Genomic DNA, 60106 nt, shown 5'->3' with positions numbered 1-60106 from the left:
ACCATCTGGTGCTGAAATCTACCGACTGCCTCTGTAGGCCCCTCTCAAGCAAGCAGGAGCAGAAGAAAATGTAGTTTGGGTACGAACCCAATTACTGAGTCACTTGCAGAAAAAAAATCAATGGAAACCAAAGTTAATGATGTCTGCTGAGGTGAAGGGGATTTAATATTGCACAGATGCTGTACATCTCAACATGCAGATAACTACCAGTAGATATGCTCATGACCTGCATCCTCGTCCAGATGAAAAACACACACACACACACGCACACACACACTACTTTTCCCTTGATGTTGATAGGATGCCTTGATCTGTCTGTAGAGTATAGTATATTTTATGGGGGGGGGGGGGGGGGGGGGGAACACTGTCTTCCTAGATACATATAAACTCAACATTTAAAGAAAAGTCTAACAGCAACTGCAGTTATTATAAGACAGTCAACCTTTTCAGCTTGACTGTCATTAATGACCCTTTTAAAAACGTCGCTAACAAGGCCACAGCATTTTTTTCAATTTTTCCTTCAGTTTGCATTGCCAGTCTGTCGGTAAATCTGTAGATTTCCACACAGCACAATGACATTTCAACTGTGCAAACTAAGCACATTTTAAAAATACCTACTGTAGCTGTCAGTGAAAATGCTCACATCGCTGCTTTGAGTAATATATAGGTAAAAAGTTCCATAATCAAGTCTTTGCTTTGCTCACAGTGATGTGGACTATGAAAAAAAAAGTCTCAGGAGAGAACTGGGGAGTATATATACCTGATTTTCAACCATATCATACATGTTAATGTTTGAAATATCACCAATATTATACAATTAAATGTGGAAGAAATATCTATTTCTCCCAGTCATACACAATTTAGAGTCACCAGTTTGCTTAAAGCACATCTTTGAGGTAAAGAAAACTTGACAAAAGACCAAGATAGACTGGATGCTCTGTATGAACCCACAGGGATTAGGACACCAGTACTTTCTGCTGTGCCACCATGGTGCCCTAATCCAGACATTGCGCATTACAGTTGCTGAGGGCATAAGCAGAGGGCCCGCGAAAACAAACGTGTGGCACTCTTAAAATTATTCTTCAAGATTTCAAAAGCCCCCATTGACTGCCAGCCATGCTAAATCAAGTTTGTGAATTACACACACACTGACTGAAACCGCTTGTCCTGAGTGAGACTGTGGCGAGCTAGAGCCTAACCCAGCAACACAGGGTGCAAGACCGGAGGGGGGGACACACCCAGGACGGGACGCCAGTCCATTGCAAGGCACCCCAAGCAAGACTCAAAGCCCAGACCCACCAGAGAGCAGAGGCAAAACCTGCTGCACCACCGCACCCCTCATGTCAAAATATAATAATAATAATAATAATAATAATAATAAGAAGAAGAAGAAGAAGAAGAAGAAGAAGAAAATTTTGAGACTCCGAACGGAATATTCCGCACTTAGTTATTCATTGAGTGGCGTAAAGGTACATTTTGTTTCTTTAAATTAATGTACTTGAGTAAAAGTGTCAATGTCATAAGTTACTCTGAAACGTAGTTTTCCGAAAATTTAGCAAAGTAAATTTAACTCATTAATGCTCTTTGTAGCATGATTTATTGATTATGTCGCGGTTCGATAGTCACAGCCGAGCGCAGCGCCGTGAACTCCGAGCGCGCGCCGCGTGTTTCTCCACCACCTGTACGTGTCCTAGAGGTTCTGCAGCAACGCATGTGTATCTTATCCGCTCCCTACACGAAATATAGGGCAAAATAACTGGTGAACACTGGAGTCAGACAATATCTCCCCCTTAGCTTAGTTCAGAAGTTTGTGGACACAAGATCGAGGCGCGCGCTCGGAACCTCAAGTGAAACCGGTTGTTAGTCAAGTATTGCAGCTGAAGTGGTCTGCGCTTCTCCGCAGCCTTTTAGGCTATTTGCTGCACGTTTGTGGAGATGATTTTCCGAACCACCGCATATTTAGGTACATAATTTTCCTAAAAAGTCCACGTTCGCAGCTTGAACCGCGACCCACACCGCACTCTCCTCGGATACGCCGGCTTTAAAGAGCGAGCGCGCCGCTGTAGCGTTTATATAGCCGTCTAAAAATAGCTTGCCTTCCCCAACGCTTGCGGTTTGACTGACAGGCAACGCCGGCCAATCGCGTCTCAGCTTTACCTCGGACTCCTCCCACGCAATAGCCCCGCCCTAATTTGTCGCAAGCGGGCTCGTCAACCCTATTTACCTTATATGGCCACGCACGGATTTGACTGACAACAAACGTGCCTGTCCGGCATCCCCGGGGCCTCGGCGCGCTCCGCTCAGTGGACGTCCAGACACCGATTCCGTGCGCGTGCCTACCGGAGAGGAGCCTCAGCAGACCTGCGCTTTTAACACGACAACACGGCCTGGCGCTGCGGACTGTTAACGGGCACTTTTTGCACCTCATCCCCGGACCGGGGACTCAGTTGAGCGTTCGGATCGGCGGACCGGACTGAATAATTCCCAGGGCTCAAAGTGAAAATATACTACTACTAGTGCTTTCTTTTTTTCCCGAATTTGTCCATGCAGGTTTACACTACTTGCAGCACCTGCACACGTCGTCTTTCTGTCCTGGAGCGCGGTGGACAAGAAGAAGAAGGATCCGAAGGAGGCATCTCTGTTCCTCGCAATTAAAAAAAAAAAAAGTGTTTTTGTTGGACCGTCCAAAGTCCATTTTGTGTCGAGCGCCGTCGGTCATGGACGTGCTGGCGAGTTACAGTATTTTCCAGGAGCTGCAGCTCGTGCACGACACGGGCTACTTCTCCGCACTGCCTTCCCTGGAAGACAACTGGCAGCAGGTGACCGCCGCGTCCCCCCCCCCCCCCCCTCACCCCCCCAGCCTGCGAGAAAAGAGCGCACGTTTTTCAACTTTCACATAAGTGTCACTTGACTTGTTCTGCTTCCGTAGCGGTTTTGTGCGTGCGGCGCCGCATCCTCCCGTTTAAACCTCTCGCTAGTTGTCCCGACTGCTGCGAAACACAAAAGTTCGTACGAATATTTTCCATGATGTTTTGTGCACTACTAAATGGTGGGAAAGAGTGTTTGAAGAGCGAACGTTCCGTCAACGGGCATGTTTTGATGCTTAAAAATTGTCCTGGTCCTGCGTGGGTTCCCTGTCGCGTGCGCACATCACATGTATGTGTGCCTGTCAGCGGTGTTGCGTGTGTTTTTTTTTTTTTTTTCTTCTTTCTGAAATCTGTTACACTGACAGTCTGGAAATGGGCGCGTAATTTAGGCAGAAAGAGCTCAGCGGTTGGCATATAACAACAGACTTGTTTTTAAATAATGCATTCGCATATGTCAGATTGCTTAGTTTTCAGGCTCTCGGAACAAGGAAGCGCTCCCCACGATAATAAATACCAGATGAGCCCCCTGCGAGGATGCGCTCGCGGCTCGTTTGCATTTACGCCGGTTATTCATTTAGCGGCCGTTTTTTCTCCAAAGCGACGTACATCTCGGAGAAAAAAAATCAAAAAGTGAATCACATTAACAGAAGGAGAGATTTTGGATGCAGATACATGATTGTCGAATACAGTATTTGTCACTTTCTTTCCGTCATGAACCAGTTTGCATTTTACGCGAGTGAAGTCCCATCCAAGGAAGTCTTAGGGGCATTTTGTGAAATGAAGGCGCGCGGTCCTCACAATGAATGAATCACATCGCGTTACTGTACCGTTAGGGAAACTTATGAATGTCGCCTTGCTTCTTCCCACACGAAGCTCACCTGTCCGTCGTACCGAGCGCATCGGGCGGACTGGGCATTTGATTTTCTGCCATCATGTCGATTCCGTGCTCAGTCTTAATGAAGTGTACCGCTAGCGGCACGGGCGCGAGCGCGCGCCGAGCCTCGCGGAGCGACTCTGCGCTTCCCGGCCTGTGCGGCGCGAGGAGGGCCGCCCGGCGCGCGCTCACAGCAGGGCTCTTCTCCATACACTCCTTCGCCGCAGGACAGAGGGCGGGAAGCCTCGTCAGCAGTTTACACATCTACAGTGTATCCCAGTCAGTTTTTTTTACAGTTTTTGGCCTCTTGCTGTCACATCTCCAGCTGGCCCCTCTCTATATGCCTTTGTATTTTATATGTAACTTCCTGTAAATTTCCATATGTGTCTCCCAGACCCTATTGCATCTGTGTTTCTCAAACTGGTCTTTTTCTTTCCCCCACCGACAAAAACTTGCACAAGCTAGTAAAAATGGGGATGTAGCTAGTGCTGTTGCGTTGGGAGATGTAGATTGTAGCATCTTCTGCTTGTTTAGATTGCCTCATCCCTGACGGCTGCTGTCCTCAAGTCGAGCTCGTGGCCTTCGGGTGAAGCTTCCGGAATGCTCGTGTAGACCAGGCTCACGAAAGCTCGAGTTAAGAGGCACGGGTTTCGCTGTGTTTCATCCTCTCTCGTTCCACGTTACGAAACTGTATCAAAATGCACGAATGCTAAAATGGCCGGCGTTGGCCCACTCTTGAGCACCCGTGTTTATTTATCGTGGGCTAGTAATTCCAAGAAGGCCGTGGAGCTCACCGAAGAAATGCGCAGTATACATCGAAAACCTGTCGTAATTCCTTTTGATGAGCTGCGAGAGATAGGTTACAGTTCGGATGAAACGGTAGCTTCTTCTTCAGGCCTGCATTATTAAAGTTGAATGCTTATACTGTGCATTATGATTTCATAGCAGCATGCAATATTAAAGAGACAATTGACATACTCCTCTTGTTTTCAAAAAGATGAGCTGTCATAATTTGTCCACAGCCTGTGAGCGATTGATTCAGTTTTGATGGGTTCTCACGGCACGACAATGAAAGAGTAGTGCCCTCCGTGATAAAGTCACTAGCCCAATTTTTCAGAGGCCAGTTCCAGTCAGGGATGTATTCAATGGTAAGAAAATGGCTCTTTGATGGAGTTTGCTCAACGGGATGTCCAGATGAAGAAGTGTGAGCAGTTTTAATCGATGTACAAAAGATGATAACTAAAGCATGGGCAGCCAAAGTGGCCCAGATAGAAAGCAGCATCATCTCAGGAGCAGAATGCGATGTGAGCATCCCCCAGTGAGAGGGTGCGGCATTCCAGGCTCTCAGTGTGCTCTTATAGGCCTTCAGCCTTGACTGTTCTGGGTAAATGGGCCAAAGTGAAAATGGGTCATTCTGTGCGTGCCTTTCTCTCACAGGCCTACAGGATGTGTGTTCAAGTGTTATGTGCAGCCAGTCTTGATCGACCCTTATTTTTTTGTTCTGTTTTGCAAACAGCCTTTCAGAGGTTGGATCATCCTCTCGATTGATTTATTTGCAGTGGCACCTGTTACTAAGTCCCGGGCTGCAATGGGCTTGAAGTCTCTGAGTGCAGTGGCAAACGACAGGGACCAGGCATAATGCAAACAGATCCCATGGGAGAGACAAAAACCGTTTGGCCAAGAAGTCTTCATAGAGGCCACTGGCATCACCCGGATATCTTAAAAATGAAGTCATAAATAAGGAAATAGCACCCGAAATAATACTGGTACTCTGTACTTGTGTATTTGTACAGCCAGGCCCTGTCCCCAGTTTACAGAATGTAGCAGTGTTCCTCTATGTGAGCATCATTCTAGATATGTTTCTCCCAGGACACATAGTATGTTAGCAGCAGCTCCTCATAACTCCATGCTTGGCAATTACTCTGCAAGGCTTCCTCCACAAAAGCCTGCAGATGCTCACGGCTCACTCAGCCCTCTGGCACCCTGGACAAGTGAAGCCTGAGAAAGATGATGAATTTGCTTACAAGCACATCCTACGCTGCAGCATTTCAGGTTCCATAGTATAGTGATTTCCGATAGTGCTGAGGGCACTTTGCTCAGGAGCTGTGCTCGTGAGCTGTGTGCATTTTTGTATCTCTAGTACCTGGTGAGATGCATGTCCCTCAGCACCCCCTGGTCCACCTCCTGCTATGGAGATGCAGCGACCTGTTCCCTCTCTGTGTTCCAAGTAAGCTCCTGATCATAGAAGTACAGATTACTTCATTCTCAAAGGAGCGAAGCTGGGGTTTTGCAGAGCAAGAAGATACTGGGGATTATGAGCAGGCTGCATCACATACTAGAGGGGTGCATTTTCTTGAGCAACATGGTGGCACAACATGAAAACATGGTGTCTCGGAGCACCTGGTCTATGTAATTGGATTTAGGTTTGATCTTTACTCTGTTCGTGTGGGTTTCTTCCGGGTGCTCAGGTTTCCTCCCACAGTCCAAAGGCATGCATTGCAGATTGATTAGTTGATATATATATCAATATTGTGTATGTGTGATATCTTGCTGTATAAATTTTTCAATGATTGCAGGGTCTTTAGTAGTGTGTATACTGTATATATATATATATATTTACTCTCAATATATAAATGTATACATGTATAAAGAGAAAATGTGTATATATGTATCTATATATACATACAGTATATATAACACTGTAAATAACCTAGGATAAAGGTATTAAATACAAAAAATGCAAACATCCCAGCTCCGGTTTTGATACGCAATTTTCGTTTTCCAGAACAAAAAAATCACGATAATGACATTTATCTGAAGTGTGTCAAAATAATTTATGAAAGTTATGTATTGCATGAGTGAAGCCAAAGTGCAGTAATGTAGAGTAGCTGGCGCTAGTGTACCATCAGTTGTTTCCGGTTTGTTTCCTGTCTCGTCTTTGCTTTGATGCGTTTGTGCAGTGGCAGTGCAAGAATGACTGCCAAGCCTCCTTTCTTCTCCTTCCACCACAACTCACAGTCAACTGTTCTTCTCTTCATTTGGTGAGTACAGTAACAGCTCACTGCAGCAAGTTGCATTGTTTGTTCATTTTAAATTGTTGTCTGCAGTTGTTTTTAACATAAATTTTATTACTGAATGATCATTGCTGCGTACTGAATATAAGGAAAGCACAGTTTCCAAAACATACCTATTAATGATCTCATGAAGTGTTTGATAATCATGAATCATCATATGTTTACATCTAGATTGCTCTGTTGGTGTGATGCACTTTTGTATTGTTGTCTGAGATGTGTGCCTCTTTGGGGAAAAGCGTCCTCTAAATGAATAAATGCAGGATTGTTTTATGTCAGGCTTAAATTATGGGTTGATAGTTGTATGTGTTTTAGTGATATTTGGGAAATTTTTCTTCAGGTTCTCTGATGGGCTGGGAATGTATTATTATTATTAATAGGCTTTTGGTATTCAAAATTTCTGGTACCCCGTTCAGGGTTTACGCCTCCGCCCCTTCAGCCTTGCGCCCAATGTTTCGGGGATAGGTTCCGGCTCGCCGCGACCCTGCTCGGGACCAGTGGTTATTGAAATTGGATTGGATGGATATTCAAAATTTTTTCAGGAACAGAGTCATTTCATAAATCGAGAGATTGCTATACTTTATAGTTTTAATTTTAAATTGCTTCGGACGGGGGGGCACGGTGACGCAGCGGGTTTGGCTGGGTCCTGCTCTCTGTTGGGTCTGAGGTTTGAGTCCTGCTTGGGGTGCCCTGTGACGGACTGGCGTCCCATCCTGGGTGTGTCCCCTCCCCCCCTCCAGCCTTATGCCATGTGTTGCCAGGTTAGGCTCTGGCTCACCGCGACCCTGCTTGGGACGAGTGGCTTCAGCCTGTGTGTGATTGCTTCGGACAAAGTGTCTGCTGAATGAAGACATGTAAATGTAGTGGAGGAAGGATGAGGGCTAACAGCTCAGTGAACGGCTACTTAATCCCCACTGCGTTAGAAGAAAGGTGAGAGGAGAATGGCCCAAAGACCTGGACACTTCAGTTTGAGAGCCTCCTTCTCAGCCCTGGACTTTCATGTTCTAATGGGCTTCACTTTGCTCTGGAACTTGTCATCCATCACAGCTGTCTCCAGTGTATGTTATAGCACTCTTCAGTCCCTCAGTGAAGTTTACAGGAGATTACCGTACAAAGACAAGTAGTTAACTCTTTGAAACTATGGTTTAGGTTTGTCAAAAGGTCTCTGAAGCACAGACCATAAAGCAGGAGTGTGATGGCACATTCCCCATGGAAACTTTCATAAATGTGCCATCGCAGGCATAACATGCTGCAGCTAAGCACATCTGTAACACCAGGGAGCTAGAGACTGGGGAGCCTGCTGAGTCTCAGCCCTCTCAGCACAGTGCCAGTCCTCCTCTAGAAGTCTGGGCCGAGACTGCAGACGGGACAAAACGTATTCACCCACCCAGCAGAAAAACTCGGCTCCAATCTCTGATTTTTACAGTATGATTTGTTTGTCACCAGTCTTCGTTATGATTGATCCATTACCAGTCTTTCTCCGCGTTCTGCTGTTATGTGTAAAAAAATGAGCTGAGCGATGAGGCACCAAAACAATGAGATGTTGCTGAGGTCACAAGTGAGGCCATGTTTGATGCCTTTGATTCCTCTGCGTGGTCCAACGGTCACATGATGCCCATTGCGCCATGTTGCATGAATGGTCAGCAATCAGACACCCATCCACAAGGATCTCCGCTTCCCATGGAGGTCCCCAGGTTCTAACTTTTGCGTTTTATACTCATGGGGTGCATCCTCCGTTGAATTTTCTTGCTTTTTGTTGCAATTAATGCCCTTTGTGTTGAGGATAGGCTCTGGATGACTGTGACCCTGAGTGAAAAAAAGTTGATATTGATTCTGAATGAATGATTTTTCCTTGTTTTTTTTTTTTTTTTTTTTTTTGCCTCAGAGTCTGACATGAATCAGTTGTTATAATGAGAGTAGATATGGTACTCGCCATCCCTTCGGTTCTCGCTGTAGTGGCTACATCTGTCACCCTGCAATCAAAGGACCCAGGTTTGAATTCTACCCTTGCTGCCCTCTCCTTGATCAAGGATTACTGAATTAATACAGTAAAACTAACCAAGCTGTGTATATAGGTAATTTGTATAAAAACGGGTCATTCCATGTAGCTTAGTATAAAAACTAAACATTGTAATTCACTTTGTAAAAAAAACACTGAGTAAATGAAAAATGTAACTGTAGGCAGACAGACCCAGGATACTGAGATTATAGCATCTTGGGAGTTAATGTCATACCTGTGGTTGCTTTGGAAGATCTTAAATATACATTTAGATGATGCTGTTCTTCAAAGCAATTTACAATGTTAAGATACCTACAATTATTTACCCATTTATACAGCTTTTATCATTTATAATGATAAGTGTTTTGCTCAAGGGTACTGCAGCTGGGATTTAAACCTGTAACTGTTGGGCCAAAAGGCAGCACCTCTAACCACTGCACTACCAGCTGTCGCAAAAATTCGCTGTCAGAAGCGGGATTTGAACCCAAGCCTCCCTTAGGAAACCATCTTCAGTCTGTGATGTTTTGACATTATTCAGGGTCAGCCCGATTAGCATCCTGTCCTGTGCTTTGGAGACAGGCTTTGGGCCACTGCAGTCCTGACTTGGACAAGCAGTCCCTGATAGTGATTGTGAATTCCTAATATTTTGGAGGCTGATAGACTGAGATCCAGATGAGAACATTCCAGTAAGAAGATGAGACTATGAACTATGCGTCCTTATCATAGAGGAAACAGCCTAATGATCTCTAACCTGGAACACAACCAGAACATGCTTCGATTCCAACTTCATTCGAATGGCCCTGTTTTCAGAAGGCAGTATCTACATGGAGGGATCCTGAATCTCAGAGAATGGAGGCTTGGTACAATTGGCCCTCTTCCATGCTTCTTTAGTGGCCAATGGCATCAGCTCAGCTCAGCTCAGCTCTTCCTGCAAAGACCTACCAGAGCTGACTGCCTGTCTTCTGAAGGTGTGTATGCAAAACACCGTATCTATGTGTTCACTTATGAACATATATTGAGAGAGGCCACTACCCTCCTGGATGTGTTCGGTCCCTTAGGCTCTTTCTAAGGTGTGTTGCATCTTGTCCCGAGTGCTGAATCAGTGTTTGCCATTTCTTCCCAGTAGTATCTCTAATGGAGTTAAGTTTTTGCTGGGGAAGATAAAAGGTCATGTTTCGTGGAGTAAAGGGTTTAAGATGTTTATCATTTCATTCATCATTTGGACCCTTCCTGCGTTGCTGTGGCTACAGCCGAGGCTTGGGCCGCAAACCTTGCTGAGCAATGAGCCTGTTTCATTCTTTCAGGCCCTTTTCACTTACTTCAAGACTTTTCACTTCCACCATCTGTTTTGAATTGCACCAGATGGCATTCTCTATGTCCAGTGTTGATCTGGCGACTGATCTGTTACCTCTCCTCACTGTTCAGTTTGACCTCACAGAGTAAACCAAGTATTACCTATTGCCAGAAACAGAGTCTGGGATGATGCCCTGTACCGCATGTAGACCACTTTAAGTGCTGCTCAGAAATAGGGAACTGCTACTACCCTTCTGCCAGGCACATAGAGAAAACAGTAGCCCTGATGAAGTGCAAACTGGTGTTTAGAGTTTTTGCCAGCGCTGGACTTTGAGAATCGTTTTATGTTGGACTGTGTTTATTTATGAAATTTATTGTAAGAGTCTGGATTGCGTGGATGCTGGTTTTGCTCTCGTGTTTGTCGGCACTGGCAAAATGTTGACTTTGGGCACCAGTTATACCATCTGGCACCTCTTTCTGTAGCAATTCTGGTTTTGGCTTGATGCAAAACGGGAGCCTGAGCTGGGCTGGAGCTATCTGGGTCGGGAGCTATTTTAGTTTGGGATGTAGCTGGAAATGCCCCTGGGAGCGGGACAGCCATGTTGACCGAGTGGGGGGGTCTGCTTCTTTGGATATGTGAGTAATGTACTGTTTGCAGAACTTTCTTGCTTCTTCCCTTCCCTTTGATTGCCTTTGTCCCGTGTTCTTCAGAGGATTAGTAACTTTCATACGTGCTGCTTCACGTTCTGGTTTTAGCCTTGATTTGGACTACGTGGTAAGGATCCAGGGACCCAGGCAGGTTCTTGTGTCTTCCCCATGTGCACCTGGGAAGTGGCAGGCGTTATACCAGATCCTTACCTATCATTAGGCGTCCCTGATTTCTTACGTGTTCTTCCTGCAGTTTTCAGTACTAATAGACAAGCAAGCCCCTCGCCAAGGTCTTCTTTGAGTCCTCTGTCCTTACAGGGAATCACTCAGTTGACATAGGAGGATTGGCAGTCGTTACAGGAAATGTGTGAGTAAGTGTGAGTGTCAGCCTGAGCACGAAGTCTGATGGAGTTTTACACTGTTCATTCCTGCTGTTGCAAGTGGCATCACTGCCAGAGCGAGCTGTTTCGTGCTAGGAGGATGACATCATTGTTTGTTCATTTTATGTGTGTGGGTGTAAAAGCTGAGGTGAAGGGCAGCCCTGTGGTGGTGATTCACGGCCAAAGGCCCCTGTCCTTATTTGCGGTTAGGAAATGGAGCTTGGTGTCTCACACTGCAGCTTTCGTGTTTCACGTGCTTTTCAGGCCACCTTTTTGTAAACTGCTGCTTTTTTTTTTTTTTTTTTTTTTTTAAACTTACTGTCCTCGATGAGCACAGCGTCAGTGCAACTTTTAACTAGACGTACATTCTTGACTGCTTTTGTTCATTTTCGTATGTCGGAGCAGGAGATGTAGAGCTGTCCATATGAAATGGAGTTATTTATACATTTTTACATAAATTCCAAGTTATGTCTCCTTGGCATTTCCTTCTAATCCCCACAATCAAAAATCTGTTTTGTTTTTGGAAAAACCCTTGGTTTCTCGTTTTTAGTAACGCAGCTAAATCAACCACCGTAAATGCAAAGGGGTATTTCTGCTTTGAATGGAATAAACCAAGAAGTGGCTTGGAAAACAGAAGTTGGATGGTTTTTCATTGCTTTCGGCCCAGATGTCCTTTCTTTCTGATTCCCTGTGGACCCTCTTGAGTGTAGAAATGAGAAGCATTTCACCCCCTTGCTTAGAGAGACACCACTGGAGGGAATTGCAAAACCAGGCAGAGTCTACTGTATTTACTTCAATACTACCAAGTTCACTCAGCACTCTACATGTACTGTATTTATAATAATTAGAATTATAATAATATATATAGTTGTCAGGGAACTCAGACCAGAGACTGAGAATGAGGTTGTGGACCCAATCGCGGGGACGTTTACTTTCTAGAATGGACGAGGGGACAAGCCAAAATCGAGGTCAGGAACAGGTGGGGGGTCTTCCAAGGAACAGACGTCGTTCAGGGGCCGAGACAAGAATCAAAATCCGTTGAGTGAGGCAGGAGGTCGGGAACCGGGAATCTCAAGAACAAGATAAAACAAGGGCAAAGGGACAATGAAGGACCGGAAGAAGGAGGTAAGAGACTAGCGTGCAGGATCACGGGCAAGAGCGGCGAGAATCTACAAGGTTCCGCAGTCCGGCGAGTCGGCGTGTCTCGTTTTGCGTCCCGCTGCTCCGATGAGGTGCAGATGCGGTCGATTGATCTGATGGCGTGGGTGTGACAATAGTAAGTGCAATGTAATTTCTTACTGTCACTTTCAATGATTGCCTTTGACATAAAAAAGCAGAGGAAGAACTGAACCCATATACAGTTCTCCTGTCAAGATTGATCTCACTTAAGTCTTATAGCTCCGAATTCAGGAATTTTAGCAGCCTTTCGTGCCACGCCCCCTTGTAATGAGTGGGTCAAGAGTGCAGGGGTGTTGTTGGGTCTGGAACCCAGACATGGGGACCAAAGAACACCCGGCAACACAGATACATACCAACGTCTGCTCTGGCCTCCATGGATCCAGCCGTAGAAGAGGAAGGAAAGAGAGCAGCCTAAGCTGGTAGACTATTGCTGGTGTTTCACCATTTTAGTTCCGGATGGCACAATGCCTAAATAGAGGGGGGTGCAGTGGCGCAGCTGATTAGATTTCTTCCTGCTTTCTGGTGGTTCTGGGGTTCAAGTCCTGCTTGGGGTGCCTTGTGACAGACTGGTGTCCCATCCTGGGTGTGTCCCCTCCCCCTCTAGCCTTGCCCCCTGTGTTGCCCGGTTGGGCTCCCGCAACCCCATATGGGACAAGTGGGTTCATACAATGTCCAAATATGCACAAGGAAGCAAATAATTCTTCCATCTAAATAATATATGACATATTACTCTTAAACAGACTGTACTCCAGTTATGTTTTGCTTCCCATTCAATACAGTTCAGTTCATTTTTGCATAGACCCCAGGATGGCTTACTTCTCCTTTCTTATTCCTGTTTTGTTTGATAGGGGGGCGTGGTGGCGCGGTGGCGCAGTGGCGCAGTGGGTTGGACCACAGTCCTGCTCTCCGGTGGGTCTGGGGTTCAAGTCCTGCTTGGGGTGCCTTGTGATGGACTGGCGTCCCGTCCTGGGTGTGTCCTCTCCCTCTCCGGCCTTATGCCCTGTGTTGCCGGGTAGGCTCTGGTTCCCCTGTGACCCTGTATGGGATAAGTGGTTCTGAAGATGTGTGTGTGTTTCACAGCATTACTTTTAAGATGTGACCATAACTGTAGCCAGCATTGTGAAACAAGAAGGTTTTTAAATTCTGGGGAGACTCTGTCTTCTGAGACAAAAGTGTTTTACCTTCGCTCTACTATCCTCTTCCCTGCTGTCAATGTGTGTGTTTCAACCCCCCCTCTGATTTGTCTTTGTCTCTTCACATTGCTCCTGTCTCTCATTATTCTGCCTGACTATTGTGCTCAGTAATTAAGAATGGCCAAAAATGTGTTGTAGCACTCATATCTACACCGCCTCCCACGGCCCTCTCATCACCTCCCATGGATTCGAATACCACTGCTACACTGATGATACCCAGCTCTTCCTCTCCTTTCCACCTGGAGCATCAGGCATTTTTGTGTGCATTGCTGCCTGCCTGTCAGACATCTCTGCATGGATGTCTGATCACCACCTACAGCTCAACCTCTCCAAAACAGAGGTTCTTTACCTCCCAGCTGGCCTGTCTTCCTGTCATGATCTCTCAATCAAACTGGACAACTGAGTCATTTTGCCTACCTCCTTAGCTAAGAGTCTGGGAGTGATGATTGACTCAAGTCTGTCCTTCTCTCAGCATATCAAAGTCACAGCCTGGACTTACATTTATTTATTTAGCAGATGTTTTTCTCCAAAGCAACAAATGTAGTGTTATGAGCCCACACACCTTATTCACCAAGGTGACTTATACTGCTAGATACACTACTTACAGTGGGTCACTTATCCATGGAACACACACACTCTCTGTCACTCACACACTATGGGGGAGCCAGAACAGCATGTCCTTGGACTGTGGGGTCAAACCCACACAGACACAGGGAGAACATGCAAACTCCACCCAGACTGAGCAGGGATCAAACCCACATCCTCTTACACTACCAAGGTACTGTGAGACAGCAGTGCTATTCAGTGTGCCACCATGCCAACCTGCTAATACAGCTGCATAACATCCACAGCATAGATCCTTACCTCACAACTGACTCTGCCCAACTACTTGTCCAGGCCATGGTGACATCCCGTCTGGACTACTGCAACTCTCTCTTGTGTGGGCTTCCTGCTACTGCCATCAAACCTCTGCAGCTTCTACAAAATGCTGCTGCACGAGTTGTGTTTGACTTGCCAAAGTGTTCCCATCTACCTCCTCTACTCGTTTCTCTGCACTGGCTTCCTATAGCTGCCCGAATCAAACTTAGGGCCCTGGTTATTGCCTACGAATGCATCAATAGAACTGCTCCCAGCTTTTACAGGATCAACCGCTACACCCCAGCCAGACCGCTTCGCTCGTCTACTTCTGCCCGCTTGGTGGTCCCGCGCACGAAAGGCTAAGCACGGAGGTTCTCGGCTCTGGCTCCGTTGCGGTGGAACGATCTCCCCCTCTCACTCAGAACTGCTGAAACTCTGTCCACATTTTAAAAGGCTCTGAAGACTCACTTCACCCATGGTCTCTTAAGCTCATGTGAGGTGTATATTTTCATCCACCGTAACTTTACGATCATGCCCGGACAAACCTTTTACGCAGCTACTCCTGTAATGTACGTAAATGTTTGTGTATCTCAAAAAAAACAGGAAGGTAATCAGGAATCATCGATACTCTGAGTTTTATGCAGCTACTCGTGTGATGAACATTGGTGCATATAGTGGAATGAAACAAACTAACTGTACTGAAGGATCACACGTCTGCAACTATGTCTCTCTTTCTCCTAATGTAATGCAAACATTGTATTTTCTATGAGATGTACGTCGCCTTGGAGAAAAGTGTCTGCTAAATGAATAAATGTAAATGCAGATGTAAATATCCGGAGGTGGGTAGTAATGAGTTACATTTACTCCATTATTTGTTCTTAAGAAAATTTTTGGATGAGTAGCTGTGCCCGAGTAATTATTTTTTTGAAAGCTACTATACCTTTACTTGAGCACTCTGTTTGGCTCGTCCATCCACTTCTGCTGATACTCAAAATGCAATGTCCCCAGTCCCATTACAAGCTGTTTACTCAGTCTAAATGGCGCCTCTTTCGCTGGGTATGGGCATGGGGGTAATCCCACCCGAGAGCCTGAACGGAAACCGCAGTACCCTGACTGGATTACTGCAGTAGGCCACAGCCATTAGCCAGCTTGCACACGAGTGAACAGCAGCTCTCCCCAATCCTGTTAAAGGAAGGCACAGCATCTGGTCCCTCTCCTGCATGAAGCTGGCTGCTGTCCCTCTTTTTGTTGCGTGTGGTACAGTGGTTTAAGGGCATGGACACAGCCGTTTTTTTTTTTTTTTTTACCCTTGCAAAAGTACTTCTACAAAAATTGCTTCAGTAAGTAACTGTGTGGGTGAGTAAAGTGGAGCATTTTAAAAGTAATTTAGGTGCTTTGGAATTATATATAGAATTAATTAGTCCTGTCAAAATATCTTTGCTTAGTTACCAACTCATGGCTCAAGAAATTATGTTGAAGGCATTTGAGAAACTGTTGAGTCTCAGCTGCAAATTGTTCTCTATCGCGTGCGAAAGGCATACATGATGTTGTGTGTCACGGGGTGCCGGTGGAGATACTGTGGAGAACGAAGGGTCCATTGTGTGCTCAACGTACACTTAGTCATACAGATTGAGTGGGGATGCTGTCTGGCCTCCCTCCAGCTATTTGTGCCTAAGGTGACCTACGACCCTTGTGGAAGGGGTCCCTGCAAGCTATAAAGAGACCAGATTCCCACCAAGGCTCCACCAGGGTCTGCTGTCCTCACTGTCAGGCCAGGTTTCCTGCGAGTTAGTGGAGGTTTCACCATTTCCAATGCCTTTGCCTTTGTGCTTCTTTTACATGCATCATGATGATGCTTTCATTTTAAGGCCATTTTGTTTTTTGTTATATGTTTGTCTCGGGTCAAGCGGTTTCAGACTGCGTGTGTTTGTCTCGACATTGGATTTATAACCAGTTTTCAAGTGTTTGGAGGTGCTCTTTTGGCGGAATATTTGACTTTGTTTGCTGCAGTAAAATCCAGCTGTGTAAAGGTTTAAGGGACATCTGGTAGTGTAGTGGTTAGCGCTACTGCCTTTAGACACAAAAGTTGTAGGTTTGATCCTCACCTCTGGCTGTAGTACCCTGGAGCATGGTACTTACCCTAAATTCCTCCAGTAAAAAAAAAAAAAATACCCAGCTGCGTAAATGTTTGTACGCGTGTAATAATTTTGTCATTGTAAGTTGCTTCGGAAAAAAGCATCAGCTAAATGAATGAATTTAAAGGGGTAAAACTATAAGATGTATGTTGCGTTGCGTGAAAATTACCCTCCTATTTTTTTTTTTTTTTTTTTTTTTAGTTTGGAAAAGAAACAGGAAGTGTCTTTTGCTCTCATGCCAGATTGTATAGCTTCCAACACAATGGTCAGGATGAAGCTGTGTTTGAAGATGGCCACCCCCCACCCCTGACCCCGCTAGGCTTTACCAAGCCACCTGTTCAGAAATCGGAACAAAGGGGGTGGTAGCGATCAAAGGACAAACCAGGGCATGACCCCATAGCCTGTCTGGAATATCCGGCGGAACCCTCCGGAGAGGAGCCCGCTGCTGGATAATCCTGTACAAGCCTCTAGTGAGGAAAATCTGCAAAGAAAGAAAGAAAGCTGCATAGCGCCTCTCGTCCAGCACCTCAGGGGGAAGCCGTGTGGGTCATGTGAGCATTTGGCGGCGACGCGGAGAATCCGTTGGTGTGAATTCGTATTCCCCCGCGCGCTGAGAAACGTAACGTTGAGGATGAAACCGTCTATTAGCCGACACGCCGGCGTGACGATCTGCGTTGTGCAAACAATGTTCACCTGTCCAGTCATCACGTTCCAGCCGGCTTCCGTTCACAGAACACATTTAACGGCGGAGATTGCCACGACCGCGCGGGCCTGTGCTGTTCCAGCATTCGTCTTTTGCGGAAAAGTGGCCTGTTGTGAAGGGAAGGAAACGAGGGGTGCGAGGACCGTGAGCCCCGGCACGGGTGCGCAGTTGGGTCGGACTTGTAGAATTACAGAATTGGATGCCCTGCGGGTCCTACCAGCTGTACTGTACTAAGGAGCCTCGGCTCCTGTAATGAAACCAAATGAGAGGGACGTGGCGTGCGTTTCCATGTGAGCCAGTGTGTGCGTTCGCTTGTGCGTCAGTGACCAGTCTTGTTAGGTGTGTGAAGAAGAACAGAGGACGGGCGTGTGAGGAGAGCCCCTCAAGGGATGTGTCGCACCGACGACGGCGTGCCGCCGTGCTGCGGTCGGCCCAGTGGCCGGGTTACGATAGCCACGGCGAGCCACTGCCGTGTTTTGGAACATCTTTTGACCGTACAGAGCTACATATAGACAGGTTTAAACCGGTATAGTGCGGCCCCTGTTTCTCCGAAGGACTCAAACTCCGACCAATGCACCAGTCATTTCTGAAGACTTTGCTAAGAGCTTTTTTGGCATCCTCTGTCGTGGCTAAATAAGGAGCTACGTGATGAGAGCTAAAGCACTTACATTAAAACCTGTTTGTGAGAACTGGAATATGCATTGGCTGAGATTCCGGTAAATGTATTAGTGAGATGATGTGCTGATTTTGTCATCCAGCACCCAGATGTCATGAGGCCAATTTTGAACACTGTTGTGTATTTTCAGGTTTCAGCCACTGAGGTGGATGGTTTAGATCCCATTTCCACCATCTCATTGTCCTGCATTGCCTTGTAAATCCTAACGAATTACCACCCTGCTTTCACTCTTTGTAGGGGGCATGGTGGCGCAGCGGGTTTGACCGGGTCCTGTTCTCCGGTGGGTCTGGGGTTCAAGTCCTGCTTGGGGTGCCTTGTGATAGACTGGTGTCCTGTCCTGGGTGTGTCTCCTCCCCCTCCAGCCTTACACCCTGTGCTGCCAGGCTAGGCTCTGGTTCACTGTGACCTGCCCCCCCGCCCCACTTGGGACAGGTGGTTTCAGTCAGTGTGTGTGATTTCCATCTTCATAATACTTCACTATGACCCTTGCTGTGAAAGGTCTGTTTGAGGCTAGGAAGCAAAATAAGAATTGCCATGTGTTGAACCAAATAAAATCAGTTTACCTTAAGCCAGTACTTGCTCTCAAGTATCTCTTGAACTTTGTGATGGCATTGCAGCAGAAATTGAGATCTTCATCTCTTTGGAGAAAAGCCTCTGCTAAGCTGTTAAATGTAAACTAACCGGTAAGTCGACGTTAGAGACGTACTTCTCGTTTCTTTTACCGAAAGTCCCGTTTCAGTTTTCATCAGTTACTCTGCTGAAATCGAGTCGTTGTTGGTAAAGAACCATCCACCCCATTCCATGAGTGATATGTACACTTTCATTAAAAATCTGCCATTTTACAAAAATAAGATTTCTTCGTGCAGTGGATTTGAGGAAAGTACGCAGTTCACTAAATGTGTTCAAGAAATTATTTCCTTTCCTTTGGAAATTTAGTTCGTTTCACAGGGAGCCAAGCAAAAGAGAAGGTGAGAAAGATTGTGAAATTAAATAAATACACTTGGATAGATGGTTTCATAAATAATCAGTTCTCGTTCTCTTTGGATAAAATTAACTCCAGAAAAGCACCCAGCGGCAACCATCCGTCACATTGTAATCGCCTACCTGTGATGGCCTGCTTGGACAGGTAGTTTTTGCAGCGTCCTCAGTTCCTTTAATCTGCTCTCTACACGGAGGTCCATAAGAAAGAGGCAGCAAAGAATGGAGGTCTGCGGAACAAACGTACCACATTTTTGGAAGTCCAAAAAAGTTCCTTAGATTCTTGATGAAATACCAAGTTCAAAAGGTGTTCTTAGATATTTTGATGGAAGACAGGAAGTATAAAGCAACTGAATATGTTGCTCTCAGTGGCAAATACTATATTTCGTCTATTGCAAGAAGCATACTTCCAAATTTTTTATTAATTGAAAATTTGGAGGGGGACACAGTGGTGCAGTGGGTTGGACCGGGTCCTGCTCTCCGGTGGGTCTGGGGTTTGAGTCCTGCTTGGGGTGCCTTGCGATGGAGTGGCGTCCCGTTCTGGGTCTGTCCCCTCCCCCTCCGGCCTTACGCCTTGAGTTGCCGGCTTAGGCTCTGGCTCCCCGCAACCCTGTATGGGACAAGCAGTTCAGACAGTGTGTGTAAATTTGGATGCTTCCTAACAACTGATAGCATGTTAGAATCAAGCAATTACAGTAAGTTTGTGATGATACACCCGTGTATTCTTTAGGTCTTGATTGAAAGGAGTGCTTAACCTATAAAACACACACACACACTTTCAGAACCGCTTGTCCCAGACAGGGTCACAGGGAACCGGAGCCTACCCGGTAACACAGGGCATAAGGCTGGAGGGGGAAGGGGACACACCCAGGACGGGACACCAGTCCACCGCAAGGCACCCCAAGCGGGATTCGAACCCCAGACCCACTGGAGAGCAGGACTGTGGTCCAACCCACTGCGCCACCACACCCCCAACCTGTAAAACTTAACATATAAAATGAAAGGTAAAGCACAGAGGTTCTCGGTTCTGGCTCCGTTGTGGTGGAACGACCTCCCCCTCTCACTCAGAACTCCTGAAACTCTGTCTACATTCAAGAAGGGTCTGAAAACTCACCTTTTCCAGACCCATTTCGCCCGACATCTCTCCAGCTCACGTACGGTGTAAATGTTCATGCACCGTAACTTCATGAGCATCACCGGATAAAGCCTTTGTTCAGCCACTACTCCGGCATTGTTTTTGCTTTCTTGTGTATTTTATAATATAAAAAAAAAAAAAACTTGGTAGGAGGGTATCAGGATATGTCTGTCCTGTGTTTTATGCACCTACTTGAACAATGAACCTCGGTGCAGCAAGTGGTAAGAAACAAACTAGGTTTACTTGAGTCACATGTCTGCAACTGTGTCTCTTTCTCTTAAATTGTACTTTTGCTGAGATGTACGTCGCTTTGGACAAAAGCGTCTGCTGAATGAATAAATGTAAATGTAAGTGTAAAACTGTTTTCTTCTTTCGGAATGTGTAGCTAATGTATTTGTTCTGAAACCACCTTCCCTCAGACTTGCCTGGAGCTGGAGCGCTACCTGCAGACGGAGCCCAAGAGGCTGTCGGAGCTCTTTGATGAGAATCTGGACAGCCTTCTTACGCCAGCCTTCCTGAAGGAGGATAGTGATCACGAACTGTCGGAACCCGTGCCGCCCAATTCAGCCAGTCAACGCAGCCCTGCAACCGTACTACATTCCCCTGGCACCTGTTCGGAGAGCCAGACTGGTGTAAACGCAGCCCAGTTGAGTGCCGTTACTTCCCTCACGCCGCCATCGTCGCCAGAGCTGGGCCGACACCTAATAAAGCCAGCGGTACCGCCGATGTTGACAGCCAGGGCAGACGGTACGCTCACACTCAAGCTGGTCGCCAAGAAGGTGGGGGTCGGCGGCACCAAGCTCGTCGGCACACGCACGCCGCCCTTGCCTCCGAGCCACGGCGCCACATCGAGCGACAGCGAACGGGGCAGGACGGAGGCGCCTGCTGCGGGGGATGCGCCCGAAAACAAGAAGAGAGTCCATCGCTGCCAGTTCAACGGCTGTCGGAAAGTTTACACCAAGAGCTCGCACCTGAAAGCTCACCAGAGGACCCACACAGGTGAGAGGAAGTACACAGCTCACCTCTCCTGGTTGCGTACACATAGCAGCAGGGAGCGTTATCATTTTCACCCTGATCTGTCAGCTTGTCTCAGTCCAAGTCCACTTGGTCTGATTTTTAAAGAACATTCTGAGATGAGGGGGGTGCGGTGGCGCAGCAGGCTTGGCCAGGTCTTGCTCTCTGGGGGGTCTGGGGTTCGAGTCCTGACTGGTGTGCCCTGTGACAGACTGGCATCCCGCCCTGGGTGTGTCGCCTCCCCCTCTAGCCTTGTGCCCTGTGTTGCCGGGTTAGGCTCTGGTTTGCCACAACCCCACTCTGGACAAGTGGTGTGTGTGTGTGTGTGTGTGTGTGTGTGTGTGTGTGTGTGTGTGTGTGTGTGTGTGTGTGTGTGTGTGTGTGTGAGAGAGAGAGAGATCCTGAGCTGAATGCTGTTACTAAGTGATGAATAGGTTCCACAGTGCTTTCCCCTGGAAGTCCAGTTCTGTCCAAAGGGTTCTGTTGTTGCTGCCCGGCTTTTGACCCTGAAACAGGCTACACGCTGGTAGACCTCCACGACCTGCTGAGACCCAGCTTCGGCGCTGGCAGTCTGTCACATCAGGCCAGACTTTGAGGCCAGATTCTGCTAGGCTCCGAAGCCAATCATAGCTTCTGCACAAATGCTTACGCCAAGCCGGTGTGTCCTTTCCGAAAAGGAGTGAGAAAGCAGCCTGGAGATGCTATGGCGTGCTTCTGTTTCTTACTTAGGAGACTCGCTCAAATGTGTGTTTTAATTGGCGTAATCCTCTTTATTGCTTATTATTTCCATAGATTTCTGCCACAGTAAGAATAAGATTAACAGGATTTAAGAAGCCCGCATGGAAAGTACATGGTCCTGTCTGATTTATGTCTGGTGTCTTTTAGGCAGATAATAAATTGTACAAAAAGATGTAGTCAGTCTCTCCGGACTTCTTCAAGCTCATTTTATTGCAGCCAGAAATAGAAGGCTTCAGCAAAAGTAATAGTCGGTGAATAGCTTTTACCCTACAGCTTTAACAACCCCAGAGATAATGTTAGCGTGTTCTATCTCCATTTGGCTTAGGAAATATAATTAACTGCCACCAAGGCACCTGTGAGGCTGGCAGGGTGCGGTTGCTAGGAGACCACATTAGCACCAAGCAAGAGCCTGAGATTTATTTGCTTTTTTTTTTTTACTTTTTTGTACCAGTCTCAGTCTACTGTACTGCTTTGGCTTACACTGAGCCACACACCCCCCAAGTACTCCAGCTGTCTCTGGCCCTGCCACCCCAGTCCCAAAATGCACTGTCCACCAGACCCGGACTCTGTCCATTTATGTTGCCAGGCAACTGCATCACACTTAGCAAGCACAAGCTGTAATTGTTTGGTGATGCAGAGTATCCTTGGGTGCTCGGTTCACCCGGGCGCACTGCTCTCTGTGGTTTCTTTCGTGGCTTGGTTGCTAGGCAACTGCATTATGCATTCTTGCCTGGGTGCTGTGTAATTGGCTGGTTTGGTGGTTGCCATGGCTTCATGGCCAAGCCTGGCACATTGCTGTTCAGCCATCAGTTGGGCAAGAAGAGTAAAGGGGTTTAAGAAAGGGAAATAAAGAGATGGGTACTGAGGGTGGGGGATGGTTGGGCATGCACAAAGGCCAATTTGTGAGTGTGGGGTGTAAATCTGTCCCTCCCTTACACCTGAGTCCCTATCATTCACCTAGTAACTGGTCTTCAAGGCCAACTGGACAGTTTTCCAGGCAGAAAAAGCTGCTTGAGATAATAAAGATAAAATCTGCTACAGGTTTGTAAAGAGGAGCCCTGAAGTGGAGGGGCTACTGAGGAGGTTGAGCTGGTTTTATGAACTGAGGGCCTCCTCTCTAACTCAGTGGCCCCAACACAATTTACTGCTATCCTTCAAGGACATTCTTTCCTGTTCTAAAACAGTTCTTGCAAATAATAATTTTTGCCAGCAGCGCACATAATCCATTCCACATCCAGCGCAGTTCAGGTCATTTAACCATATTACGTTGCATCACCCTGCGTTCCTTAATGAGGTTTTATTAGAAAAACTATAGAGTAGAAGACACTAAAGAAAGGAGGTGGAAGCAGCTGGCTATAATAAAGGCAATAATAGGTCTCAATATTTGTCATTACTGGGCCTTCTGCTGCAGATCCATTATGCAGGAACCTTATTGCCCAGACACTCTCTATAACCCTTGATGATGATGATGATTATTATTATTATTATTATTATTATTATTATTATTAGCCAACACTTCTAATGTTAGATTTGCACACCAGTGATTTACCTTTTTGCTGTGTCAGTTCAGGGTGATTACCTTGCTCAAGGGTACTAAAGCACAAGTAAGTATATGAACCCTGTTCCTTCTGTTGAAAGGCAATAGCTTTAAGCACGGCACAACCTGCTGATCTCATGATGAAACAATGCAGTCAAAAATGAATTTTTTTGTGTGCAATCTGTCAAAGAATTAATTTTAGTTTCTTTTTCCTGGAGTGTTGTAAGCTCTAAATAAGGGTTGGGGGAATTAAAAGGCTTTCTTGAATGTCACTGAAATGATGCAGTGATGCTGCGAAATTGTTTAATTTGGCATGCGGTCAGTTTGAAGGCTGCTTTCAGAAGTTTATCTGGACAAATCTTTGCAATCTGTGTGTGTTTGTACATGTTGTGTGTGAGACGGTGTGTTTTCAGGAGAGTATGGAGGTCTGGGCCATGACAAAAAAATGCATTGGTGTGTCTCACCCCCCCAGGCGAGAAGCCCTACAAATGCTCGTGGGAAGGCTGCGAGTGGCGCTTCGCCCGGAGTGACGAGCTAACACGGCACTACCGCAAACACACAGGCGCCAAGCCCTTCAAGTGCAATCACTGTGACAGGTGAGACACACACACATGCACGCACACGCACACACACACACACACACACACACACGTACACGTACATATTAATCAGAGCATCATGTGCACACACAGGGCAGCCTAGGGATGCAAACATATACAGATGCTTGTCCACAACGTCACGTAAGATCAATTATATCAAGGCAGAAATACCTAGACACACTGTCTCGAACTCAACAGGTACGTTCACAGACACACACACACACCTCACATGCTCCCCTTTTTCCATTAACTACAGCTAGCAGCAGCTGTAAGCAAGTAGAGTGTCATAGAGCGCAGCTGTGTGGCTCACCTCTGCGGTTCTGGTGTGGACCTCCACACACAAACAGAGCCAGAGGTTCTCTTCACACACCCAGCATTGTTTCACACACTGTGTTTCCACACCCAGCCATTATTTGGCAGCGAAACACACGAAGACATTCTAGGCGTACGAGACCGCCTGTATTCAACTCACTTCCACGGTGTCTACAGTCATGTCTGGTATTCCTCTGTGTCCGTGACTAATAATAAGATAACGAACACTGCTGTTGACAATGAATGAGCCAATATAATCATTAAATAGGAGTTTTTTGAGACAATATATTTTTGAGAGAAGCACGCCCTTAGAGTGCATCGCAGAGCCGTATGGGATCGATGCGTGCGTTGCTTGATGGGATTGACTCACCTAACGGCGAACGCAAGGATGGATTAGCTGAGCCCACTCTCCTGGGCGGTGAACACTGAGTGCCATTAACAACAGCTGGCTGCACTCCTTGATTTGACATGTTCAGGCTCCGGGGAAATCTCGATTACAGTGAAAGAGGCAGCATAACAGCAGAAGTGCTCAGTGACTTACATTTACAGTTAATACATGGTATTAAATGTCCCTCCTACCCAAGTCTCCCCTCAAACAGACAAACACACACATTTCCGTCCCCATAATGGGCTGTCATTCATCCCGTCTAATGAACCCTCAGCAGGCTGAAGGTAGCAGAGATTCACTTGGCAGCTGGTATGCACAGCCTGCCATGCGTCTACCCTAACACTTGTTCGTTCCCGTAACCCTCCAGACAGGTACGGTGGTAAAGCCCAAGAGTGGGGGGCACTTAATGCACTCCCACCCAACCCAACCCACTTCCATCCCATTAGAGTGGTGGTACTAATTCACTGCAGCAGTTCAAGCAGCTGCCTGCATCTGGCCTGCATTCTTCAGAAGGCTCACAAACGGAGACTGAGAGTGAGGGGAGTGATGACAGCGGGGTGGGGGGAGAACTCCACGCCGGTGTTTCTATCCCATGACCCAGTCCATTGTAGATCCCGCCTTTAACCTTAGTCTCGTCTGTCGTATTGCTGAGGTTGGCGGTTCGAAAATCTCCGGGGATTTCCATTTCAGTTTGAACCAGTTAATAATGGATGTAGCCGGAGGCAATTTTAATTTTCAAAAATCGTTTCGCATATTTTTCCACTTTCATTTTTGTTTTCCTTTGGCCATGTTCATTAAAATTCGAATTAATTTCACTGCAAACATCCGGTAAATCTGATACAGTAACCTGTGTGAACACCTAAACTTGGAAGTATTTCACACTGAAGATATGTCCAAAATTATGGCATATGTACTGTAGTTCACAACATTAGCAAAAAACCATTAGTAATGATTTTAGAGACACACACAAAGTTTATAAAATGTATGTATATATTTGGTTTGATATACGTGTATATATAATTTTTATATGTTTGCAATAATTCATGTTAGCATACATTAAAAATTAATTATATGACTCTGGCTCACATAAGGTCCACTGCTGCAGATGTCGAAGGGAAAATGCAGCACATCATACATTATTCAATGAACGAGCGGTGTGCTCGGTGCTCCAGGAACATTTTAGTCCATCAGTGTGAATGCACCGCACAGCCTGCTTCTGCGTTCAAAGTAATGCAGCCTCTAGTGCTGCTGCCTCCTAATTGTTCATCATTCCCTCAAGGTTAAGGATGTGTTTTTTTTTCCTGTGAATAATGGATTTTTCAGTCTGCCTCACAGTCCCGGCGCGTTCGTGACGGTCACTGCTGATACGCAAAAGTCCCTCGTTGCAACGTCGATTCTTACAACCTTTGTCACGCTGTCTTCCTGCAGGTGTTTCTCGCGATCGGATCATCTGGCCCTGCACATGAAAAGGCACATCTGAGACGACGCGCAGCCATAATTGTGTGTGTGAGCGAGAGAACGCGAGCGAGAGAGAGAGCAACGCAATGACGAGCAGCAGCATGCTCCAGCCGAGAGGAGGCTCCCGCAAGGGGATTTAGGGGCTCTCAGGACTGACTCCGAGGGCCAGTGTGCCGGTCACCACCAGCACAGGAGATCAGGTGGATACAGGCAGCGCACGAAAGTGTGAGAAAGAGAGAAAAGAGGGACAGAGTTACTTGGCTGTATCCCTTATGAACCCACTTAGACCACCCCATCTCATTTGCATCAGCTCATTAGTCAAGCCTTACCTGGCAGGTGTAGGGAGCCAGTCACTGCCAAGTGATTTTGCTGATCTGAGTCGTGTGCCATTTGCTGTTAAATTTTGTGTCTTACACAAAATCCAAAGAATCTTTGGGAAAAGATCCACAGCACAACCTGTGTAAACTTTAAACCGTAGCAAGGCAGTTGAGGAGTTGATTTTTAAAAAAAAAAAAATGTCCAATATTTTGACTTGCTTTGTTTTTCCTTTTTTTATTTCCTTTGTTTCACAGAAATATCGATCACAGTAAAATATGTAACAAAGCCAAATTTTTATGACAAAGACTTTAGAACTGGTGGCCAAATATGAGAGGAAGCCCAGGAGCAGTGCTTGCCAGTCGGCTGAAGGAAGAGTGTAGACAGTGGTGACTGCTGCCCTCCACGGGGTGCCCGCTGTGCGCTCTCACTGTCAGGCTTCATATAACCACAGGGCAGAGACATTTCTGCACTTTTTGGAGATGCTAACTTTTTAAGCTGAAATTCCTTAATGCTTGTTGGCCTATTGCACTGATGATGTGCACGTACGGAGGAAAGAAACATTATAAACCTTCAGGATGCACAAGCAAGAGACGTGGACGTGGCAGTCCAGTGCTGGGCAGGTGAAAGGACACATTAAGCAAATGCTTCATGGTTGCTGGCCCCAAAAGAAAGGAAAGGCCTTCCGTTGTCTCGCTTTGTTCGTCAACACAATTTGATGCAAAAGAAACTCTGGAGTCAAGTGTCTCCTTCAAGAGGGACCAAGAGAACCGGTTGAGGTCCTTTGGCTTTTCTGGAGTGCATGTTCACAGTGCTGAAGTAGGGGATAGCCCTTTGGAGAAACTGTCCTGCCAAGCAGTCTACGCTGGAGGTTGGACAATGCAACAAGAGCTCATCTGTGCTTCAACCCTGGAACTGGAGGACATTGAACTGTTTCATACCTGTTGTATGTACTGACCTTTTCATTGTTGCCTGTGTATTTGTCAGGCAGGAGAAACACACTCACATACAAATACAGATACACAAATTCAAGCTTTCCATGCTAAGGTCTCTTGTACAGGAAAAGTCATGGATCGGTTACATAAACACACAGCTCAAAGCAAAACACTGCATGGCAAAATCACACTCGCATTGCTTCCTGGAATTATTTCTTCTGCTACAAAATTTCATGCAAGAGCTTAAGTGACTCTTTTTTTGTTCTAATACCTTGAATGATGACTCTGAAGAGAGAGGCACATTACACCTTATTCTCATCTTATTATTAACCACTGCACAGCAAGCCTACAATATATCCAAACATGGACCATCAGCCTAATGCTTCTGGTGACTCAACTTCTGCTTTTGTCCATTTGTTGGACGCTTAATTGGCTACTGGAACCCTGAAAAGAGATCAGCTGATGTTGCCTATGGTATGATATTCCCAGACAATCCTAGAAGAGCTCTCCCTCCAGGAGACCCTGCACCTTGCCTGGGCGCCATGCTAAGGGACATTCATACAGCATCTCAGCCTGAGACCAGTCTACACCATTAATAACTCCACATTGTACCTGTATAAGCACACAGACAGTCTTTTTCTAAAGACAAAAAATAAATGCCTCCTTATTTTTTAAATGATCAATTCTCTGATGATAAGAAGTTTTGCCAATTTTTTGTTAGGATGTGGATATGTCCTTCAGCCCTAATAATACACAATGAAGTGGCAGCTTGACTAAGGGTTGGCATGTGAGTGTCTCTACAGGTTTTTTTTTTTATGCTTCACTCTTGCCGAGTACACACAGGGTAGGTGCGGCATACACAGCGGAAAATATGTTTCCCTGTGCTTAAAGCAGTGTAGGTGATGAGAAAAATCAAGCTGGTGGACTTGTGAGCACCCTTTGCCTTTCTTTGCGTTTCCCTTCAACCTGCTTGCATTTACCAGTCCTTGACTGTTCAGTTGCGACAAACGAAAAAAGGATCAAATCGTCATTTATTCAGATTTTTTTGTTCATCTGTGCCATTAGCGTTTCATTTTTATATACCATTTCTATACATTTGCCATTACTTTCCCCTGGTTTCTGTTAACCCTTGATGGAAAGTGTCTCTACTGTGATCTCTAAACTGTCGACAAATAGGGGTCCAAGCCTCCAAGTTTAGTGGAAAAAAGTGTATATATACCACAGTCTCACTATGTACTATGTAGTTTATGCAGATGCTGTTAATCACTAATATAGAAACCATTCCTATCAGTTAACAGCTCCTTTGCACTTAATGACCCGAAGCACTATGAGCCATCGACACAGTAAAATAGCTTTTGTCCCGGGGACATTTCTGGTTCACTTACTGAAGCCCTGTAAAATGTCCTCACCTAGCAATTCAACTCAGGGAAAATTGCTAAGGTGGAGGGTGTGATCACAGACCAAAAGAAAAGGTCCCGAAAACAAAAGGAAAATTCACAGCCCACATTGCAAAGTATGTAGTCACTCTGCTAATTAGCAGTTATTACCGCTATTATTACAGCTGTTGCTATAGCTATTGCCAGGAAAAAAAACTCACTTTAACCAGTATATGAAATTAAGCTTGGTAGGGGATTTGCAATAAGTCTTGGGAAATGTGCAGGGTTAAAATAGTTTTGAGCTGCCCACTTTTGATGTTTATCCATCTTGTGCAGCTGTAATATTGACAGGGTAACACTATAAACAGAATGACTCCCCCTTTAAAATTTTAATGCAAGTTTTCAGAAGTTTCCGCATCTAATGCTAGTGTACAGTTTGGAAAATCTCTAGCGTGCCCCTATTGATAAACATACATGTAATTTCCCTTTGCACACTATGTGGCATGCTGAACTAGTATGATGACTAATGTAATTGTAAGAGACGAAGCGGGAGACAAGAGTTGCAGTGCTCGTCGGTGGGCGGGTTTTATTTAGTGCGGGGAGAAGGAAGGGGGTGGAAAAGGAGGGCCAGGGAACAGGTAGGCTGGGGCTTCGTGCAGGACAGGGGGGCAGGGAGCCTCGGGTCGGTCCGGACGCCGGCGTCGTCTCCTGGTTCGGGTTCGGGTGTGTCTCTGTCTCTCTGGATTCGCTCTCCTCTTCCGTCTCTTCTCTCTACTGCCGGGCACTGGGGAAGAAATAGGGAAGGTAATCAGCCCCAGCTGTGGCTGCTTTGCCCCCGTCCCCGCCCCCCTCCCGGGCCGCCTCAGCATGCTACGGTAATGTACTTCAATGCCCATTAATATTCACTGGGTTTACGTTTTTCATAATCTTCCAAGAAGGGGGGCATGGCGGTGTGGCAGGTTCAGCCAGTGCCCACTGTGTGGCAGGTCTGGGGTTCGAGCCCCGCTTGGGGTGCCCAGTGAAGTACTGGTGTCCCATCCTGAGTATGTCCCCTACGCCCTGTGGTGCTGGGTGAGGCTCCGGCTTGCCGCGACCCCACTCGGGGGCAACAGCCGCTCACGATGGGTTGGTTAGTTTTTCAAAACAGTTAAACTTTGATCCTTAATGTCCAATATATGTCAAATTCGGGTGCCACACTGTCTGTGTTGTCAGTCAAGGTTGGACCACTTTGCTATAAGAGGCCACTTTCCACCTTTGGTGTTACAGAGATCCACTGTCCAGCAACCCTGGCCATGTTTATCATGTTGGTTTTGGGTACATAAGGTATATAGCCCCAAACAGTCAGACAGTGGAGTAAGTCATTACTGACAAGTTTTTGGAATAGGACTCTTGCCCCATCTGCTTATTTGCTCATTTTTCCATTGTCACTGTGAGAGCCTGTAATTATGACTCCACCAGGACATCCTACTGGCACACGGATGCCAGGAATGAATTCCACACTACCCAGAGTAGTCTACCTGTCATGTCTTACACTTTCACAGATACCGTAAGTCAAAAATTCCGACAGCCATGTCCTTCCAATCCTCCAGCAACACATCACTCTCCCAGTCTCACCACTTTTGCCATACTAAATGTTTTAGTCTCTCATTAACATTCTCACTTCCTTAAAGTACATATTTTCACGTTTTCCTTTTTTGTTTGCTGTAACCTTGTTTCAGATATGATTTGTATAATATGATGTTAGTATGGCAATGTTCTTTATTAAGGAAGAGAAAATTTATTTTTGTTACTGGTCTGTTTCATAATTCTTTTTTAAATTGGTATTGTAATATATCTATGCAAGAATTGTTCTGTGGAGCATTTTTATTTATGAATGTAATGTGTAATAAATGGTAGAATCTGTCGAGCATTGTATGACTTTTTCAGCCAGGTACTTACACAGTGCTGCCGTTAAAACATATAGGCAATAGGTCATTATATACACACACACACATTTTCAGAACCGCTTGTCCCAGACGGGGAACCGGAGCCTACCCGGTAACACAGGGCGTAAGGCCGGAGGGGGAGGGGACACACCCAGGGCGGGACGCCAGTCCATCGCAAGGCACCCCAAGCGGGACTCGAACCCCAGACCCACCGGAAAGCAGGACTGTGGACCAACCCACTGCGCCACCACACCCCTGTATCTTATTCAGGGAGACGAAAAATAATGTATTAAGTTACTCTGTAAAACAGTGGAATTTTCTATTAACTGCTCTAATGACTACCATGATATGACCTGGTGTTTAGATGTAAACAAAAAAGGTTGAGGATCATTTTAGAGAGACAGTATCTTGCACACATAACATTTAATTTCAATGTCCAACAACTAAAGCAGCCTCAACAGTTCCCGTATTTGATAGGATTTGATGAGCCCTTTAGTATACATTACGGGTGCTCATGAATATCAACGACCTCTGCGAAACTCTATCTCAGGGGCACCGTCTGTAACATATTGCTTAATTAGGGCCTTATGTTAACTTGTCAATGGCTTTTGTGCCATTTCTGAAGCCTCCACCCATAACTAACAAATTAAAGCGGTAATCGAATAACTGATGGATAATTAGCGAGCAATTACGCGGAATAAAAGGGGCTTGTTCTGTGTAATATTCTGCAAATGTCTCTAGGCAATGTCTTCTTGAAAGGTTCCTTATTGATATTTAGTGCTGCTGGAACTGAAAAAGACACTGTCATCAGTGGTGGAACATACATCTTCCTTGGCTCCTCTGATTGTATAAAAATGGTATAGCATACAGACCTGAACCCCTTATTTAGTATTGTTCCCCAAAGAATCTTTTCTTCAGTTTGTAAGAGTAAGCAGAAAGTTTTCAGATTTTTCACTTTCTTTTGGCCATTCTGCCCTCCGAGTGTCAGTAGTAGAAAGGTAGGCGCTAACCTTCCTTTACATTTATTAGACACTTTTCTCCAAAGCAACTTAGAATGGATACTACATAGTGTTATCAACCCACACACCTTATTCACCGCAGTGACTTACACTGCTAGATACACAACTTACAAGGAGTCACTCATCCATACACCAGTGGAACACACTCTTTCTCTCCGTCACTCACACACTACAGGTGAACCTGAACAGCATGTCTTTGGACTGTGGGAGGAAACCAGAGCACCCAGAAGAAACCCGCACAGACACTGGGAGAACATTCAAACTCTACACAGACTGAGTGCGGATCAAACCCATGTCCTCTCGCACTACCCAGGCACTGTGAGACAGCAGCGCTACTCGCTGTGCCACTGTGCCACCATGCCGCCCTTTCCCAAACAACAGTCACCAACTTCTCCCGGGGGGGGATCCTCGGGCATTCTCAAGCCAGCTGAGAAAAAGTCTGTGAAACCTTCGGAATTAATCTTGATTTCTACATGAATGACTTGAACCGATCTTCAGTCTGATCAGTTCCCAATAATAAATAACAGACAGTCTGATTTAACAGCTCACAGAATTTTATCTTGCCATATCTTTATCAAGCAAATATTTTAGACAGGCTGGCTTCAGTTGTGATACCTCTGTATATCCATACAGCTGCTATTTGTGTCAATAACGAGACGGGTCATTTCTGTGTGTTCAGCTCTGGAAGGGAATGAGGAAAGGTAAACTGTAATTAATCCCCAGAGTGATGATTGGAACTATGTGTCAGTGTATAATTCACAGACTAGCTAGTGCTGCAGAGCGGGTTATATTCAATTTCCTCTCAAGAGAACTCCATCAGCAATCTCATGTGGTCATATGACTGTGGTCCGATCTTAGTCTTCTCTTCCATAGCTCAGTGCAGCCCACAGAGACACACACATTGCAAAACTCCTTACAGTAATTTGCCCTCATGTCCTTGCACTGTGGGATAATTGCTTTAAACTCAATGTGCTGATTAAAGTAAATCACTATGCAGATTCAATTATCATACCTCTTATGGATGCAAATGAAAAGGTAATTTAGCTGGATTGCTTTTCTGTCTCGCAAGTGATAGCAAGGGCTATTAAATCAAGACCAGTCAAAAGATGGCAGGATCGCTGTAGCATTCTCTTTAATTCTATTAGTATACAGACTTTAAAGTAAAAGTGCAAAATGCACATGCAACTAATCTTTTTCTCTGTCCAGATCCAAAAAAACTTTGTAAAGCACTGAATGTGCCATACTGAGGTTTCAGTGAAAATTCAAGAGTTTGGCTAAATTTCATAGGAATTTGTCTTCCAGGCACAGTAAATCAAAAACACTGAGATTCCATTTCACGGCGGTTTGATGAGATATTTTCATTGGTATGAAATGAATATCCTAAATGTATGCACAAACATGGAGCTTTTTGTCTTCTGGGACAACAACTTCACGTAAAACCAGATTTACTGATTTCTCATATATAACATTTGTTATATAAATGTTTTCATAGAAGGAAGTTGTGTCAGAAGTTGTTTGAATAATAAGGAAATAAACGGCAGTTTGTGCTGAACAAGGGAAGTCAGTGGAAGAACTAGAACTGACAAGGAGATATGTGAAGAAGTACTGTAAGCACTATACTAGCTAGTAGCACTATAAATAAACCAACTGACCACAAAGGAAACCAAAAAACTCCCAACCAAAAGGCAAGGGAGAAAAATAAACCTTTATGAGTCCAAGTGCCAGTGGCTGCCCACCCTCCAGAGAATTCTACCTAAAAAATATAGAGTGCAGACAGTAAAAGCTAAGGGAAGCAAACTCATGACATTACTACAATGAATAGAAGCTAAGAAATGGATGTCCAGGTGCAGGTATGCTAATCTCATCCACCATGGCATGTAGTCAGCAGCTGCAGTCATCATGGAGTGCAGGCGGCAAAGTGGGTCTCGTCAGAGAGGGAAACAATGCTCAAAAGCAACATCGGTTATGTTGGATATGCTAAGGTGAACAGATTGGTCTGAAGCCTGTATTTAAAGGTTGAGACAGAAGGGGCATTCCTGACCATATCTGGCAGACTGTTCTTAAGTCCCAGCACTCTGTAGCTAAAGGCACACACTCCTATTGACATCTTATTCACCACAGATACTTTAAGGTAACCCACATCTGTTGGTCAAAGACAATGTTCTGGAAGATAAGAATGAATAATCTTACCAAGATAAACTGGAGCAATGCCATTTACTGCCTTATAAGGCAGGAGTGAGATTTTATAATGTACTCTAAACAAAAAGTGAATAGAGTAAATCCTCACATTACAACGGCCTTACGATATGTTGTGATGGACCTTCCATTATAAAATGAGTTCCACAACATGATGCAAATAAGGTGGCATTCTTCAGAACCTGCAAAAGTGACCACTGAGGCATGACTGGAATGACAGACGCCTAATGACAGACCAAGCCAAATGTCAATGGTAATGAATGAGGCTACAAACCAAAACCCAGCAACAAGGATGAATGAGGGACCAAACCAAAAAGCAGCATTAGCCAGAAACGATGGTGCAAACCAAACAGCAATGTTGGTCATAATCAATTGCACAAATAAAACAGTGGTAATGGCAATGAATGGCAGTGCAAGCCCAATAGCAACCTTGACAATGAACAATCTCCAACAAGAACCAAAAACAACCTCAACGTATGGCAGCAAGAAACAAAAAGCTGAATAAACAATAGCTAGTGAGTATTCAAAAAACATCAGTATTACTAACCAGTGGCAAAATGAACAGTTTAAACTGATGACTACATAAATAAATTGTGCTGTTGATAAATGACTACATGAAACAAGTGCATTACCAGTGACAGAAGGCCTCATTAAATTAAAAGCAATACCCTGCGAGATTTACCTTGTTAGAAAGAGTACTTGTCTTAGCTATGCAAGAGCCCCTAAAACAAATGCCAATTTTTTATCAATACAACAAAAAAGTCCACTAGTGACAAAGGAGTCTGCGGTTCATATCTCTCTCAAAAATTTGCCCCAGCATTACTCCGAATGGGTGAAGGAAGTTTATTTTTCGGCTGCTCCGAGACTCCCGCTTCCAAACTTTTCACGCTGTTTCCACACTTTCCATTTTGGAGCACATTGGCAGAGCTCTGGACTGAAGACAGACCACTGAGTCTGTTCCTGGTGGGCTCACCTCTTCCACCTTGCATTTCAAATCTGGAAGCATAGAATGGATCAAAGCTTTTACTGAACTCACTAAATGTGAAATCTTTGAAGAGACATGAGGAACATCAGTGGAGTGACATGCTCTCTGATGTACAATTGCCATCAAATTGATGCAGATTGTTTGCATGGTAGTTCAAACTGCATAACAATGATGACTGTAGCCAATCGATTATTCTCAGTGTCAAGATTCAAATGTTCAGTAATCCTTTGGGTAAAACTTTAAAATTGCCATAAGTGGAACCTCAACGATCGCCATTCTCATTTTCACATGTAATCTCACAAAAAAAAACTTTTAAACTTCTCACATGAAGCTGATCTAAACGTTCAGTGGCCGTTTCTCTGAAGGGAAAGGTAGGTCGGAAAGGTAAGAAACGTAGGAATGTGGGTAAGGCAACAGAATATTCGTTTAGCCCAGCAAAAAACAAGTTCACTTTGTCTGGCAAAGGAGAAAAAAAAATGACATGATGTGAATAGCAGAGATTGACCCTTCCCTCCCCATCAATGCCTTATAATTATGTGTATAATAATTATTTTATGCATTGCTACAATGAAAACGTATCTAAAATAACATGTTTCTTTGTAAACCTTCTATAAAAATTATCTGCACCAAAAGTACATTTTTCATGAATGTATACCAATATCAGTAAGAAACAAAAGTTGATAACATGACACGTTTTCAAAATCGTGTGCCTCTTTTGCATTATCACTTGATTTCTTTCTAACGTTTATCACTGGAAAAAATAATAATGCTTTTATTCTTGGAAAGGCACTTTTAATTTGTGTTTGATAGAGATGGATAGTTTAGGCATTTTATCCGTGGGTTTGCTTGGCATAGCTGACCCAGTGTGGCACATGAAGTATTGCCTCCTTACCATTACCTTTCACTGAAATACAGATATGGAGCAAGAAGTGGCCAGATCATTTTTTAAATTTTTTTTAATATCTGCAGCTCCTTTTCAGATGTACATAAATGCATAGCTAAAGGCAATTAATCAGTTTGTATTATAAATGGAAGATGTCCAAAGGAAGGAGAGTCACTTTAAATATTGTTTAGAACATTTACAGTACTGCTCTTCCAATGAAATGACGGTAAATGAACTCTTTGTTGTATATCACAGTTTTTTATACAGCCCACACTCACTGCTCCCCCAGTGCCTCAGGCAGCTGGACATAAAAAATTTAAAATGTGAATATAGCATTTAAATTTCTAAATCTTGTGCTGATGAAACTTTACTACTTTTTGATTTTACAATTTGTGCTTGCTTATACATCCAAGCTTCAGGTCAATATTAGATAACAGATATACAATTATAATTAATTAGCTGTAAAAATAAGTGCACAAGTATGAATTATTTATAATGATGAGTGTTCCACGCTGTTCTACTCACACATGATACAGTAATGTCAGAGTTACTGCCGGGATGGATTCTAACTTTTGATGATGGTGGCTTGATGTGAAAATTGTAATTTAGTTTCATGTCATTCTGACACCTATGTTCACAGCCACAAAGCAAAGGTATACAAGATCACTTTTGAAGAAGGACAAAAATAAGCAACAATTCATACAAAGACTGTCAGCTTCATTTGAACAGGTGTTTCTGATTATTAGAAGAGTGCACAAAAGGGATGATTTGGACATCATGCATGGGATGCTGAAAGAGAAAGGACACCCTTCAATTGGCTTGTAAGACGCTCGTGTCCATCGAGATGGCGGGCAGTCACACTGACTGAGTGTCAACCCTGGCCTCTGGTGCTGCTGCCACAGCTGGCCTGGTTTCCTCCCTTTCTGCCGCTCTTGCCTCTCTCTTTCTCTCTTCTGTCTCCATATCCACCAGATGAGCTCAGGAGAGGCCACCATGTCCCAGAATGACTTATCTAACTCTGTCCATTCAGAAAGCACTGCAGGACAGTGTTGGGAAGTTAGGCTGTGAATGAAAAAGGCTGCATGTGTATGTTTTGCTCACTGAGGAAATTTCCAAAGCCTAAATGAGGAAAATAGCACTTAAAAGTCATAGAACAGAATGTTTCCATAATTACATTATCACCTTGTTTTTTCGTTATACACCAGAAGGATGGGATTATATAGTCCTGTAACTTTTTGTTTATTGCAATGAGAAAAGTCACCCAATTCAAGCATTTATATTCATTTTCTCAATCAATGTACAGGTGGTTCCCAACTTACAACGGTGCTATGTTCCATGAAACCCATCGTACGTCGAAAATACATTTAATACACTTAACCTACCGAACATCATAGCCTGGTATACATGTGATGGCCATTACGGGCTTTCCGCCTTCATGCTGGGCAATTACTGAGTTTCTCCTCAAGAGTCACTGCCTTCCTCTTCTTCCCTCCAGTAACAGGAGACACAGATGGGCGTTTCTGTAACATTATGGATGGACAAAACACAACCGCGTCCCAGACTGGGAGATGCGGATTGCTGCCGCTGCCCAGCATCACGAGAGAGTATTGCACCCTATCTCGCTTGCCCAGGAAAAAAAAAATAAAAAATCTAAATTCAAAGTACAGTTTCTACTGAATGTATTGCCAGTTCATTATCGTAAAGTCGAACCATCGGAAGTCGAGGAGCATCTGTAGGTAAATACCTTTCTTAAGAGTATAGCAGCAAGGACTAAAGTTGTACTTGCAGCCTGACAGTTAAATGTTAAATCATTACATCATAGCCATCTTGAGTTTTTATACAGGCTGAAAGCTTTCAGGGAAAATGTATCCTTCATAACCTCCACAGTGGTCATATTCTGAATCACTTCAGCCTTTGAAGGCAAATCACCTTTGCTTCAGAGACAGTGATTGTTAACCTGGTTATAAAACCCCAAAAATCTGTGAGGGATTAATTGCTGCTAAATTACCTAGTTGAAACACACAGAACTTCGCTGACATCCTCAGAACTGTAGAACTATAAAGACAAATAAGAGCAGAAGCCACATTGGGTAGGTGACAATCAAGTACACTAAATTTTTGGTTCTAGGCCATTTAGAAGTTATGGATCTGGCCTTCACAGTGATCCCTCCTTTAGTCTCTGCTGTATTAAAGCCATCACACAACTGTATACCAAATTTCTTTAGCTATTAGTTAAGTAACCTCTAGAAACTAAAATGAATGGAAGGAATCAAAAAGAGAAAAAGCACTATATTTTGATCCTACTCTCATGATTCTGTCCGGGGAGTGGGTCATCAGATCCAAGTGCAGCGCAGAGGCGCAAAGGATGAGAGGATGATCCAAGAGTCGTGGTCAGGAAACTAGCAAAGGTCACCAAGGAACAGGCGTCGTTACAAGAAGAATCCAAAAAACCGTGAGTCGCAGATCAGGCAATGCGTCGAGGAAGATGAAGAGGGTGAGGAGATTCAGGAGTAGGAGGGTCAAGGAGGTCAGGGAAAAGGCAACCAACCAACCAACCAACCAACCAACCAACCAACCAACCAACCAACCAACCAACCAACCAACCAACCAACCAACCAACCAAAGAGCAAAGAGTGAGGCTGAACAAGATTCCGCATCTTCTCGCGCTTCAGGCTTCCATTTTATGCGCCCGGACCCTGATCAGTCACAGGTGTTCCGCATTGTCGAGACGGAGGGCGTGACACCAACACATATTCAAAACAAGGACTTTTTCAAAAAGGATGCCTTCTGAAATAAATACAGCTTCAATTTCATCCCAGCTGTGAAGAAATATATCATGCACATGTTTTTAGTTTCTTCATTCTGAAAAAAAATCATTGCACCTTGTAACTGATAACACCAAGAAGTCTTGCAAGCCAACAGTCATACTGGGCTGCATTTAATTGAAAGGCTGATTGTACTCAGTAAGGAGTGCTCTAGGTTCTCGGCTTCTCTTAGCAGTCTGCTTGTTGCAACAGAAATATGTTTTTCCCGGAGGCTTATTCAGAAATATGCATCTGGCCCTGTGTGCTAGCAGGACTGTGCAGGCAGCTGGTGCAGCACGTTGGCACACACACTGATCTCCTACGCTGTCTTCCCTCTAGGCAAGGGGTGCACATGACTCTGGAGGGTGCTTGACTCTGCCATGTCTCTGAAATGCCCACATTGTTGCATGATTCCTCTGCTTTCCCCAGAACTGAACAATTAACATCACATCAGATATTACAGAGAAGATGAATGGATATGTATCAATATAATAAGACTGTGGGAGTAGCTAGAGAAGTCCTCCGTATGATGATAAAACGCCCAACAAAGGTCTCTTTCTACTACATACGTATGACTATGAGTGCTGGCCTTGTAATACTTTATTTCAATATAAATCACTGGCAATGCTGGAGTTCAGGAATGCATAAAATTTTTTAACTTTGAAACTAATGGTATTTACATCTTCAATTTAAATTCTAAAAGGTAAAGTCGGGTATTAGTGAGATATTCACTTTAATGGGTATTAGTGATACATTTAATATGTTTGACAACTATTAAAGTTCTCAACTAGTGCGTTCAGTTTAACCTTGTTTCAGTGTTGCAGTTTATTCAGCGAAAACATTAATCAAAGTTTTTGAAGGATTAGGACTCCAAACCAGTCTCTTCTTGGTGGTCTAGAGGAAAGACAGTTGCGTAATCCAGTTTCACTAGATTCCCTGGCATCCATCAAGAACATTGTCTATGTCCAGAAGGTGGCAGTATGTCACTATTTAAGTATTCTTGTTGAAAATTTGTTTGAAAATGAAAGCAAAGAGTAGCTAAAATAGGTAACAGCTAAAAGGATCTTGGTTGGATGCGCTCAAGTACAGCTGACTGGAAGAGTACAATGTCACTGCCCCAACAAACAACTGTGTAGAAAACTGCGCTCGCTATTTCAGACTGTTGGAACATCTTCAGCACTGGCCTGTATTCTCCAAAACACCTGAGCCTTGTCACAAAGTAAAGATGACTCTGCCCTTTCTTGTTTTCCTTCCTCTCCGTGTGGCACATCCACTCAAGCCTGTTGTCCAGGTGCACCCCCCATGTACTTGTACATCTCCACACACATGTACCTTGTGCGATGTTACCAACGCTAATACTGAAATTTTGTATTGAATTATCTCACAAGAGACTCCACGCAATTTCTTGTCCAGACCATGGTGATATCCTGATTGGACTACTGCAACTCACTCCTGTCTGGCTCTTCTGGCCTCTGCCATCAAACCTCTCTAGGTGATCCAGAACGCTGTTGCGCAAGTTGTATTTCACCTACCAAAGTGTTCCCATGTGTCATCCTTCTGCCCAGATCTAATTCAAGACTCTGGTTACAGCCTACAAAACCATCAACGGATCTTCTCCCCGATATCTATAAAACCTGATCATTGGCCACACCCCAACCAGACTACTACGTTACCCCACCTCTGCCTGTCTGGTGGTCCCACGCACAAAAGGTCCAAAGTCAAAACCCCAAAGTTTTTCGGTTCTGGCTCCAGTGTGGTGGAATGACCTCCCCCATCACTCAGAACTGCGCAATCTCTTTCTATATATAAGAAGGACCTCAAAGCTCAGCCCTCTTGGACTAACTTCTCCCCTAATCTCAGTGCATGAAAAATGTGTAAATGTTTATATCTAATAATTTTTAACGAAAATTTGTTCAATAACGGAAAAGCATTTATGTATACTGGTTCATATGGTGGAATCTGACTAATTGACCATACTCAAGAATCACGTCTGCATTCAAATCTCTCTTTCCGTTGATGGAATGCACACTTTGAATTGTTCTCTGGGATGTACATCACTTTGGAGAAAAGCATCTACTAAATAAATAAATGTTAATATAAAGCAACATACATCTCAGGAAACAATACCAAAGTGCATTACACCTGTTACCTTTGCAGTCCTGCTTCCAGACTACGGTCAGAAAACCCAGAGCAGTTTTCTGTTGTAGTGACTCTAGTGTCTTTTCATAAGAAATTGATTATTTTGCACAGAATTAGCAGTAAACTAAGCAGGGATCCACAGAGCATGTAAAGTTTATTGTGAACTTCTTTCTAAAACTGTGCAGTTGCCAAAATGAGCATATTTATCGAAAACTGTCAGCTAAACTTACTAATAATAATAAACTTGCTAATAGCTCTACTGTCTCCCCAGTCATTCCACTAAAGGGTAGGCAATGCTTTTTTGTGCACTTCACAGAAACATTCAGCAGCTGCTGACATCAATTCCACTTAAAGGCCACCTGCTAGCACCGTGTTTAGAGCTCCCATTTTTGTATTTGGAGGTTACCAGTTCACATCACACCGACTGCTGTAGTACACTTGAGCAAGGTGCTTTTCCTAAATTGCTACAGTAAAATTTTCCAGCTATATGAATAGTTAAACAGTTGTAGGTAGTTTAACACTGTAAGTTGCTTTTAATAAGAGTGCCAGATGAACAAATAAATGTAAATAACACCCAACATGGATGACAGACACTCCTGTAAAAATTTCCTACGCTTCTCATAACGCTCCATTCCCAAAGGTGGCAGATGTTAGGTCCAAATGGATTCAACGCATGAACCGCAAAGTGAAGAAGGGTGGACGTTGGGTTGACTGGTGCTCAGCTCAAAATTTTAAGATTTCAGCAAGCATTTCATACACACGGAGCCATCAGAGGCCAATCCAATCCTTTACTTGGGACACACTGTTAAAGATGACACCAAGGAAAGAAGGAAAGCGGTTTGTCAAATTCCAGCATTATGCCTTGATGAGAATATTGACAACAGTTCTGATTTTCAGTAAACCTTGAAGACAACCTATTTGGGAATATAGACTATAATGAAGACCTGGTAGCTGAGGAGGGACCTGTTGCAGCTGAAAGGCCTGTAGATGTTCAACGTGACCATATGTATAGGTTTGCCTGTACATGTTCAGTGTTCAGTGTATTTATCTGGGATGGATTGCACTAGAGTATGAGATCAGAAGACTACAAGAGATACTGCCTACTAATGATAACTGAATTTAAGGCCTTAGTGACCAATTTTGTTTTCAATAACTGTACCTTTAATTACAGGTCATTGTTTGAGTTTTGTCGGGGGTGCGGTGGCGCAGTGGGTTGGACCGCAGTCCTGCTCTCCGGTGGGTCTGGGGTTCAAGTCCCGCTTGGGGTGCCTTGCGGCGGACTGGCGTCCCGTCCTGGGTGTGTCCCCTTCCCCCTCCGGCCTTACGCCCTGTGTTGCCGGGTAGGCTCCGGTTCACCGTGACCCCGTAAGGGACAAGCGGTTCTGAAAATGTGTGTGTGTGTGTGTGTGTGTGTGTTTGAGTTTTCCGCTGCATTACAGATAGGCGGGAATGTGAATAATGTGATGTTAGTGAATTAGTGAATTGCTTTATTGATTAATGAGTACTTGCTGTACCGTTTCTTTCTCAGCTTACTTTTCATTTGCTAGTTTTTCTAATCTTTTAGAAGAGGGTTTGTTATTGCGCTAATATAACATATTATACTAAAACAGTGCAATAAGTTCTTCGGTTTGTTTTTCACTCAACATTATTATACAACCTTTGCACGGTAAATAAGTACCCAGCAATGAATGTGCAGCGTGCACTGCTTCTTGTCCCCAACCGCTTCTCAACTGCCACCCAAGCTTTGTGTGGTGCATGCTGAACATTCATTGATGGGCAGCAGTCTGCCTTCGTGAAGCAAAACTTTGACTCCTGACTAATGGGGTGGAAAAATATTCCTTCAACCACCCTGCAACGCAAAAAAAAAAAAAAAAAAAAAACAGACTAAGTTGCGTGAAAATAAAACTGAGCCAATACACACATAACTATCATGAATGGATTCACAGTACAACTTAAAACCGTACAGAAATTTCTCACTATATTTAAAGTAGCTGTAAGCGTTTTCCTCCTTATAGCCCTGCAATAACTTACTGTTCAAATTTTTCACCCCCCAGAAAGTTTACAATATGAAAATACATGATGGGTGGCCAGTTCTGCATTCCCTCATTTTGTCCAATCCAACCAGATGCGAATTTGAAGGGATCAGATCATTTTTCTTCATTTAACTGGAGTACGGCTTGGTACTCTCTGCTTCTGGCTTCATTGAGTTCTTTCTCAGTTGTCACAGGATCCAGGCCCACTTTCCATGCAGCTGAAGCTCTAGCTGCCAAGTCATGCTTGGTGCCCAGAACTCTGAGACCAAATTTCCGCAAATATTCTTTCAGTGAGTCAACTGACCAGCTCATGAAGTACTCAGAGTTCTTTTCAATGCCTGCCTCACCCCCAGTTGCACACACTGCGGTCATGTTTTCACTGCTAGTCTGCCAAAAGACTTTAAACCACAGTAGCCTACTGTTGACTGGTTTACCACAAAAACAAAGCCATCTTAGAAATCTTAAAAGATAATGTTCTAAAAGGATCACAAATCTGCATGTAAAAACTTAATAAGAAGCCACGGTTTATCTACAGACTGCACAACAACTAGCTGGGATTCAGTATTTTCTACCTGCCGCCCTTTGACCCGTAAGCGACGCGCCTATGTTGCGCATGTGCAGATAGAGACCTCACGACGAAAGGATTATTATGAAAATGTAATAGGTATAGGGGGCGCGGTGGCGCAGTGGGTTGGACCGTAGTCCTGCTCTCTGGTGGGTCTGCGGTTCGAGTCCCGCTTGGGGTGCCTTGCGGCCGACTGGCGTCCCGTCCTGGGTGTGTCCCCTCCCCCTCCAGCCTTACGCCCTGAGTTGCCGGGTTAGGCTCCGGTTCCCCGTGACCCCGTATGGGACAAGCGGTTCCGAAAATGTGTGTGTGTGTGTGTGTGTGTGTGTGTGTGTGTAATAGGTATTGTAGCATCCCCCCCTGTGGAGCTACTGGAAACAAGCTTAGGAGTCAGGGTAACAGAAATGTGCCCTTTATTTGACAAGTACATGGACTGGACTGGAGTGGCATGTGCCTGCTTTGTGGTGGGTCTGGGGTTCAAGCATCACTTGGAGTGCCTTGCTGTGGACTGGCGTCCCGTCCTGGGTACGGCATCCACTTCCCCTTCGGCCTTAACAAAGAAAGACAGTACCGAATAGTCCTCGAACACCGGAGAGTTCCCTTAGGTCACTCCCTGCCCTCCAACCGTGCACAACGGCTAGGGGGGCACCCCTAGAACCACCCAGAATCCCCCCCGTGACAAACCGAGCATGAACAGAACACAGCCAATCAAAACAGAACACAAAACTATGTACAGCAATGGGCACTAATAACTATTTACGCAGAGCCATTTTAACTCCCCTCAGCGCCTGTGGTGATCAGTTGTGTTTTCTGTTATTACCTAGAGGGTTACAGTATTATCACTTTGTCATAATGAAGACTGCTCTTTCTCATCTTCACCGTTTTAACTGTTTAAACGTTATTTCACTTTCTCTTTTGAGATGAATTCCCATTTTGTTCATGTATTCCCAGTAGATGCGATTCCCCCCCCCGTGTGACGTCCTTGTTGCGCTGGCCGAGATCACTGTGTGAAATGATGAAGCCTGAGGCATACAAGACTGTTTTTTCTTTTATTAACTTTGTTCCCATTCTTAAGTTATTGACATCTCAGTGACAATGCCTGCTGTCGCCTGATTTTTTTTTTTTTTTTTTTTTTTTTGGAGAGTCTGAGACGCGATGGGAAATCCGCTACACATACAGCCTGCGACCCCACATTGAGAGAATGGAGAACTTCGCTCGGGTTCCCACACGCCTCCGCTCGACTTTTTCCGTGTCACTCCGCCGGAGCGACGCCTCCTCTCGGCTCTTTCCGCCACACTTCGCCACTTTCCGCGCCCCCATCGGACGGGCTCGACACCGCCGCTGGAACTGCAGCTCGTCTCCCTCTTTCTCCGTGTTGTTGTCCGCGGTGACGCGACGGAGGTGTTGCCTGACGCGGGCTCTTACGTGTCGGCCTGAATAAAAGTGGAGCTTGGAGGGCCCCGGAGTGACGGAGGAGACGGTGCCGGTAAGACACGAGAGGTGTTCGGGGGTGAGCGCGAGCGCCTGTTTCCCCCAAAATGGTAGCAGAGCCGAACGCGCTGAGCGCGAACAAAGAGATCATGGCGGCGCGGGGCTCCTTTGCGGGGCTCGATGCGGGGTCTTGAGGCGGCGGGGCGGGTTGCGCTTCGCGGGCGGCTGAGTGATGATGATGTGAGCGGCGAACCGCGTGTTCACGGGAACTGTTGGAGCTCCGCTGCCGTGCATATAGATTACACAGTGCTGGCCCAATACACACTGCTTTTAAATGCATGTGTGTGGGTTTTTTTTTCCCTCTCTCTTCCTAAAAGCTAATAGCTCCGTTGTTAGCGTGTTTACTGCGCATTCCTGGTTTATTCTGCCTTAGTTGTGTGGTCTTACATAATTCCTGCGCGAGACTCGCTCAGCAGCGGGGGCCACGCGCCGCCTTTCTTTCAATGACCCCGTTTTCGAATAAGCGCTTCTACGCGCGCTTTTTTTTTTTTTTTTTAATTTTTTTTTTTTAAGCCCGCTGTGCCGGGAGTGGTGTAGCCGGGTGGAGCAGCGGGGAAAGAAAGAGCGAGACCGTAGCCGCGGAATACATAAAGGAGGGCACACGACGGTGACGGTCCCGCCACCTGCTCGGTATCGCCCCGCGTTTGCGCGGCCTTGGCTGCGCGGGTCTCTCTGCTCCTCCTGCCGCGGAGATGCTCGACGATGCTGAGCAGTTGCGTCGAGTTTCCCGCCCGGTTCGCTGAAATGGGAAGAATAGCAGCCTGAGCCCCGCACCCTCAGTCAAAGGCGGCTTTTCTAATCAAATCAGTTAAATAGCTTTAAGTTTAACTTAACCTAAATCGCCCAGTTTCTCTACGTGCGACATTTTAAGTCATTTAACGGTCTTCGTGCTACGAAAACGATGCACAAGTAACCAGACGTGGTTCTTGCCCGAGAGTCTGTTGTTAGCAACTCGATTTGGTTATAAATCCAAAATCACTTTTACTACTAATTTAGTCATTTTAAATTTAGTTAATTCAGACGTCCGTGTGGTTCCAGTTTTCAGTTAATCCTGGCTTGTAAAAACTTCACATAAGGCTTTAACTATGAATTAAGGAATTTTTTTTTTATTAAAATTAACTCCATTTGAAAAACATTGGAATTAATGTAAAAGTACAGAAAACAAATTCCTGGAGCTTCCTGTTCAGTCCCACCAATTGTCCTTCGCTCCAGTAATTGTGTACAATGTTCACCAGCTTCTGGTTCCTCAGTCAACTCTTTATTATTCTCTGATCAGAACCTCCAGTCACAAGGTTAACAATACATATATCCCTTGATTTTATTTAGAGGATGGGTTCCACGATGTGAAGTAAATCTATAATAAATTAAGAAGCTTTCATGGTAACGTTTTAATGTAGTTAAAATGATTAGGGGGGGTAAATATTGTGGCAGATGGGGGTTTGGGCCCAGAGGCAAAGAAAGGTGTGCGGAAGCTGTCTTATTGAAACGCCGGAACCAACGAGCGGTATTTGGAAATATTGCTCTCGGCCTGAGGAACTCCTTTACTCTAGAAGCTGCACCTCAAGTCGGTCTTTTTCCATCACCCACCAGATGCTCACCATCTTCTAATCCCCTACGGTGTCTTCAGCAGTTGCACAACTTCTTACATTTTCCCACAATTCTTAATTTTTTTTTTTTTTCCCTCCCTCCAAACTTTAAGGCTTAATAAAGTACTAAAACACATCAGATACAACAATAAACCAAAGTTTGGACCTCACACAAGTACGAAAAACTGAAATGCGGAACAATTAAACTGTATATTATCTTTTAAAATGATTTATGTGAAATGCAACACAATAAAACCATCTTTTTCTTGAACTGATTATTAAAGCAGAAAACAAAGATTGAATCAATAATATATTAGTAGTGAATTCTGGGGAAAAATATCAAACCATACACAAAAACAGCCAAAACACAATGCAATAATCTAAAATACTATGAAATATCAATTAAAGAGCAAATTGGAATCAATTAAAGTCAATTAAAATCAACATGCAAGTTTTAATAAGAAATCCATCTCCTCCCCCATTCCCAGGTGAGACCCTTTACTAGATCGTGATGAACTGACTCTTGGAGGGGACGCCACCTCGTACAAATCAATAACCTATGCACCAGAAGGCCTGTCTGAGGAGTGCTTATTAGCACAGGTCCCCTCACTGTGGCACCGGATACTCCGGCTTTCCTCCCACACCTTTTCTTTCTCCTGGTCGCTCTTGTTCATTGTCCACTGACCAGAAGTTCCCAAAATCTCTTCAGCTGGGTGCATCCCAGAGGTACCAGGTAACAGGGACCTACTAACACTGGCCCTGGACAACCCATCCTTTTCCTCATCCCTGCCACAGCTCCATTCTGCGCACCAGCGACACCTTGTGATGGCAAGGTCTTCCTGCCATCCCATGCCAACCCCCTACTACACAGCACAGGACAGCTTTTGCTTTGAACGGCTGCAGGAGATATGGTCACTCTCCCACCTGCTTGGCACAGCAGACAACGCAACCCCTGGCCATGTGGCCCGTCTCAAACGTTTCTGGCCCCTCATGCTCTTACAGTTCTTCCTGGTATGTCTCCAACTCAAACACACATGGCAGGATGGAGGCTAACCTTGATAAAATAAGCACCCTAGAGCTTTGCCCAAGGTGGAGTATGCTGGCAAGTGGCAAAATCCATCCGGCTGTGCAAGGTCAGGGAGCAGTTGAATTTGGAAATGCCTGCACCCATTGCAGTTGTCTAGCTCATCCCTCTGGTCCTCATGTCCTGAATAAAGTCAGGAAACTTCAACAGAAAGGCTCCTGTGACATCTGCCTGCACAAAGAGATTGAAGACATGCGCAATCACTGTTTTCCTATCTGTTCCCTGCAACACTTCAGTGGAGTAGGGGAACAGCAGTGGATCATCTGTGCACGCCTCCAGACCCCTCTGGCAATACTCCTGAGTCAGCAAGGTGACGTCAAAGAAAGATGACAACCTGTTTTGCTGGATCCCAACAATGTGCTTCGACCGGAAGTCCCAGGAGTCCGAGGATGACCTCCCAAGCAAGAGAAACCTGCTCATGAAATCCATCATTAGCCTCCAGGTTCCTCCAGTGACAGCAGATGGTATTTTTCAAGGTCTTCATCCCCGAAGCTGCCGTCCTCACTCTGGTCGCCATTATCTTGCCTTCCCAGTGAGCTATCAACATCTTCTCGAGGAACCCTACATTGGGCTGTCTGACATAAAAACACCAGAAATATAATCTCTGTGTCACCCTGCAACATTGGCAGACAAGCCATCCAAAACCCTGCACCTTCGGCTCAGCAAGCTGTCCAAAATGAAATCCTTCCAGGGAGCAGAGCTTTCCCCTGAGAAAGTTGCAGTCAAGCCACATACACGGTCCCATATTGGATTGTACTCTACCCTTGCTAAAATCTTCAATACTACATCTTAATCTTAGCCAAAAGGCAGAGAAATTTATTATATATATTACAAATATTTTCACGTCCATTCCCCCTCCAAGGAGACGCCCTTGTATCGTTCAGGAGGATACAATGCATTCTGTCCACAAACTCCTTCACAGTGCCGATGGTTGTTCAGTTTATCCCATAAACATGTAATGTTCATCTTCAGAAAGTGATTGCAGACACTTATACACAAGCTGTAAACACTGTGGAAGCGAGGTGAATCAAGGTGACTCTGCACTCCTGCTCTGTTTTGGTGCATTTTACTGCCAGCTAGGGGCAGTTCTGTTCTGCAACAGACACAATTTTTTATCAACGGATAAAGAAAAAAAAATTGAGAAATTATTTGAAAGACGTGTCGTCAAAAAGTTGTAACTTGAATGTTTCCGACACACAGAACCAGTGTACACCGAACTGAGAAAAGTTAGTGTCGGCGAGCAGTGAGAGTACCGACGGACACGCTGACTGAGCGCTGGCTGTGCGGGAAGGTCTGCCAGTGTGGTCCTTGCATCACGTTGGTAGCCGTTTGGCTTTCGCACCGCACTTATAGTCGTTTTGGAACATTTTGCAGACTCGTACTGTCTGTGCTTTTTCATTTGCTAACCTTTGGCGCGTACTGATTTTGATTCTGGTGTGTGACGGAGGCAGGCTGGCTGAGCCCTGGCATGTCGGCACAGATGCACCTATGCATCTTGAGGTCGGTAGAAAGCCTTCTCCTTCAACCTTTGAGTGCTGTTGCCTTAGTGACGGCTGGGCAACAGGTACGTCAAGCTCGAGAAGCAGACCGAGGGCATTGCGACAACGCGGCTGTTCTGTTCATGTAGGGATCAGGGACGCCTCTGCTGTACGTGTGCGCTGTACATAGGAAAACATTTTTCAAACGTGTTTTCCCAGGGACAGAAGGTGGCGCGTTGGTTAGAGCTGCAGTCTTTGGGTACAAAGGTTGGAGGTTCAAATCCCCGACCTGCTGTAGTATTTACCCTGAGTTGCTCATATAAGAGATGTCACCCTACTCTATAAATTGGTAAATAACTAAGTAGTTTAACATAATTCACTTTAGAGGAATTGATTGATTGATGGAAAATATCCAGTCTGTGGGTTGACAAGAGACAGTGCTGAGTCATTGATCACGCCAACATGACGTTGCTGTTATATAGCAGTAAGGCAGAACAATGCGACTAGTACTATATAATTATAAAGAGATATGCATATTTGAGTTATTGTTTAATAATACCTCAAATTTAACATATTTATCTTCTGGTTAAAAAAAGAGAAAACATTAAACAGAAGATTATTCTTTGTTCAGTTCAGATAGTTTTTGTATAGTGCTCTTCTCACTGTGATACTGTGTGCAGAGGATACAGCACAAAAATCTGGAAATTACTGCATTTTTGGGTATTTGGTTATTATGGTAAAAGATATAGTTATCTATTGGATAAGCCAACTGGCAACAGATGAGGGGGAAACAAACTCGCAATGGGAAGAGAGTGAGAAAAATAAAGGCTCCAAGTTCCAGCGGCTGCCAAACTCTACTGGACATTCTGTATACTGATAGGTGATGTGTGTGGACATGTCCAGCATGTGTCTAATCAGAGCTAAAACTGCAGACACCGAAGTTTGCGTCGAGGTTTGTGGTTTCTGATCTATTTCGGTGGTGGTTGGCAGTCCTGCCCAACTGATTGCAGATCCCTGAAGTTGTAGGGAAACAAAAAAAAAAAAAAAAAAAGGACAACGTGAGCACGTCAGCTACTAAAAATTATATATTAAAGCGGTCATTATAATTTTAAGTACTTTAAAAATAATGTTTGTTGCAGTGTTACTTTAGTGCAGACAGCCCCCGAAGTAAACCTGTTCATAATACATGTTTAGGTTTTGGATTATACCAAAAAGTTGCGCCTATAAGAGATAGCACGTGCATGTTGTACATGGGTGTGCATTATGTCCAAGGTTTTACGGTAATGTAATAACCATAACGTACACACACATTGGCTGAAGCTACTTGTCCCAGGCGGGGTCGCGGCAAGCCGGAGCCTAACCCGGCAACACAGGGCGTAAGGCTGGAGGGGGAGGGGACACACCCAGGTCATAGCGCCAGTCAGTCGCAAGGCAACCCAAGCGGGACTCGAACCCCAGACCCACTGGAGAGCAGGACCTGGTCAAACTCACTGCTTCACCGTACCCCCCACCATAATGTAGCATATTTTAATTTCAACACCTTACATTTTTCCACTGCACCAGGGATTCTCAGATACAGAAGATTCAGTATAGTGGTTTATGTAAATAGATATCTTTTGGCTTGTAGTGAGATTAATTTTTTCATTTTTTACCGTTTCATGGGTCGTTTTTACTAATATACTAATGCATTGGGTACGTTAATTCTGCTCACTTCCACAGTGTTTATAGCTCGGATCTGGTGTTCCTGAGTGTTGGTGATCAATAACAACAAGAGGAATGCTTCACATTTATGGGATGTATCTGTCAACAGTCAGCGCTGAAAAGGAGTTCGTTTTCGTTTTTACTTATTGTGAAATAGTTTTTAATGTTGCTTGAACTTTGAAATATTACAATGAGAAATGCACATTTTTTTAATGAAAGATTTTTACAGAACCTACACAGTAAATAACGTATTGACAATTTTTAAGCTCTCATTGATTGTGTATATAGTAAAGCAGTGGTCTGAAGCCGACAAACGCTGCACGTGCTTGAGATAAACTCATGATTATTATCTCTAATTTTAGTCAGTTTCCTCTACATTTGCAAGACCTTCTTTTCCCCAGCCACTGCTTCAGGCTCCTTGTGAGGGATCCCCAAACATTGCCAGACCAGCCAGGAGATCGTCTCTCCAACATGCCCTAGGTTTACCCCGGTGGGATGTGCCTGGTATAATTACAGCAGGTGCCACCAGAGGGGATTGTTATGTCATCAAACCACCTCAACTCACTCCTGTCAATCAGGAGGAAACTGAGTGACTCCAGGACTTTCCCAGATCCTTGAGATCCTCAACCTCTCATGGAGAGGGAACAAAGTGACCGTGTGGAGAAACTTTAATTTTGGCTGCTTATGTGTGGTGTTCTCATACTTATGGTCATATGTAATATTCAAGATATTCAAGGTACCTGAACTCCTCCATTGGGGGTCAGTTGCTCCCTCCTCACATAGGAGGAGCAACCCGCTCTTTTCCAAGAGAGAACCATGCCCTCTCCAAGTCCACAAATCATACAGACTGCATTTACTCCCATGTCACCTCAAACATCTGTGCCAAGGAGAAGAGCCGGTCCAATGCTGTGTAATTTTAGTTTTAATTTCAATAATGTTTGAATGTAATAAAATATTGAAATGTGTTAGAGTATTTTGTTATTTCTTCATCTGAGGTGTTTCTGAACCTGATCAGCAAATAAGCCAAGGATGTCTGCGTTATTAAATTAATTTTTTGTTGGTTATAAATTTCAGTATTGGTAAAAGACACTTTGGTTTTACAGACGAATCAAGTTACTAACAGACTACCAGTGGCGATCATACTTGTCAGGTGAGCAGCTAGCGTGTGGGTTTTCTGGCAGAGACCACCACGGTAGCTATCAATTCACCCCCAGAAGCTGGGCCTTGCAGCGGTTTCCATTTAGCGGTAAAATAAAATCTATTTAACCAGCATGTATAAACTGCAAACAAATAAATGACCAAAATCTAAAGGAAATGCAAAAATTGAACTGAATCGTGAGATGCTGTGCAGCCACTTGATTTGGCCTTATGGTAGAAATGGTAGAAAATGAAAATGTATCCTGCTGGGGGTAACATGGCACCTGTAAGCAACCTTATGGAGCCTTGACTGAAGAATGACAAACTTCTTCAAATAGGGCTGAAATAAATCCTCGTGTAACTCGATTACTTACGATCCTTGATTAAAATTTAAATACGCACACTGTCCGAAACCACTGGTCCCGAGCAGGGTCGCGGCGAGCCTGGGCGTAAGGCTGGAGGGGGAAGGGACACACTCAGGATGGGACGCCAGTCCATCGCAAGGCACCCCAAGCGGGACTTGAGCCCCAGACCCACCAGAGAGTGGGATTTGGCTGAACCCGCTGTGCCGCTGCACCCCCCTAAATATATATGTATTTAATATATAATATTATATGTTAATATAAATATATACACACAGTATATACTGGCAAAGCAAACAGCAGAGCGGATGGATGAATTCCTGTTATGCCAAGAGATGACACTCTCCATGTGTGATTTAAAATTTATTTATTTTTTTATTTTTATTTTTTTGAGATGTGTGAAAGACATTCCTGGTATCTCCGCTCCACGCTCCAGTACACATTTTGTTGGTCAGTGTTCTGCTGCTGTTCAAACTTTCTTGGGCCTTGTTTTTGCCCCCTACAAATGCCAGAAAGAACTGTAGGAAAACACAATTTATTGCTCATTTAAAGCACATGCTCCTGTAAGGCTTACATTGCTCCTAAAGAGCACTTATACTGTAACTTCTAACATTGTTAGATATGATGTATTACGTTACATATGATGAAATATGCAAAGCGGTGTGGATTTCTCGTTATATATTTCACTAGTTTTTGATTGTACCTTGGGAAGTAATTAGAAGTATATTTTTGGTCACTTTCTTGGATTTCAGTACATGCGTTTTTGTTGAAACTCGAAGTGAATTAGTATGGATCTTCATGGTTAAACAGATTTAGTCTGCACTTTATGTTTTTGTTTCATTTAAAAACTCACGAAACAACGCCACTGTTCATTTTAAGAAACACCATATTTTTACTTCTCCTGTGCATTTTCTATTGTCGTTTAATAAAGCGTAAAATATCTCTATCATTTGATAACTCTCTAAATCATCAGGATCATTGGTAGAGTACTCAATTATTAAAGTATTTATCAATAGCTGCAGCACAGGTAAGCTCCCAGCTTCAAGAAGAAGGGCTCTTTGCAGTCGCCTGGATGCTTGGGCTGAGCATCGTGTTCTCTTTGCTGCTCGTAGCTCTACAGCGACGATGAGCTGTTCCATGGATGCTTTGCACGCGTTACCGCAGAGGGTTTACTTCTCCTCGGGTGTTTGTTATGAGGATGTAAACTCTTTCTTAGGTTCTATCCTTTGCTGGTGTGCTTGAGTTCTTTAAAGTAGGGCGGCACAGCGAATAGCGCAGCTGTCTTACAGAGCCTGGGTGGTGCGAGAGGGCGTAGGTTTGATCCCCTCTCAGTCTGTGTGGCGTTTGCACATTGTCTATGTGGGTTTCCTCCGGTTGCTCTGGTTTCCTCCCACAGTCCAAAGACATGCTGTTCAGGTTCACCTGTAGTATGTTAGTGACAGAGAGTGTGTGTGTGTGTGTGTGTGTGTGTTCCATGGATGAGTGACCCACTCTAAGTAGTGTATCTAGCAGTGTAAGTCACCTTGGTGAATAAGGTGTGTGGTCTGATAACACTACATAGAGTTCATTGGAAGTTGCTTTGGGGAAAAGCGTCTGCTAAATAAATGTAAAAAAGCCAGTTGTTTAGATCCCCCCTTGTGCTGTATAAAATTTCTAATATATGTATTTATTGTCTCTCTGTCTCGTCCCTGTGGCTGTCTCCATGTCATCATTGCATGTGGTGCCCAGCTAACTAGATGACCATGGAATCAGGCACAGACGCTCAGCAGAGCGGCGACTCTGCTGTCCCTGAGTCTGAGAGCCAGCACTTGGCCCAGGCGCAGATCGCGACGCTCGCTCAGGTAAGTCTGTGTTCCAGCCTGTCGGTCTGCTTGCTTTGGCGTCTATCCATCTGCCTGCCCAGCGGAAGTTGGGAGTTGCGAATTTGTCGCCTCGCGTAAAGGTGTGGTGCCTCAGGTCGTCTCTACGTCCTTTCCTTTGCGCAGGTGTCCGTGCCAGCCGGCCACGTCACGTCCAGTGGCCCGACGGTGACCCTTGTGCAACTGCCCAACGGGCAGACGGTGCAGGTGCACGGTGTCATCCAGGCTGCCCAGCCCTCCGTCATCCAGTCTCCCCAAGTGCAAGCCGTCCAGGTGAGAGTGCCTGTGTCCAGGATCCATCTCGACAGGTCCGAGACCCCGACCCAAACTCATAGCAAGACATGTGTGCTGGGCAGTTTCGTAATCATGATGTTGCAGTAACCTGTCCACGTTATCGCAGTTTTCATTATATTTGCATCTATTCGTTAATCTGTTTTTTCTTATAGTGCTGACCCATTTACAGTGATTTACTCACTTATACAGCAGGGAAATTGCTGTTTTATTATCAGTTCAGGGTAAGTGCTTTGCTCAAGGGATTCAAACTTGGATCCGTAACCACTGTGCCACCTGCTGCCCATAATTAATCTAGTCAAACAATCTAATCAAAATGTGTTTTTTTTTTTTTTTTTCTTCCCCACACACACAAAATCAGTTCAGCACATCATACAGAGTTTTGCATGGATTCTGAGATGTTCAGTAACACACACACACTGTCTGAAACCACTTGTCCCAAGTGGGGTCGCGGCGAACCAGAGCCTAACCCAGCAACACAGGGTGCAAGGCTGGAGGGGGAGGGGACACACCCAGGACAGGACGCCAGTCCATGACAAGGCACCCCAAGCAGGACTCAAACCCCAGACCCGCCAGAGAGCGGGACCCGGCCAAGCCCGCCGCGACCCCACTTGGGACAAGCAGTTGTTGACGATGGATGGTTACTAAGCTTTGTAGGAAGTTTATGAATTAAGAGCATCATTTGGAAGCATTCTCACTTTACAGCCTTTTCCCCCCAAGTGCCTAAAACTTTTGCACAGTACTGTACATGTAGAGAAAGAAAGATTGTCGCTGGGCTGCTTTTGTGGATGGCAAGTGTTATAGCGACCATTCCGAATAACATTACCTTAAATAACTTTACATTAAACATTTTGTGTCTCGCTGCCAGATCTCCACTATTGCGGAGAGCGAGGACTCACAGGAGTCAGTGGACAGTGTGACTGACTCGCAGAAGCGCAGGGAGATCTTGTCCAGGCGGCCCTCCTACAGGTACTGTGCGTCTCCTGGTGACGCCTAGAGTCTTGTCAAATAGCTCTCCACAGAGCTGCGTTGTGTTTCTCCTGCTGCAGCAGACTGTGTGTGTGTCGGTGTGTGACTGTCACACTGTCTGCTTCTCTGCCCCCTCACATCCCCGCAGAAAGATCCTCAACGACCTGTCATCAGATGCCCCCGGGGTCCCGCGAATAGAGGAAGAGAAATCTGAGGAAGACTCCGCCCCGGCCATTGCCACGGTCACTGTGCCGACACCCATCTACCAGACGAGCAGCGGCCAGTACAGTAAGTACTGTACCGTACGGTAATTGTTTCTCTTCTGGTCACCGGTAGAGCCAGTCGTAGAGCCAGCTATTTGAGTCATGAGTTGCTCGCCTGGGAGGACTCACTTAAGGCCTGTTTTGCACATGCTTCTGTGTGGAATAGTATAATGGGCAATAAGTGCTGAACCATATTGAACGGCAGTATGAATTAATAGGCGTCTCTATTGATTGTTGCTCCCCGCACGTATTGATGCCAGCTGAAGGCACGCTGATGGACTCTGCCCTTCCCTTAGTACTGTCCTCTACACTTCCTCTTTCCATTTCCCAGTTGCCATTACTCAGGGTGGGGCGATCCAGCTAGCCAACAATGGCACGGACGGCGTGCAAGGGCTGCAGACTTTGACCATGACCAACGCAGCGGCCGCCCAGCCGGGTACCACCATTCTGCAGTACGCACAGACCACTGACGGTCAGCAGATTCTGGTGCCTAGCAACCAGGTGGTGGTGCAAGGTAAGGACAGCACCGGTGCGCCGACTGGACGTGTCACTCTGCCTGCCTGTCCATCCCTCAGACACAGGGGGCTCCTGCTGTTCTCCGCTCGGACATAAGCACACAGCTCTCTGAAGCACCTGCTGTCTGTTCACTGTCAGTCCTGCGTTACGGCGCACAGCTCACAGGAAGTGATGTCAGCTCCCCAATGTTTCTGAGTGGCTGCTGTGTCGTTGTGTGGCAGCCGCCTCTGGGGACGTCCAGGCTTACCAGATCCGCACGGCGCCGAGCAGCACCATCACTCCCAGTGTGGTGATGGCCTCCTCCCCAGCGCTTCCCACCCAGGGGGCTGCCGAGGAAGCCACGCGCAAGAGGGAGGTCCGCCTTATGAAAAACAGGTAGGCGGGCACAGGTGTGCCTTGGCACCAGCTGCAGTCTAGTGTATCGTTACCAGGCAACCGCAAAAACCCGTGTACCTTCTCCGTCTGAAATGAACAAGGTAATTGGTGCTCAGATGATGTACGTTTCACGTGACGTTGCCTCTTATCTACTGTGAATATCCTTCATTAGTTTAACTGCTCAAGAGTGGAATGCGGAAGAATCGATTCTTTAGTGCGCAGTTCATTAGGACAAAGTCAATGTCATTGCCACAGCAAGTTCAAGTTCAAGGTTTGAAAACTGAGCGGATGCTGTGCATAAGCTCCAGTGGCACAGCTCTGATTTTGCCAGTTTAGGGTGCAGCAGGTGGCTTGGTGGTGAGAGTTGCCCTCTTCTAATCAGGTCTTGGGTTTGAATCTTGCACCCTGCTCTAATTTCCCTGGGCAGGGCCCTTACTTCAATAAAAGATCACCACTGTAAGAGTGATTCTCACTGTATTCTACTTTGGACAAAGGTATCACTTACATACAATTATTTGATGCTTTTCTTCAAAGCAACTGACAATGTTGAGCTGCTTACAATTATTTGCCCATTTATACAGCTGGGTAATTTTATGGGGCAATTTAGGGTTAGTACCTTCCTCAAGGGTCCAACAATTGGAGGTGGGGGTTGAACCTGCAACTTTTCGGTCCCAAGGCAACAAGTCGAACCATTACGCTACCAGCTGTCCCCATCACATGAATAGGTAGTAGCAATGAAAATGAGCGTTGAACTTAATTCTGCAGCTGCAACTAGGACTGGTGAGCGATATAAAAGCTGTAGTGGTCTGATGGCAGTTCTCTCCTTGGTCATAGGGAGGCAGCGCGGGAATGTCGCAGGAAGAAGAAGGAGTACGTGAAATGCCTGGAGAACCGTGTGGCCGTGTTGGAAAACCAGAACAAAACCCTGATTGAGGAACTGAAGGCACTTAAAGACCTGTACTGCCATAAGTCCGAATAATTCCCCTCTCCCATCAGCTGTACGGACCCCTTTTTTTCTATGTTTTTTAATGCTAAAACGGACTATGTCAAGAAATGAGCGTAAAAATTACAAGGTCTCATGCCCTCCTTCTCGATGGTGACCTTAAAGAGAAAACAAAAGAATAAGTCCTTCCGAGTCAGTGGCGGGGGTCAGTCTTGTGCTTTACTTACTGGGAGCTGCTAGAACTGTAGGCCCCGTTTCCTGCCAGCGCGTTCCTCCTACTTGGACAGACAGAGGCAATGAGCCCTAGACACCCCCACATGAGATCCGAGGGCTTCGGGCAGGGCTCCGCAACGCTCGCTCCAGCCCAAGGCTCGAAAGACGCGTTAGTGTCAGGACTAGGAGGGGGCGTCACACTTTGGGTCACTCGGCGCTCGTTGTTCAGGTCTATAGATAGCATACCATCTGCTGAGCCCTTTAAGTTTTCATGTTTGTAATGAAGAGAAACCAGAGTCGGTTACATCTCAGATTTAAGTATCTTTACATTTTTGTACCTTGTTAAGGTATGGCTTAAGAAAAGGTTCGTAATCCTGTAAAGAAGAGAGGAGTTCTGTAAGGGTAGCGCCAGCTCTCGCCCCATTAGCCCACTGAACGTTGGCCTTTGTTTGCACGTGTGTGTGTGTGTGTGTGTGTGTATGTGTGTGTGTTTGTAAAAGCACTTAACCTGGCTCCCGCAGGAGGAATGTACGATGGAGCAGGTTCTCGCTGTTCGGGATCACCCGCAGATGATGACGCCACAGCGGTCCCTCCCGTTACACTGTCACAGCCCACAAAGAGTGGATCGGTGACACAGCGCACTGCTGTTGGCCTGCAAACCGCTCCGTTGGTTGGGCCTCTGATAGACTACAGATATCCGTGTATTGTGCGAAATGTGCTGCCAGGAAAACAAATCCGTGTAAATCTGGATCTTTAGGGCATGTGCATGCGGGATAGGGTAAAGTACCAAATTACTTGCTTTTCTGGCCCTGCAATGTTATCATTTCAGTACTGTCCTTGTGTCCTGTAGCACTGCAGATCTATTATGAAAACAAGCAAGATTTCACTTTGTTGTGTTTCGTTCATGTATGGATACCAGAATGAAATATTGTATTAATATTTCTGTTCGTAGGAAGTATTTGCATAGCGCCAAGGATCCCTGTTTAGATTTTGCTACATGGTGGATTTTGTTTTGGCATTTTTTGGTTCATTTGTTCATATTTTGTTACATCATAACGAGTCTGGGATTCATTTATTTCCTTAAATCCACTTTTTATGTTATTACCTTATTATTACATTTTTGGCAGCTATGAGGAGAAAGAAGCCTTTGAGAAAATTATATTCCTCATTGGTGTTGCATTATCTCTCTACGATGCCAGGAACATTTTTGCCATCACTATTTGTGACTTTTTGTTATTCTTTATTTTCTAGTTACATACAATGCAAAATGTCAGTTTATATGGAATAATATACTATGAACAAGGCAGTGAAGAATTTATTATCCACTCCTGTTTAACACCATGGTAAGTCTAATTCTTTACCAGCCGCATCATGAACAAACAATAAATCAGAACTTTTGTGTATATTGGGTGTAGAGAGAGCACATGGAGCTATTTACTGTTGCATGTTTTGTTTATAATTAACAACAAGTGGTTATTAATGGTTCATTTTGGTCAGTTTTATTTTGATATGCTACAGATGTTCTGAAAATATCAGGGTATTAAATAACGTTGTTATTACTGGTAGATTCTGTCAAACAAGCAGTTGTTTTTGGGACAAGGTACAGTACAAAGGATTTGAATGCACATCTCTTCAGAATATGAATGTCCAAACCCATTTCAGGAAATCTGAAAAAAAAAAATTCTGCCAGTTTATACAAATACTTTATCTGACCTGTGAAATTTATTGTTCCTTTTACCTGTCAAAACAGGTAAAGAGGGAGGGTGGAGTATGGTGGGAAAAAATATGCAGTTTTAAATTTTTAATGGGATATTGAGAACGCTGATGCAATATTGCTTAGCTGGCTATATTTTTATACTTAAAGGACTGTGTAAGATGTACAACATTCATATTTGTGGCTAGTATTTAAAAATGATAGAAAATTGCGGCTGACTGCAGGTTGCGGTCAGAGTTTAGTCTTTTAACTCCGTTTTCTCAGATTCAGCTCCCAATGTGAATGGGAGCTCCAGACTGGACACAGTGGGTGGTCGTGTGAGCGGTGTTTCAGGTGGTCACTCACACACCTCACATCCCCACCGAATGATCTGTTGTGTCTGCTTCTCCACCTGCCATTTAACATGTGTGGCTCTCAGGCAGGAGCTTTCAATTGAGACATGAACATCACCACGTTGAAGGGCCCTTACTGCCGTGCCCTTGAGCAATATGATTGCGCTAAATTGCTTCACTAAAACATTTATCTGTATTAATGCATATTATGTTAAGTCACTTTAGGTAAACAGTAAAATAATATTAGGCAACCAATTTCGCATACGTTCTCCTTCACCAACGGAAAGTTTTTCGATGTGTTTTCAAGCCAGTTATATTTCTATGTGACTTACAAAAACGATCAGATGTGCCTCTATGGCCAGATTACCACCGTATATCAACGGTATGGGGGTGGGGTTCAGTCCTTGTTTCCCTCGTTCTCAATCACACACAGCCTGTTTGGTTGCTCTTGGGCCTATTTTTATACGTTTCTGCCGCGCCAGTGCAATTACACCTTCCTGAGGCTGTCGTGAGCAATGACAGTGCTGTTCCCTTTCCATGCTTTCTGAACCAGCATTGACTTCAGGATGTACAAGTCCAGCAT

General features: G+C 45.0%; 2 protein-coding genes across 3 annotated transcripts; both read left to right on the top strand.

Moving 5' to 3' along the window:
- Window positions 1-2269: 2269 nt before the first annotated feature.
- Window positions 2270-29444, top strand: LOC108918909 (Krueppel-like factor 7). Of its 2 annotated transcripts, XR_001964874.2 has the most exons (5): window positions 2270-2819; window positions 20409-20988; window positions 23751-23874; window positions 26006-26235; window positions 26608-29444. XR_001964874.2 is itself a non-coding variant. In XM_018726527.2 (4 exons), exons 1-4 carry the CDS (start codon window positions 2718-2720, stop codon window positions 26055-26057), a joined length of 858 nt encoding a protein of 285 aa, XP_018582043.1. In that variant the 5' UTR covers window positions 2270-2717; the 3' UTR covers window positions 26058-29444. The 2 variants fall into 2 exon arrangements, 1 of the variants encoding a protein (XP_018582043.1); XM_018726527.2 differs by having other exon boundaries at window positions 26006-29444.
- Window positions 29445-44410: 14966 nt separating this feature from the next.
- On the top strand, window positions 44411-59899 carry LOC108918913 (cyclic AMP-responsive element-binding protein 1-like). Its single transcript, XM_018726540.2, has 8 exons — window positions 44411-44695; window positions 53777-53889; window positions 54034-54180; window positions 55067-55167; window positions 55316-55455; window positions 55762-55944; window positions 56168-56321; window positions 57156-59899. Exons 2-8 carry the CDS (start codon window positions 53785-53787, stop codon window positions 57298-57300), a joined length of 975 nt encoding a protein of 324 aa, XP_018582056.1. The 5' UTR covers window positions 44411-44695; window positions 53777-53784; the 3' UTR covers window positions 57301-59899.
- The last annotated feature ends 207 nt before the right edge of the window (window positions 59900-60106 follow it).

Source organism: Scleropages formosus, chromosome 24, assembly GCF_900964775.1.
Source record: "Scleropages formosus chromosome 24, fSclFor1.1, whole genome shotgun sequence".
NCBI lineage: Eukaryota > Metazoa > Chordata > Actinopteri > Osteoglossiformes > Osteoglossidae > Scleropages > Scleropages formosus.
Note: the sequence above shows the minus strand (reverse complement) of the source record. Positions and strands in the feature narration are given on the sequence as shown.

Bases quoted from the DNA above. Each gene is read 5' to 3' on its own strand.
- LOC108918913 (XM_018726540.2), top strand. From the start codon at position 53,785: ATGACCATGGAATCAGGCACAGACGCTCAGCAGAGCGGCGACTCTGCT. The intron at 54,181-55,066 runs GTGAGAGTGCCT...TCTCGCTGCCAG, and splicing joins CCCAAGTGCAAGCCGTCCAG to ATCTCCACTATTGCGGAGAG. The intron at 55,945-56,167 runs GTAAGGACAGCA...GTTGTGTGGCAG, and splicing joins CAACCAGGTGGTGGTGCAAG to CCGCCTCTGGGGACGTCCAG.
- LOC108918909 (XM_018726527.2), top strand. From the start codon at position 2,718: ATGGACGTGCTGGCGAGTTACAGTATTTTCCAGGAGCTGCAGCTCGTG. The intron at 2,820-20,408 runs GTGACCGCCGCG...ACCTTCCCTCAG, and splicing joins TGGAAGACAACTGGCAGCAG to ACTTGCCTGGAGCTGGAGCG. The intron at 20,989-23,750 runs GTGAGAGGAAGT...TCACCCCCCCAG, and splicing joins TCACCAGAGGACCCACACAG to GCGAGAAGCCCTACAAATGC.